Source organism: Dipteris shenzhenensis, chromosome 4 (assembly GCF_047967505.1).
Source record: "Dipteris shenzhenensis isolate YYH24624 ecotype China chromosome 4, Dip_SZ_1.0, whole genome shotgun sequence".
NCBI classification, from domain to species: Eukaryota; Viridiplantae; Streptophyta; class Polypodiopsida; order Gleicheniales; family Dipteridaceae; genus Dipteris; species Dipteris shenzhenensis.
In genome coordinates, this window is record NC_141599.1 from 8156861 (window position 1) to 8228949 (window position 72089).

The 72089-nt window shown below is 43.5% G+C and overlaps 1 protein-coding gene and 1 pseudogene across 1 annotated transcript; one reads left to right on the plus strand and one right to left on the minus strand.

Annotated features, from left to right (window-relative positions):
• Positions 1–16655: 16655 nt before the first annotated feature.
• LOC147902413 (ubiquitin fusion degradation protein 1 C-like) lies at positions 16656–42122 on the minus strand. The gene is made up of 10 exons (XM_087373144.1): positions 42020–42122; positions 39189–39312; positions 38749–38832; positions 38596–38620; positions 38435–38467; positions 28839–28960; positions 28503–28633; positions 27158–27384; positions 26754–27001; positions 16656–17158 (listed from the first exon to the last, which is right to left on the minus strand). Exons 2-10 carry the CDS (start codon positions 39228–39230, stop codon positions 17060–17062), a joined length of 1011 nt encoding a protein of 336 aa, XP_087229270.1. The 5' UTR covers positions 39231–39312; positions 42020–42122; the 3' UTR covers positions 16656–17059.
• A 1237-nt stretch (positions 42123–43359) lies between these two features.
• Positions 43360–44807, plus strand: LOC147902414 (uncharacterized; annotated as a pseudogene).
• The last annotated feature ends 27282 nt before the right edge of the window (positions 44808–72089 follow it).

Consider the following 72089-nt stretch of genomic DNA (forward strand, 5'->3'; position numbering starts at 1 on the left):
TGTCAGCCTCTGAATAGCGTCGCTCAGTGTCGAGAGCAATTGTCGAGAAGCAAATCGAATAAGATACATGAACCGATCCTCCCCTTGCTGGAGAAGAATACCTACCAGAGTGTGCTCACCAAACCCAAGATTGATATAAAAAGTCTTTGACCAATCTGGATTGCATAGAATGGGTTCTGAAGCTAGAGCATTCTTGATTTGTGTAAACCCATGATCACAATCCTCATCCTAAGAGAAATCAACCCCATCTTTTAATAACATAGTCATGGGTCGTGTCAAGGCAGCATATTGATCAATGAAGCGGCGATAGTATCCTGCTAGATTGAAAAATGAGTGTACCTGACTTTTGGTTGTTGGCGGGGAGAGGTTGAGGATGGCTTCTACCTTCTTGGGGTCAGGCTTGATGCCCTCGGATGAGACCCTCGGATGAGACAATATGTCCCAGTAACCTCCCTTGAGTGGCTCTAATGGTGCATTTCTCAAAGTTGAGACTGCCATTTGCATCATTGACCCTTTGGAAGGCCAATCTAACCTTCATGACATGCTCCTTACATGACGAGAATATACAGAAATCATCTAAAAACACCTCCAAGAAATCCCCCAAATAAGGAGCAAACACCATCTACATAAATCTTTGAAAGGTAGCAGGAGCATTGGTGAGGCCAAATGGCATTACTTTGAATGCAAATGTCCCCCAGGGTGTGGCAAATGTGGTTTTAAGCACATCTTCTTCGGCAATTCTGATTTGATAAAACCCACAGTAACCATCACAGAAAGTATACATCTCATGACCACTTACCTTCTCAAGAATGAGGTCTTGAAAGGGCAGAGGATGATGATCCCTCTTGGTGGCTACATTGAGTTTCTTATAGTCGATGCAGACCCGCCACTTGTTGTTTTTCTTTGGGGTGACTACCACTAGTGAAACCCATTCAGTATTGTGAACCGGAACAATAAACCCAGCCTCTAAAGGCTTCTGCAACTCCGAGTGCAAAGTATCGGTCTGCAAGGGCCCTAATCTCCGATACTTCTAAGCCACAGGCTTCGCATCAGGCTTCAGCTCTATCTTGTGCTCTATGGCAGTCACATGGTGAAGGTGGTGGTCGCTAGTTGCAAAGAGGTCAAGGAAATCTTTGAACATTTCTAGGAACTCGTCTTTCTCACTTGGAGTGAGGCCTGGGGAAAGCATATATTCAAGCTGTTGAGAACTAGCTGTTACCTTTTCTGTAGGTGGCAGGGTCAGAGACACCCCCATCATGTAAACTTCCTCCTCTAAGAATTCCTCTCCCCTGTCTGATTCTTCCATTGATTCAGACACCGAGGATGAGAGAGTATCACTGTCTTGCTCCTCTTCTTCTTTCGGTTCCGTGGCACCGGGTTGCACCGGGATCTTCTCCTTAGAAGCACCAAAAGACATGTGTCTTGTCTTCCAATAGCTAACTGTATCACTCTTTCTCAACCATGGTCTCCTAAGTATGGCTGGGTAACTTCTGCCTGTATCTTCGATGTCCACTACATAGAAATTAACAGTGGTGGTCAACCCATTGACAGTGATGGGCAAATCTTCAATGACTCCCAAGGTGGCGAGTCATCGACAATCTGCTACCTTGATTCGAGTGGAGGAATGCCTTGTGCATTTCAAATTCAATTTCTTCATGATTCGGGGCACCATGATATTACATGCAGCTCCCCCATCAACACACACATTTTTGACACAGCAATTATCTATGATGACATCTACTGTATGTGGGTGCCCATCAATTTCTTTAGGGATAGAAGATATCTCTTGTACCTTTCCCTTTTTCTTGCTCTTCCTTGTTGAGAGACCTTGCTGCAGCTCACGTCTCACCTTAGGGCTTAATGCTATTAGTTGAGGGAGCGTGATGTTCAAAAATCGATGAGCAAGGTCCTGAACGACCGAATAGTCCTCTTGCCCTGAGCGGATGGGAAAATCCGAGGGCGACCACTTACTCCTGTGAGATCTTTTAGTCTTCTCTGTTGGTGGGTCTGCCATCTTAGCATCTGAGGGCTCTAAGAAGGACACCTTCTTCCTAGGGCGGCCTGGTCCACGGTTTGGAGAGGGATCCGAGGTGGTACGACTTCTTTTCCTGAGGTCAAGGATCTCTACATCAGAATCCTCAGTGCCAGATTCACTTAGAAGATTCACCCTTTGAATATTAGGGCATTCCGTGCGATAATGACCCTTTTGGTGGCACTCATAGCGTACTGTTGGGGTAAGGGCAGTGTGCCCACCCACTTGTATAGTGCCCATGTATACTCATATATATATATGATAGAGGAATAAGCTGGAGTAGCTTTTGCTCCACCACTTTTGGTGTCTCTGTATTCCTTTGTGTGTGCTCTCCTCTCCCACAACTGGTATCAGAGCCCATGGCGTTCGATCTACGAGGAGCTCGGTGAGAGGAGAACGGGCACTGCTTCGAGAGATCTACCAGGAGCTTTGGAGAGCTTGATTCTCTCATTCACGGAGAGATTTTGGGTAGACATCATCCAAATCTGTTTGCTCTCTACAATGCAGCTGCAAGAATCACTTTGGGTTATCTTCCAGCGCTCCAGTGCTCTAGCAACTTAGCGTTGGAAGGAGACCGCTGTCCATTGGTCTTGACATTGTCTCGTGGGAGCCTATCATTGGCTGTTGATGCATCCTTTGCAGCAAGTGGCTAGCCGTTGTGTGCTTGTTGGAGGCATTGCTTCGTAGATACTTGCTGGAGATCGTTGACATTGGTGTTTCGCAACTCACGAGTGGATATCGTTGGAAGCTGTCGTATGAGTCTTAGAGGCAGCTTGTGTCTTGGAGCTCGGTCGTAAAAGCACCGTTTAGGCTTGCTGCTACTGCTAAGGCTGGAGCTTTGAACGATGCACTCTTGAGGCTGTAGGGAAGCTCTTTGTAGATGCAGCTACTGCAGATGGCTCGTGAGCCACTGCGAGCTCTTAGATGCAGTAGATAGGAGTCTCTTTCTCTCCATACCCTTATCCTTCCTGTGAGCAAAGGAAGAGCAGCCCAGTGATAGCAACAACATCCACTTTGGAGAAAAAGAGTGAGTTCTTTGTTTTTAGTCTGGAAATCTGACAGTATTTCAAACAGTAAAAGTGAGCAGAATGCCATTTTCGACAGCAAGTATTTGCAAATCCATAAGGATTTAGGCTCGATGCCCAACAGAGGAGTCGGAGAACTTTGGAAGGGCTACATTTTCTCTGTTGACAGCTCAGTCATCCGAGTTTACAGTACAGAGTTATTTACTATCCAAAATAGGGACAGTTCGTGATCAGTGTGCAGACAGCCATTTTGCAGACTGTATATTGGCAAATGCATACATGTTGATACACTTTGGCAAGTTGATGCATTTTGGCAAAATGATGCAGTAAATGTCACTTGGTATATGCCATTGGTGATGCATTTTGGATGCATAAGTGAGGGGCAAATGCATACAATTTGATGTTCACTTGAATGCCAATATAATGAGGCCATATACATGCAGTAAATGCATTTTGGGGACTCTTGAAAGGCATTTTTTATTCTCTGGTATGCAATTTCCAGAAAGCGGTTTATGCATTGGATGCCATAGTATATGCAAGTATTTTGCTCAGAAATTGGATGTTCAATATCTGGTTATGCTTTGAAGCCCGCTAGAAAATGATTGATATTCTTGACTGACAGGTCATTGAATAGTTGCTGCTGTTTTTTTTTTTTTTAATGACAGAACAGTCATTTTCAGGACTGAATATCTCTTTCCTGGTGCGGAATCGCACTTTGTGCCGAACTGGAAAGTTGTAGTTCACATAAAATACTACAACTTTGCTTTTGGAAGCAAGTTGATCCGGTATAAGCTGCAGGAGTTACAGCCTCTGCAAAACCACAAAAAGTTGCAATCTACTGTCTATTTGTGACCAATGTGCAGGAAGCTGTTTTTCAAGTGAGAATATCTGAGAATCCAGAAGGATTTGGCTCTTGAGGTCAACTGACAAGTTGTAGATCTTTCTACCAGCTACAACTTTGCTGTTTACAGCTTTGGCATCAGGTCTTTCAGTGAAAAGATATCGCTGTTCAAAGACAGGGACAGCGTGTTAGTTTGCCCAAAGTGGCTGTGAGGTATTGTTGTAGGATTTCTCTTGCACAACAGTGAATTGGGAACTCACAGTAAATTACAGAAAGTGATTGGGATCTCACTTCAGTCCAAGGGCATTATTGGCATTTTGGCAAGTCACTTTGGCACATTTGGCAAGTGGTGAATGCTTGATTTTGTTGCCAAAGGATTGCACACTTGAGGTGATGCATTGGTGATGCAGTAAATGCCATTTCGATGCATTATGGATTTGCATTGGTGGATGCCGCACTGATGTTTATGGATAATTGAGCTGGGCTCCTATTGCCACTGGTTGAGCAGGCATTGCTCATTTGGTTCAGTGCATTTCTTACTTGGATTGCCAGGCATTGGCAGGTTACTGGGCTGCATATATTCTTGTTTATGCCTCTTTATGGCTGAGTGCTTTTGAGCATTGGATCAGCCAGTTTATTTGGAGACCTGATTGGTCTGGACAACACTATATTTTTTGGTCATTTGGGTTGCCTATTGCACTATACTGCTCTTTGGTTGTGACCTATTGTGCCACAGATATGGCATCTACAGCTGGTAGTGCCCTCTTTGATATTGAGAGGTTGGATGGATCAAACTTTCAGTATTGGAAAGAGCAGATTTATGATGTGTTAGTGCAGAAGAGGCAGCATAAGCCCATTCAATGCAAAGGTGTCAAGCCTAATAGCATTAAACAGAGTGATTGGGATGACATGGATGAGCAAGCATGCTCTATCATTCAGTCATCACTCTCAAAGTCAGTCTACTTGCAGGTACAGGATAGTGTACAGGGTGTAGATTACCATGCATATGAGTTCTATACTCGTATATGCCGGATATATGACCATGATAGTGTTATGTTACAGCATGATGGGCTGAAATGTATTGATGGGCTGAATTACAGCCTTGATATGCACTCCAAAGGTCGATCAATTGGTAGAAACAGGTCATGTTCAAGGGGGAATTCCAGGAGCAAGTCTAGCTCTCGGACTTGTGTTAGATGTTTCTATTGTGGAAAGTATGGCCACATGAAAAAGTACTGCTGGAAATGGCTAAGAAAATGCAAGAAGAAGAGCAAGGTTAAGAATGACAGGAAGAAGGAGAAGAAGCATGTTGAGCTTCAAGGCGTGGATGCCAGGGTTTCCACTGACAGTAGCAGTGATGAAGGCATTCTTTTGTCTATGTCTGACACCTCCTTCTTGGCCACTGATGTACCCATTCTCGGTGATTGGATATTAGATCCATGTGCTTCATGTCATATGACCCCTCATAGGTCATGGTTCAGTGCATATCAGGAATGCATTGTGGAGAGTAGTTTGATGGGCATTGGTCATTCTATGGATGTCTATGGTTATGGGGATATCCACCTTGTTATGCCTAGTGGCTCTATTCTTGTTCTACAGAGGGTTAGACATATACCAGGACTTGCTACAAGCAAGATCAGTACTGGACAGTTGGTTGAGGCAGGTTATCATGTCTCTTTGGGTGATCGTGCATGGAAGATTGCTAGAGGCAATCTGGTTATGGCTAGGGGATCACGGGTTGGATTCTCTGATGCATTGCATGTATCAGGTGTCCAGGATAAGATGCTTATGATTAGTAAGCAGCCATCAGCTAGTTTATGGTATGCCAGACTTGGACATATGTCTACTGCAGGTATGGAAGCCCTTACAACATTGAGATACATTCCTGTTATGGATGTCTCTCAAATTTTATGTCATGATTGTGATGATGGTCAGCAGTCAGGATCCTCCTTTGTGAGGAAGACAGTCAGTGAGAGGTATCTTGAGCCATTGCAGTTGGTTCATAGTGCAGTTTGTGGGCCTATGCCTACCATTTCACTGGGTGGCGCCTCTTACTTTGTGACATTTATTGATGCTGCTACAAAGTACATATGGGTATATCCGATTCGGCAGAAGCATGATGTATATGATACATTTCAGCGCTTCTTGGGTAATGCTGAAAATCAGTCAGGAAAGAAGCTATTGAGCTTGATGACTGATGGTGATGCAGAGTTTACCTCTCCTAGATTTCAGCATCTATGTGATACACTTGGTATCAGGAGGGTGTTGACCACTCCTCATCTTTCTGCTCACGATGCCTTGGCAAAAGGCATAAATCGGATTCTATTGGACAGGATTGGTAGCATGCTACGGTATGCAAGTCTTACCGAATGGTATTGGGCTGAGGCATGTAAGACAGCTGCATACTTGCTTAACAGGTCACCCAGGAGATCTCTGAATGGTAGAGTGCCATTTGACTTCTTGACAGGCAGGGCACCATGTTATGAGCATTTACGTGTGTTTGGCTGTGAGGCTTATGCTCATGGTTCCCGATCGAGGAGGTGTATCTTCCTTGGATACAGTGAGTCCAGTGAGGACTACAGGTTATGGGATTCTTCAACTAGAGAGTTGATACGCAGCCATAATGTCTATTTCAGAGAGGATGCTATGTTTAGACAGCCCAAGGCTGTGGATAGCAGGAGAGTGGTGTTCCAGGAGGGTGTAAGTGCACTGATACCTCCGAATTCTTTGCAAGGGCAGCCCATATCCCTTGGAGTGGGAGGTTTTTCCCACAGTGAGCAGGTTATAAAGTTGGGACAGCCACGATTACTTCCTGATTTTGGTCAGAGACGATCAGATGTCTCGAGCATTCCACAGGTTTATACTCCTATGGAGATTGTTGATGCATCTTCTATGGACAGTTATAGTTTACTCCCAGGATGCGGAGTGCCTCTTGCAGATGAGGATGAGGCTATGCATGGTGAGGAGGATACCTTGGCTAATGATGCCCGGTATGATCCATTGGCTGGTTATGCCAGGACAGATGTGGTTTTTGCAGTTATTGACTTGGGTCATATTGCGCATGGGCAGGAATCATTGATGTGTTTGCTTTGTAAGTGCCTCCATGGCGAGAAGCAATCCCCTCGAGCTTGGCTTCATAGGTTTGATACCGTTATGAGAGCTCAGGATGTGATGCGCAGTGAGACAGGTTATGGTCTCAGTATTCAGGAGGTTTCTATCCTTCTGAGGTTACTTGCCATATGGTTCCTTATGGAGAGGGATGCTTTGCAGTGGGCGCTGCATGGTCTTGATGATGTTTGTCAGATACTTGGTTATTTCAGTATGGAGAGAGGGAAGTTACTGAGTACTCCATTGCCTATATTGGCTCCATACTTGAAACACTACAGGTTTGATGATCACAGATCAGTTGAGCAGCAAGTTATGGTTGATATGGCAGCCATAGTACTTCATGCATCCATGACTGTGTTGAGACTTGGTTCTCACATGTTTGCCATTGGGGCTACACTTCCGGTTCTTGCTTCCGTTGCAGTGGGAGTTGGTAGCATGATTATGGTAGATTTTGGCAGTAGGGAAGCGGTTGTGGACATCAGGTCCTTATGCTTCCAGGAGCAGCATGCAGGTGATGCAGGTTGGGTAGACCAGCAGAGGTCTATTGTAGGGCATGTGCTTATGGTCACAGGTGGTATAGAGACATTTTCTTTGCACAGTGACAATTCAGGTGCTATGGACTTAGCACAGGAGCACGTGGTGGTGAGAGTTCACTCTCCCAGTGAGATCTGGCACGAGATCTTGGTTGACAGGCATCTACAGCTTGTCATTTTCTATCCTGCAAACCTGATGTCTGCTAGCAGCTTATCCTCTATGCACTTTGCACATTGTAAAGTGCCGATGGGCATAGGATGACGGTCTGGTCATCTTGTTTTTCAACCTATGGCTGATTGTATTGTATGTGTACTATATTCCCTTAAAGGCACACTGCCTTTAAGTGGGAGGTTGTTGGGGTAAGGGCAGTGTGCCCACCCACTTGTACAGTGCCCATGTATACTCATATATATATATGATAGAGGAATAAGCTGGAGTAGCTTTTGCTCCACCACTTTTGGTGTCTCTGTATTCCTTTGTGTGTGCTCTCCTCTCCCACACATACAACATTAGCACGGTCTCTTGGAGGGTGGTTGGCTTGATTTCTGATGCCCACCATCTCAAGCCAAAGATCATTCAGGGCCTTGGCTAGGTCATTGACTCCGGGTTCTGTTGCAGGGGGGCCCTCTTTAGCTAGAGGGGTCGAGGGAGTAGAAAGGAGGGGGGCTCGTGCGCGAGGCTAGGGAAACCTTCGAGGCGGAGGGTGAGAATATACACCTTGTTGAGGGTAAGCATCTAAGGGAGGAACATACATTTGAGGTGGAGGCGGTGGATACATCCCTGATGAGGGGTGGGGGTATGCCCCTGACCCCCAAGTTGTTGTTGCAGGAATTGAGGGGATTGCGAAGGGACAATCGTCTTCTTTGAAGTGGGGTCAGACTGAACTTTATCAAACTTTTGAGCAACCTCATGTGCTAGCACCATAGTTTCTGGATTCTCCCATTTAAGCTTGAGGCGGAATTCATCACTTGCTCCTGCTACAAGGTAGCTCAGCACATGCTCAGTCATTCCAGCTCAAAATCAGGCATTTTCCTCCTGTGTGCCAATTAAATGGTCCAGGAGCACGGCCGCTCGATCCACATATCGACGCGCCATCTCACCTTCTGAGTGCTTCAAGTTTGCCACTTGCAGGTACACATTCTCTGGCTCCTCTTCTTTGCCAAAATACTCAATCATTGCTACTGTCAACCTTGGCCAGCTTTGGTAAACGTCTTCGGCCTGCTTCTCATACCACACTTGAGCCAAGCCCTCTAGAAATGTGGGAAGAACCAACAACCATTTGTCTTTAGTAAGAAAGTTGAGAGAAACATAATGGCGCTTGAAGGCCACAAGATACTCATTTGGATTTTCTTCCACCCATCCGCAAAACACGAGAATGTCAGCCATGCTTGGAAGATGGAAAAGAGAGAGGCAAGACGAGGCTTATCTATGGACAAACAATAGAAAGAGGAAGCTTGAACTCAAAATCGGGTGAAGATACCTCCACAAAGCACACATAGGCAAGGTAGGGTGTGACTGGTGTATTGTGAAATACTACACAGGAAGAATCTTTAGCATAGAATAGCACATACACAATCTTAAAAGGACCAACCCTCATGATATCACATCCATCTTTACAAGCGAGGGTTAGAGACATGGCGCTCCATAAGATTGTTCATTAAGGCAAACAAGAATGCCATGACAAACGTCAACAGTTGGAGAGCTTGCACATCATCTTCATCTTCTTCCAGATCTTGTAGTCGCCATGCTATTTCTTCGAGGGGTGTGCGGTCTGGCATCCTTCTTTTGAGCAATGTCCTTGAGGACCTTTCTGATGATCTTCCAAAGTCGGTGAACTCGTATCAAGTATGCCCAACACTGAGTTTCATGATGACCACAACCTTTGCATTCCTTATAAATTATCACCCTCCTTCATGGCTTGCGGCTTTGTTGGGGTGGTGCTTCTACTCGTGTCATGTGTGATTAAAGTACAAGCTTCACTTGCCAAGAAATCAGCAACTAAATTTCAAGCTCGAGGGATATGCTGAATTTTTACCTCTTCAAATTAGTTGCAAAGTTCCAATGCTTGTTGATGTCGCGAAAGCCTTTAGTCTGCACCTTTCACCTTCCACTAACTTGTTCACACACTAGTTGAGAATCTCCTTGCACTTCAAGTTACTTGACGTGATGTTCTTGTGCCTTTTGTAGCCCAAAAATGAGCGCCGAGTACTCAGCTTAATTACAAGTACATGCAGGTGCAGACTTGCTGTAACAATACTCCTCACCACCCGGTGAAGTGAGCTTCACACCCACACCAGCAGCCTTGGTCGAAGGTTTGTAAGCTCCATTAAATTGAAGGATCTAAGATGTCATCACACCAAGACTAAAATTCGGACATCCCAAGTTTCTCGGTAGTCCAGGATAAGTAGAAGGAGAGGGTGGGGAGAATTCAACACTTGAGCCAAACGTTCAGTACCAAATAAACTTACAATCCTTTGTTGATAGTTTATCTTTAGACCAAAAAGAATTACAACTTGAAGCTCGAAATGAGGCACAAAAGGTTGATTAGGTACAAATGGATTCCTTGGTCAAAACATTACCAACCATAGCCGAGGTCTAGAAACCTTTGTAGTGAGATTGAGAATAAACCATTCAGGATGAGCTTATCCACCGGAATTAACAAGCAGATGCACCAAATCTCTCCCCAAGCTTGGGGAGCATCCCACCCTTCGATGAAGGACACCGTTTTAATTACCTCTGAAGCACCAAGTAGTTCAATCACCACACAATGAGTAGAATTAAAATCAAAGTTCTCCCAATGTATCAGTAGTTCTTCACCATGAATCATCCACGGTGTATCATTCCACCCGTCATCTCCTTGAACAATGCACTGGACAATCAGCCGTTGAAGGTCGACATGAAGATCAAGGAAGAGATCACGTGCATTGGTAGCCGTAAGGCACGGAGGACCAAGCACCAAATCCTTAAACGCGTCGAGAAGTGACATAAATATCCACGCTCCTCGTGTGGCGTGCGTCCGTGAAGTAGACTTGGAAAAGTTCTGAATCGGCGATCTAGTAGGAGATGTGAATAGAGCACATGAAATGAAGTACTTTTGCTTTTTACAGCAAGAGTAAACTCCCCACGGTTAGAGAGTTACAGTTCCCAAGATTTCAATATATAAACAAAAATCATTACATTTTCATCACTTCCAACTTGTTGGCCCAATGATAAGTCTCCCTTTTGTGAAGGGGAAGGTCTTGGGTTCAAATCCTACTCTTTAATAAAAAGAGAGGAGAGGAGAGGAGAAGGAGAAGAGAAAGAGAAGAAGAAGAAGAGAGAGGGGAGGCACGGGATCTACTATTACAGTTTTATAGAAACTCAGAAAAACTATCCGCGACTAGAAGACGTAGCAGACCAGAAGATTGTCATGCGGGCGAACACAGTAGCCGCGCGAAATGAGAAAACTGTCCACGACCACAAGACGCAGGAGCCCAGAAAATTGTCGCGCGGGTGAACACAATAGATGCACGAATCGAATGTGCACTCGAGAACTCAGAAGGAGCACAGATGGTACAGTTCTACAGATGCAACTGGTACGAGCAGAAGATTCGCCGGCCAGAATACACGTAAGAACCGTGAGCAGAAAGTAGGCAGTCTGAAAGTACAGAAGCTGAGAGGTTTTGCAACCGTAGAGATAGGGAAGGCACACAGTTTAGAGGCGCAAAAGAAGAGAATTGTACACGGAAGAGGCCGCAGTGCCACACCCAGTCGTAGGAGTAACAGAGTTTATACCACTAGCCATGGAGATTTCGATCCCAACAACCACACCAATTCTGTTTGCCGGAAAAGAAATCAGAACAAGAGGCTAGACACTAAGCATGGCGACGCTCAAGGGCCATAGAGGAAAGGAGAACGTGAGGGCGAAACGTTATCATGGGAGAGGAAATGGGATTAGAAGGGGAGGGAATGAAGAGGGAGACTATGGCATAAGGGAAAAGGGAGAGAGGGGAAGAGAAGCATGGACATGATGGGAGGAGGAATATAAAGATGGAGACATCAAGGGAAGATGACCATGATTTATTTGAAAGAAAGGATGAGAGGAAAATATCAAAGTACTAGCTAGGTGGCTTTACTAGAATGAGCGTGTCCATCAAGGAATAGCCCCCTCCTTTTATAGCCAAGAGGGGCTCTCTCCCAATAAATGCATCCTCCCACATGCATGGTGTGTGTGGAAAAGTCTCCCATGTGAGCTAGGCGGTTACGCACTCTCAATTGTGTGCGACAGCCCTTTGCCTCATTTTTCCACATAAATCAAGCCCCATATCTCAAGTCTATGATACTCCCTTGGTCTCTCCCAATTTTATAATATGTTCAAACCTCTAGGAGGACAAGTGGAGGGTTGGTACAAGGAATCTTACCACCTCATCCTACTTTTCCCATTATTTAACTTGCATCCTTGGACTATCTATACCTCCCCCACATGGGCCTATCCTATATGGAGGGAATAACCCAATATAATATCCATCTCCACCTATTTTATATTACTTTTCCCATGGACTTTGAGCCATATCTCACTAAATGCAGCCTAATGGAGGGGTGGCACATGGAGGAGCCATGCCACCTTACATTTTATAATATTACTACATGGATTATGTACAACACACCTTATGGGTCCTCTTATGTGGAAGGGTGGCACATGGTCATGCCCTGCCACCTCACATTTTATAATATTACTACCATGGATTACGTACAACACACCTTATGGGTCCTCTTATGTGGAAGGGTGGCACATGGTCATGCCCTACCACCTCAACCCTGGGCCTGCAATGTGTTTCCACAAGAGAAATAGGGAAGGGGGAGAAGGGAGAAAAGAGGGAGAAGGGGAGATGAGAGGGGAGAAAGGAGCGAGAAGGAGGAGGGAAGGAGAGAGTGAAGGGGGATGGAGTGGAAAATACAAAGGCACTACAAAGGAAACAAGAGAACACCCAAAAATACTCTTGAAAGAGAAGAGGGAGCTTGTATTCCAAACTTGTGCATACAACAATGAAGACCTAAGTCAACCACTTGGACTTTTATACATGTCACCTCTTGAAGGGAGGGCCAACCCTAATCTCTTTATACCACTCTCTCTTCTCATTCTTTTACCATCCTCTTAGGCCCACTTAGCTCCAAGACACAATCTTGGCTCTATGGACTTGCCATTGTCCACCATCAAATCGCATCACTAACCAACAGTGGCATATTGTTAACCAATCGGTTAACAAAGGTGCACCGAGTGCTTGATGTAACTATTTTTGCCAAATCTTTCTCAGCACACCTCCTTCTTGTTGGGGGAAACATGTGTCTTGGCCTCCCAAAATTATTTTACAAGTTTCTTTATTTCATCATTGATTGAGCTAGTGCAATGTTGCTTCCAACATGCAACCAATGAGAATAGTCCATTACCATCATCAGCTTGTGCATAGACTCTGGATCTTGCCTTATACAAGCTACACTTAGGAACTTGAAGTACTCTTGAGACCTTCGCCAGGGGAATGCACTGATTGGAGTTCATCAGCATAGTCAATGCACTTTTCTTCAAAAATAACTCCTCTCTAGAAGCTGGTTTCTTTACAATGGCCGGTGTATTGCGAACATTGTCAATGAAGCATGCTTGAATGTCACCTTTTTCGTTTGATGAAAGGTCACGAAGGCATTGGACTTGAGGATGTTGCAATATTTCCATAGGTACTGTATGCATCAAGAAAGGATTGAAAAAAAACCCTTTCTTGAGAAATGTATTATGGAAAAAAAGGGCTATTATGTAATTTACAAAGTAAATGTTGAGATAAAGAGTAGCACATGACAATTCCATTCACTACCAGCTACTTGTGATTCTAATCATGAATCGAGCAAAGTTTCCTAGTTATATCATTGTGGAGCAATAAGCATACCAATGTCATCATTTAGGATGACCAACCAGGCTAAAAATGATTAAGGATGTCAAGACTTAAGGGTGGAAGACCACAATTACTACAAGATGCATGCATGAATCGATAATAGATATAAACACACTATTGTCTAAGCTCCATATCATGGAAGAAAAATCCGATGCGACATTAAAAAGATGCCTCAAGCGCATTCAAATCAAGTAAAGGATGTAATCTAAACAATAGTTTCAAGAGCTTAAGACACATGTAGAAGTTCATAGTGAATATCAAATTGAATGCCTTCAACTTCGGAGAGAATTCCCAAACTTTATTGAGGACAATGAGTCCTGAATGCTACACTCGAAATGACTTGGGAATAAGAGATCGATAGAAACCTTTAGAGTGGCTTCTAAGGTTCCTTATGCATGGATTGTATTGGCTATAGACAAGGGGCAATTTATACACATAGCATTTAATTGTAATCCCCATAGAGAGGCATGAGAGTACCCTAAGAGGAGAAGCATGAGGAAGGGACACTTGGTGCTAAATATGTGAAGGAGCTTCTCGGGTCAAATGGGATCAATAGAGATTCTAGAATTAAAGGAGGCCAACACAGGAGGTCAACACATGAAAAGGTTGGGTGTATATAGACATGAGGTGCTTGTTTACATTGTCCCTTGTACACAAGTGTTTTGTTCTACCCATAATGAGGGAGTTCTGGCAATGGTCTTCATTGCAACATGAATCTTTGTAATTAGTAGTGTGCCTACATGCCATGTTCGTTTCATGGGTGTGTATGTGAGCTCTTGGGTACACGTGTCTATGTGAGTCGTTTGGCTAATACTTAGTTTTTGTTTATGTGTCTCTCCTTTTATTTTGTGACTTTGCTTGGTCTTTAGGTCTTTCTTATGCTTGACCTTTCTTATTTTTTCTAATAGTTTGATTAGATCCCGTCTCTATTAGAGAACATGTATGACACTAAATAAAGATTCATGATCAGATCCATTAGCTAGTACCATCAATCAAAGAACATTTGTTGTACCATAGATACAACATGCAAGCACCATACATAGGGCATAAACATGCAAATCACACAACACAGCATGCAAGTACCACACACTGCATAAAAGATGCCCCGCAAAAAAACACACAAACAAAGCTCATGGCAAAAGAGACGACAAAAACGACAAACCACAAGCAAAAAACTGAAGACAAAGCAAACAACACAAAAAAAGAGAAGCTGGACATGCAAACAAGAAGCGTCAACCAAACAACTTGCACACACGCACCAAGGAGCTCACAAACTCACCAAATGAATGCAACACACAAGCAAAACCAACAACACAACAATGTGCACATAGGCAACTCACCCAAGACAACAAGAAACACACAACAACCCACTAACAACCCAAAACCTAAACCTTAGCTCACTCATAGCAAAAAGCCTCGGAAAGAGTGACCTTGGAATCTCCGAAGGGAAAAGACTCCCACATTGCAAAGAAAACTCATAGATCAAGAAGTGGCTTAAAGATAGCAGCATCACATGGAACCTATCTCCTTGCAAGACATCCAATGGACAAGACTCAAAAGACTGCCACATTGCAAAGAAACTCATAGTTCAAGAAGCGGCTCAAAGATAGCAGCATGACATGGAACCTATCTCCTTGCAAGACATCCAATGAACAAGACTCAAAAGACTACCACATTGCAAAGAAACTCAAGTTCAAGAAGCGGCTCAAAGGTAGCAACATCACATGGAACCTAAATCCTTGCAAGGCATCCAATGGACATGACTCCTTCAATCACATTGTTGGCTAGGTGGAACAAGAGGAATACATCTATTGCTTTGCTTCGAATGGGGAAGAAAGACTAGGTGGCGAAAATTTTCCAAGTTCGTTTAAAAAAGTCCTAAGCTGGGTAGGCCTTTTTAGCACCAAAAACTTTCAAGAATGCTCAATAAAGAAATCAAACACTCTTTTAGAGGGTTCAACGAAAATTATCGACAATTTATCCAATAGCTAATTAGCTTATGCCAAGCTTGCAAGTCCTAAAATGATCAGTGCCAAGTTAACCAACGTATTTCATTTATAGGCTCCTTTAAACTGAACAAGGCCCTTAGATTAGAGAAACAAACAAAGGTAAAGTGCAAGTATTAAAGACAAAAGGCAAGGGGGGTTCAAGGTGTTAGATATGCTCAATGCCCCACCCTCCTGGTAACCACCAGTGGTCCAAGGTGCTCGAGTTGTAAGACCCCCATACGAGGAGAAGCCATGTGTGAGCACGGGACACTGGATGGATCTTGACTTGCATGTCAAATGAGGTCTATCAATGAGACTGTGTGGGAGCCCCTTATTCTTACTGGGGCCTGGGGACCAACGGCCCGCCTGGTGGGGATTCAGGGACGGGAGCTCCCGAGGCGACTATATAAAAAATATTCCCTGAATATTCCATGGACGACTAGTCGGTTCCACCAACTAGGTTGACTGGTCGACTCCACCGACTAGGTTGACTGGTCGACTACCGTCCTCATAGCTATAAAGAGACGACCTCCCCAGTTCATTGTATCAGATCAATTCACATCAGATCAGATCTAGTATCTGTCTAGATCGCCATCTAAGCTCCACTGTGGGAGCGCACGGGTGGACGGAGCCATCATCTGTATTACATCAGTATTGAAGGAAAAGTTTGTTCCCCTCCAATTTGCTGTGTACTCTCTATTCTTTGTTTAGTTTCTATTCCGCTGCGCCGTGTAATTTAACACAAGGGAGGCAGGTTAAAAAGCAACACAAACATATTATGTGACATGCTGCGGCAAAGTCAAACAAAATTCCCTTTCAGCTCCTGTTTTTAATTTGTTGTTGGAGTATAGAACTAACCCAAGAGAACAATTTCTTGCAATAAATCATTGATCCAACAGCATAATTGTGTACCCTTCTTGTTCAAACTACACAAACGTACACCTCAGAAGTCCTCGCAAACTTCACTCATATCACCAGGGAACAGTAGAATTCCTTCGTCTTGCATCACTTTAATGCAGGCTGTCCCAGCAAAACACAGTTTTGTAAACACTACAGCAAAGAGGCAGACAAAGTTCCTTTTGAGCCTGTATTTTATTGTGTGTTGGTTGGTGAGGTGAAAAAGTTGTGAGACTAAAGCACAAACCCTTCAAATGGCTCCCTTGCAATAAATCATCAATCCCTGCATCCAACTCTCATAACATGTCCATTATAATGTATGAGCTACACTTTTCACAACAATCAACAAAATCACCCCCAGATAGCTACCAGTAATCCCCATCTGAAGCCTCACAATACTAATCTCCTCAACCAAATTAGCATTAGATTGTGTATCCTCCCTATTTGAACTACACATATGTACACGGACATCAACTATTTGCATGCTGGCCTGACAAAACTGAAGTGATGCATGTCATCAAATACAGAGCATAGAAAGAGATAATTTGTTTACTATCTCCATAATACGTATTTATTTAGTCAAACAAATTCAAATCAAGGGTTTTACCACCTTTTTTTACTCTTCTAAATGCCTAACGCTGAGCTGTACAAAAAGCATTTGAGAGCCTCCAGATGCATTGGCATTAAGATGTCTATAGACAAGAACCCAAGACTTAGTCTCTCAATGAGTACTTCTTGCCACTGAAAGCTTGAAATTTAGGCTGGTCATCCTTGGGAGGCTCTTTCTTAACAGGTTCTTTTGGCACTGGTGGCTGAAAAGCACAAATACAAAGTCAGACAAATCGAGAGGAGAAAAACTTCCCCAAACACAACATGAGCAGCTAAATCTTCATACCCTAGAAGAACAGAACATGACCCCGCCCCCCCTCTCTCTCTCTCTCTCTCTCTCTCTCTAAGCTCTCTTGCTCTGACTTGGAGCAGTGATAACATTAATGCTCAATCCGAGAGATGCTCTCTCTAGCCTCCTGGGCAGCTTCCTTTGTCTTATTGGACAGCGTAGAGACCTTCTCTGGCCTCCTAGGCAGCTTGGAGACATTCTTCTCTGGCCTCCTGGGCCACAGAATCACTGAACTGAATATCTCTCAGCTCCTGGAGTTGTAACGTCGCAAGGAGGTCCTCTGACTCCTGAGCTTGCATGAGTTGAAGCCTCCTCTTCCTCCATTCCGGAATTGGACTATTCTCCAGAACTCATGGTTGTCTTGCCGGACCTGTTGTATACACTGGTGGATCCTGTGGATCTTCCACCAAGAGTGAGTGATAGAGGGCACTAATGGAGAGGCTACCTGAGGTAGAAGACATCTTGGATGTCCTGCTTCCAATCTCAAGGGAAAATCTTGTGAAGCTCTGATACCAATGTAAAGGGCCAGGTGCCTAGCACACTCTCTAACTAATTGTGCCCATGAAGCTACTGAGTACGGAAGTGTGGAATGCTATCTGGAGAGAGAAGAGAGAGAGAGAGAGAGAGAGAGAGAGAGATTGTGATCATGCATAAAAGATAACATATCATGCATAGTCATGATTATGCTCAGTACTCTCTTTACTCTTTGGGCCTGGAAAAACCAGAACATCCCTTTGTACCACTGCCGATCCCTCAATGAAGAAGGCACACATCTCGGTCCCCAATGAAGGGCTATGTTGAGGTTATGGGGCTGTTCACGGATGAGGCTATGCTGGCTACTCTGCTAACTGCAGGGACCTGTGCGGAGAAGCTATGGGGACTGCATGGGCTGCTGCTGAAGGACTGAGTGCTGCTACTGGTCCATGGCCTTTGGAGCTGTAGGGACGGACTGCTGCGACTGCTGCTGCTGGGAAACTGTTTCTTGGCGGCCTGGTACTGCTGCATCTACTGCAGCTCATAGAGGTGGAGCTACTGCTGGAGCTGAGGCCAACTCAGTCTGTGGCCTGCAGACTGCCACAGACACCCAACTGGCCTGTCAGGCTGCCAACTGGGTCTGTTACCCGGTGACATGGCAGACTGCACCTGCCTACCTGAGCCTGCCCACCTGCTCCTGCCTGCTCTGCCCGACGTCAATAGACCGTACAGTCTGTATTGCTGCTGCTGTCCTGCTACTACTGCTCCTATACTGTGTGGACTGCAGTGTGCAGTCAGGCATCCTTAGCTGACTTGTTGACAAGTGGAGAAGAGGAAACACAGATCAAAAATGACAAGTTTTGCAAGATAAGGGAGCAACCAAAGAGCTTCAGGAAAGAGAACAGCATTTTTGGTTCGGTGAGCATGCCTTATACTCTGATGGAGCTTTCTTGCCTTCTAAGAAGATGGGGCCGTAAGTGGCCTTGTATGATGGGCAGGGAGAGATCGTGCCCACTCGGAAGCAAGCATGGATGGATGTGAGGTCCAACAATGTAACTAATAACTGAGAGCTGCTGATGGGGTTGACACTTACGAGGGTCAAGGAGTTGCAGATCTTTGTTGATTCTCAGTTAGTTGTCAGAACAAACTCAGCTTGTAAGGTGACATCACATGACTTCCCTTTTCTTGCTCCAAAACTGCTGCATCCTTCCTCTTATTAGAAGCCAGCCCTCACCCTTAGCAAACAGAATTAGCTTGAGACCACAAAAGAAAAATATACCTTTGTAAGACCAGAATATATCCAATCATACAAATTTAGATTTTTTGTTATTCTAAAGTCCAAAAATCTACACAAAAAATAAAAGAGAAAACAAAAGAGAAGAAAAAAGAGGCAACAAAAACTTTTTGAAAAACAAAAGGAAGACATACTTAGCAAGCAAAGCAACACTTATGTCGCCATCATTGCCCAAGCATAAGTAGCTATACTGGATCTCTAAAATCCCCCGCCGCGGAGTCTCTTGGGCAAACCCAGTGCTTACTAAAATACGTCAAATAAACAAAAGAGAAAGAAAACAAGAAATAAAGAAGAAAGGAAGAAGGTGACTAAGCAAAATTTTCCAAAACAGCGGAATAAAAAAACATAAATAATCTCTCTCTCTCTCTCTCTCTCTCTCTCTCTCTCATACCTAGATGAATCCAGGAACATTCCCAAACTCATCCTCTAAAAAAACAACATAGTGCAGTTTCAATCCCACGATAGTCACTCATAAGATTGAAAACCATAAACTCCATCACGCATAGCACGGACTAGCTACTATGACATCCCCACTGACGTCATCAACGCCCAACAGTGGGTGTAGACCATAGTATAAAAATATGCTCTCACACATACAAATCCACACCCCCACACATACTTGAGCATCCTTTTATACAAAATCTTTGTACTGAGTTTCTGTCGGCACTCCGGAGGTAAAGGGCAGCCTCAGCCATGACGAAGGCTAGCACTAAAGAAGAAGGCTAATCAAGAAGTAGTCCAAAATCTCTTCATTCAAGCTACAATTGCTTGTTAAGTCTAAACGATTTCATTTTAGTCTCTCCCAAATGAGCATCTAAATCTAGTTGATAGGGCAACGCACCATTTAAGATAGATAGAATTATCACAATACCAGCAGGCCACAACTTGGACGAAACCTTCACAACGTGAAATTTGCATGTCTGCTAATACGGCAAAAGCATATACCTAGATGAATCCAGGAACATTCCCAAACTCATCCTCTAGTAACACAACATAGTGCAATTTCAATCCCACAATAGTTACTCATAAGATTGAAAACCATAAACTCCATCACGCATAGCAAGGACTAGCTACTATAACATCCCCACTGACGTCATCAACGCCCAATAGTGGGTGTAGACCATAGTATAAAAATATGCTCTCACACATACAAATCCACACACCCATACATACTTGAGCATCCTTTTATACAAAGTCTTTGTACTGAGTTTCTGTCGGCACTTCGGAGGTAAAGGACAGACTCAGCCATGACGAAGGCTAGCACTAAAGGAGAAGGCTAATCAAAAAGTAGTCCAAAATCTCTTCATTCAAGCTACAACTACTTGTGAAGTCTAAACGATTTCATTTTAGTCTCTAGGGCAACGCACCATTTAAGATAGAAAGAATTATCACAATACCAGCAGGCCGCAACTTGGACGAAATCTTCACAACGTGAAATTTGCATGTTTGCTAATATGGCAAAAGCATACACCTAGATGAATCCATGAACATTCCCAAACTCATCCTCTAAAAACACAACATAGTGCAGTTTCAATCCCACGATAGTCACTCATAAGATTGAAAACCATAAACTCCATCACGCATAGCAGGGACTAGCTACTCTAACATCCCCACTGACGTCATCAGTGCCCAACAATGGGTATAGACCATAGTATAAAAATGTGAGGCATTTTTATAATGTGTAAACCACTATATTCAAGTTATTCACGTTTATCATAAATATCAACCTCTAATCCTACGGAAGATTGAGAAAGTCTAGGATCTAAGAAAGCACAAGAATCCCCTCTTGAAGTGCACAAAAAGCAAAACTCCAATCACAACTATGAGTGGCAAAAGCAACTGTGCTAATTCAAGACTAGGACGCCCAAAAGCCGGTTGCCCAAGACAACATCATGCCTATTGTGTTGGAACCCCTATCAGGCTCAGTTCATTTTTGGCTACATATTTGATAGGATTGCTTTAGGCTGACACACACCCAGCGTGTTTCCAGCTTCAGATTCCACTTCACCCCTAGCGGGTTTCGATCTCACAATGTATTCTAACTTGGACTCATAGGCCTCTTTGGCCTCCTTCAGTTTGTTCTCTCTCTCTCTCTCTCTCTCTCTCTCTCTCTCTCCCGTCAGACCACTAGAGTGAGGATAGCACTTGTCAAACAGCGAGCTACATCATGGAGACTACAGAGGAGGGATGAACTAGACAGGCTGAGAGCAAGCAGCGATCTATCACTGATTTTCGTCCTCAATGCCATCCCTCACCAAATCTTGAGCCACTGTCACACAAGCTCTTCTTGTCTATCCTTGGTCATCGGGGGCAGTTGGTTCTCACCATAGGTCCAGTCAATCGGGTGAACAGCGGACCAGGGGCTTCCTCAATGTTTCCCGTATTGGATTTCTCTCGTAGAAACAGCATGATGTATTACTTTTTTTTCTCGTCACTAACATCAGCCTTGATATGGTACCCACTTAGTGACCCCACCCTTAGCTTTCGTTGTATCAGGTTTCTTTTCAATCTCATAGACCATTTGGCCTTTCAAAGATGTTAATAAACCCTCCCTCACTGAGTCCCCCCCCCCCCAACTCTCTCTCTCTCTCTCTCTCTCTCTCTCTCTCTCTCTCTCTCACTGAGTCCCCCCAGCTTCCGAGCGTCGCAGCTTCCCGTCCGTCCGTCGTAGCCCCTTCCGGGCGTCGCAGCTTCCCATTCGTCGTTAGCCTCTCCGTTTTTGTTGTAGCCTCCCGTTTTTTGTTGTAGCCTCCCATCCGTCGTAGCCTCTGCCAACACGTAGGCATGTTCAACAGCTCGCTGACCTACCCGCCCTCGCCCTAGCTCTTGGGAGTATAGCCCCTCGCTGTAGATCTCCCATCAGCTTCGCCATCGATTCTGAAACCACGAGAAGACTCACCAGGAGAATCACGACATCAGCCCAAGAAGCGACCTGCAATTTCTACGAATCAAGATAGCTGCCAATAGCTACGCGACCAGCCCCAGTCGGCATCCACAATCAGCTAGCTCAACACTCAGCTTTGATCGTCTACAGACTACAGACACACAGGAACGTTTTTTCTTTCTTCCTAAGAAACAGAGTGCATATTCTTCCTTGCTAGATTGGTGGAAGTGGACCGCCTTTTTTTTCCAGGAAACATGGGGTCATTTCAGACCCCTTTCAAGTTGAACAAACACCCAGGCCTGACTACTCCTTTTGGGAAAGTGTATGGCACCAAGAACAGCAAGAAAATAGATATGCTTATGAATATGTTCATCGAGTTACAGACTGAGAATTTCCAACTCCAAAAAACTATCATGCAACTCCAAAAAAGAGTGGATGCCTTAGAGAACACAGTGAATAATGGATGCCAACAGATGCAAAAGTTTATGCAAGCCAAGCCTGTCGAAAGGGATGCGAAGAATGTACAAGAAGGGAAGAAATGGACTGAAATAGTGTCTAAGAAAGATGCCAGTGCAGCACATGTTGAAGAACCATCAAAACCAGCTCAAACACCGTCACGTCCATCAACCACAAACCAAGAAGATGCCCATGAACAGAGAGAAAGAGATAAGAGATCTCAAAACATTGTTATCCCTGGTCTACCAGAGATGGATAAGGAAACCCCTCTGGCTCTAGCCAAGCAGGTGACTGAATTTTTTTCAGAACACTTTGCGATGCCTAAAGTGATTGTATATGCAGCCCATCATGTAGGGAAAGCACGAGAGGACAAACCCAATAAAAGGGCTATTGTGTGCACTGTAGCAGATCCACGGAAAAGAGAGATTATCCTGGATAGCAGTAAAGTGTATCTTAAAGGCACACCTTTTTATGTCAGTAAAGACCGCACCCCAAAACAGTAGGAAGTGCGAAGAAAGCAATACACGGAAAGACTAATGAGACAAGGAAAGCTGCCCCAAACACAAGATGGGGATCAAAATGTGAAATAGGGGCTCGCAACCCATGGGACACACAAATGCTTACAAGTCATGTTTTGGAATTGTAGGGGCTTCCCTTGGCATAAAGGGATAAGCATAAATGCCTTCATTCACGATGCAGACATCATCCTTTTAGGGGAAACTTGGGAAAGTGAAACATGCAGGATCCCAGAGATACCGGGATATGTGGTGCACTCAATATACCAACGGCAAGTGGGGAAAAGAGGGCAAGGAGGTGTTGCATGCATGATACAGGAACACATGGCAGAAAAAGTCAGCCTTCATAAAGTGGACAAATACAAAAGATACATGTGGCTGAAAATAGAACTTGGCAAATGCCCTGTCTTTCTTGCAGGTTGCTACATACCTCACCATGAGTCACCCTTTTACAGTAGACACGGAGTGGACCCTAGTGCTGCGTTTGAAGCACTATGTCTTGATGTGGCTGAACTCAGAGAAAAGGACCAAGTCATAGTGATGGGAGACCTTAACGCAAGAATTGGTCAACTATAGTTTCAGCCCATTACGCATAATGAAATGGATAAAGAAGCAGTCACAGAAGCGGACATCATGTGGCAGAGAGGATCCGAGGACGACACCATCAACACACAAGGCAGAGCACTCCGATGCATGATTAATGGGCTGCACATGCCAGTCTTGAATGGAATACAATTATTCCCTAACACCCACAAGATGACGTGTCTCTCAGCCAGCGGAGGACAGAGTGTGCTAGATTATGCCTTGGTACATGTGGATACTATACCCATTATCAAAAGCATCAACATAGGGATGAAATATCTGGAATCGGACCATCTCCCAATATGGATGGATCTTGACATACACCTTAAACATAGGGAGCATTTTCAGCACATGCAGGAGGTTTCAAAGTAGACCCAGACAAACACCAAGTTTATGCAGACACTTTGGATGCAAAGCTGAGCGCAATAACCAACCCCACATGGACAGCCTTGCAGGAAGCAATACTTGCCTCAGCCACGCAAACATTTGGAGCAGCAACTACAAGAAAAAAGAAACAGGTCAAAGGACTACCACACAAGAAATGGTATGACGAGGAATGCAAACAACTACGCCAAGAGCTGAAATACATACTGGATGCAGAGAGGCATAAACAACTGGAGAAGACATACAATGCCCTCACAAGGAAAAAGAAAAGAAAATATATTTTGGAAAGAGAGAAATCTGATTTGGTCACTTTCATCAAAAATCCAAGAAAGGGCTGGACACAAGTGAAAGGCAGACGGAAACAGGTCATAGGGGATATATCAGATGCAACCATGCTTAATTATGTTACCAAGTTGTACAATCATACACTTGCTACTGAAATGGGGAAGGAGGATCTATCTGTCACATGCACTAGTCCTTTCACCTTCGAAGACATTGAAGTTGGACTAAAGAAGATGGCTAATGGCAAAGCATCAGATCACATGAAGATACAGGCGGAATTTGTGAAATGGACAGGAGACCAAGCAAGAACATGGCTCTCACACATCCTAACACATGCTCTACACCATGTACATATACCTAGATGAATCCAAGAACAATCCCAAACTCATCCTCTAAAAACACAACATAGTGCAGTTTCAATCTCATGATAGTCACTCACAAGGTTGAAAACCATAAACTCCATCATGCATAGCAAGGACTAGCTACTATGACATCCCCACTGACGTCATCAACGCCCAACAGTGGGTGTAGACCATAGTATAAAAATATGCTCTCACACATACAAATCCACACACCCACACATACTTGAGCATCCATTTATACAAAGTCTTCGTACTGAGTTTCTGTTGGCACTCCGGAGGTGAAGGGCAGACTCAGCCATGATGAAGGCTAGCACTAAAGGAGAAGACATGCTCTACACCATGGTTTCCCTCAGGAATGGCAAGAAAATTGGGTCCAGCCTTTACACAAAGGTGGAGACAAAAATTCAGTCACAAATTACAGAACTATAATGGTCAGCTCTACATTGGCCAAGCTCTTCAGTACAGTGCTTGAAATGAAAATCAGATCATGGGCAGAAGAGGCACAGAAAAGAGCCACCGGATAGGCAGGCTTTCGCAAGGAGCACAGGACAGCCGACCACCTTATTACCTTAAGGGTCCTCATGGATGAATGCACACTGAGAGGACGCACTCTATTTTGTTGTTTTGTGGATTTCAAGAAAGCATTTGACACAGTTCCAAGAGGAGGATTATGGAAGAGAATGCAAGAAATAGGAGTCCCTTTGGCCTTAAGGGTAGGCATCTCTCGCATCTATGAAAAGGTATTATGCCAACTCAAGCAAACACAAGGTATGTCTGATGTATTTGAGAGCAATATGGGAGTGAAGCAAGGCTTCCCTCTATCGCCTACCTTGTTTGGAATATGCATTGACCAACTGGAGGAACTCATCAATGAATTTGCAGTAGAGAAAGGGTTGCAAGGACCGCAATTGGGGCTTTGGACAATGCTATTGTTGTTATACGCAGATGATGTCGTTCTTTTTGCATACGATCCGGAATCTATGCACAAACTTTTACAAGTGCTTAAGACTTTTTGTAGGGAAAGCGGGCTGCAAGTAAATGTCGGAAAAACAAAGATGATGGCAGTCTGTACCAATCAGCCAGAACATCCCCCTGAGATCACCTTTGATGGACAGATCATTGAGTATGTCAGCACCTTCAAGTACTTAGGGGTTGATATCCCGGCAAATCACAGATGGTGGCAATGTATACATAGAAGGATGGACACTGGTTGGGGGAAGTACTACCAGCTTGAGAATGATTGCAGGCACACCGACACTAGGAACTGGAAAATTCGAAATGTATTGTTTGATGCATATGTAGTACAGACAGTATTATATGGAGTGGAAGTATGGGGAGGCAGCATTTCAGCCTCTACATGGAATGATATTGAGAAAATGCAAAAAGCTATCTTAAGGACACACCTTGGTGTCAAACCCACTACTCCATACTCAATACTTCTATTGGAAACCGGAAGGAGACCGATTGAATTTCATGCATCGATCAGAGTTATGCAATACCTAATAGAGGTGCAGCAAATGCAACCTGATAGGCTGCCTCATAAAGCATGGAATGCCAGCACAAAGCTTCAAAAGAACTACAAAAGTAAGGTCATCTGCACAGGATGGGCAACCGACATAAGAAAATGGTTCAGCAGATGGAAAGTGGAAGCGTATTTGACCATGCTGCCTGAAAAGGTCAACATCTAAAGCTGGAATACTACCAAGACAACATAAATCCCACATGTTGATCTACATACATGTCCATAGAGACTCATGCTCATTCTTATATTAGCACACCTATCCTCCTTCTATATCGCAGAAACATCGCCAAGTTCCATACTAGATCTCATACATTTGCCATTGAGCAGGGAGCTTGGATACACCAGCCCAGACATGCTAGAGTATGTACCCTTTGTGACATGCAGACAATTGAGACGGAGGCACATGTAGCTCTACAGTGCCGCCGATATGCACATATCAGGGAGGACTACCAACAGATACTGGGGGACTCCGCTCAGTTGACATCAGTTCTCTTACTCTTTTTACATTGTATCAAGACGGGTCCCATGGGTCATTTTTTGGTCCCCCGAGGACGCTAATAAATTCTACTTCACTTCTACTTCTACTTCTACTTCTCTCTCTCTGTACACGTGTATGTGCCTGTGTATGTGCACGTGTGCGCACATACGTGTGCATGCATCTCCAATTGCACCAAAAGATGTAGGTATTTTCAATATTAGCTTTTCATGTGCATGGAGTGCAATAGGTCTGGGCCATAAGGTTCTTCCAATATACCTGCGCAGATGCATTATTGTTTGCATTACCACCTCCAAAGACCAGCTTTCCAGGTGGCCTGTTTGGGCCACTGCCAGAGGCTGCCACTGGGGTCGGTGAGATCTTCTTGTTTGCAGATTGTGATGCAGAAGGTGCAGAAGAATTCTCAGGTGCAGCTGAATATTTCACAGGCTTCCCATCCAAACGCCTCCCCATACCTGTAAAAGCATTGAATTTTGGCTCCTCTGGCTCTTCAGCTTCCTGTGAAGCTGACCACCATTAAAGCACCACAGCATCAATATAGCAATATAAGAGTTTGTAATGCATATTCAAGTGCAAGTTAGTGTTGGTTGATGGAGCAGCAGCCACAAGGAAAGAAACTCATCATTACCTGAAAGGAGAGAGAATAATGCACTTTGTCATACCTTGGGAAGTAGTTCCATTGATAGAAGGAACAGCAGGTAGAACTGGCTCTGGTTCTTTGTAATCCAAAGGTGGTGCAAAATCAACCTCACAATCGGTCTCGATGATGGAGATAGCTGATGAGGGTTTTGCCTCAATGATATCAATATAATATTTCTTGTTATTGTAAGCAACCATAATGTTGTCCCCCACTGTCAGGCATGAAAAATTTCGAAGTGTGGTCTCTAGCCTGGAAGCATAAAAAACAATTTAATCAAATTCTGCTGTTCGTGCTGCTCAAAAGCACAAAACAAGCCACTTCTGGATGCCATGCCAAAGGTGGGTTAGTTTCCTTTTTCTTTTATTCTTTTTACAGGGAAAGTGCAATTTCTGGATTTTCATCTTTCAAACAATGTCTTCTTTATACCTTAAGAGACAGATATAGCTTTATTCACTCCCCATTACATATACAAGTGCAACTTTGGACGCATTTTAACACTGCATCCTATCAATTCTTACAAGATGTATACTACTGGTCTACTGCAGACACTAGTATGATTAGTGAGTGAATACCACGTGCACATACTATAGATAAGTTGGTCCAATCAGGGTACTGACCACATCATATTCTCTAAATTGGCTCATATTCTTTAGTGCCATCTAGTTAGAGCATGTTGGCTAGTCCTCGTTGATCTCCTAGACTTTGTAACCCAATCGGGGCAGACTTCACATCTCCCTCCCATAGGCCATATCTGGCCTCCAGTTAGGGTTAATATGATCATCATCATCAGGCCAACCCCAGGTCGGTTGATGAGCTGTGGCTGCTGTATCAGCCGACCAATACATGGCCGACCTTTGGCCATTATACCTGGCCTATAAAAGGCCCAAGCCTGGCCTTATGCAGCCCTCAACCAGTCTCAAACTGAGGCCTGCTACACCTGCAAAAACAACCCGCTACCTATACCCACCAACCCTCTGATCTACAGCCCCACTTCCTCCTCACACGGGCTCACAAGTTAGGCAAACAAACTCAACTGCATGCTTGAGCACTTCACCCTTTCAATCTGGTGAGAGGTGACTCACATTCAAAGCCAAAGCAACAGACATGACAGCAAATCATGCCCGGATTTATTAGCAGATCTTTTCTTACTTGTGAGAATTCACTTCTGCTAATCATCTTCGAACTGTTCCTTCAAAAAACCATTCTAGGATACTATTTTGATTTAGTCTACTCCAGAAGCGTGGCCACAAAAAAAGGTCCCTTGGTCTGATTATTGTAATTGCCAGATCAAGATACTTGGACAATGGATATCATTACAACCAAAGATGGCAGTACCAAATCAAAGCTATACAAAAAAGAATGCTTACACAGCTTTTGGATTTGATATGTCCAAAAAGTCTTTTGTATGTGGTTGCAACTTCACATAGGTCCCCTTGGGCAATGTTGCACTTTTCACCCGCACTATGTCTCCCTCTGAAAGTAGCATGTTCTCCATCATCTGATGAAACAGGAACCCCCCATCCAACAGTCAACGATCTTCCCAACCAATCACCTGGCAGAACTTGAACCTGCGTACTGTATGAACATACAGCTGGGGGTTCCCCTAAACATTACGAAGCACTTAGGTGTTGGCAAAGCAAAAAATAACATTATCTTGAACCATTGGATGAATATAACAAGATGAAACATCGTATGGGGCATACCCAGTAAGGCATATAAATCATTCCTTCTTCTGCAATGAACTCCAAAACGCCACAGTGAGAAGTGCGACTTGTGGCAGGATTATGCAATTCAAATAGCATAGGATAATCTATCCGCAATGATGCTGCAAAAATCAACAAAAAATAGAAGCAACATCAAGTTCATACGAGGCAGTACTCCATAAACTTAAACAAATACACCATACTTTCACCGGCGTCAATATTCTGTTCAATGCTTTCAAGCCATGATGTTGGACGATATGCCAAAGTTAACACATGGTAAGACAACACATATACCTAGATGAATCCAGGAACATTCCCAAACTCATCCTCTAAAAACACAACATAGTGCAGTTTCAATCTCATGTAGTCACTCATAAGATTGAAAACCATAAACTCCATCATGCATAGTAGGGACTAGCTACTATGACATCCCCACTAACGTTGATAGGACAAAATCTGTATCAAGTTTTTGAGCACTGCATATAGCTGTGGGTAGGCACATAGTTGTACACATCTAGGGTAGGTGTGGGCTTTTGGCATTTGTGGATTTTTCTTTCACAAGCATGATGGACTGATGTATATTTTTTTGAGATAATAAAGTATGTTTTGCAGGGACTTCATGGGAAATGATGAAATGCAATGTGGTTGTACCAAACTTCCAGAGCAAGGGTGTCCAGTGTTTGGTCAAGTGAAATGTTTTTGGGGTCATGTAAATCAAGTCATGATGGGTTTTTTTATATTTTCTTGAGTCAATGTGCACTTGCATGTTACGGGAATTCGATATGTTTTGGTGCCCATGTCAAGGGGCTTTTCATGTGTGTGTACGGGGGTACATGCAAGTCTTAATGTGCATGCTAATGTGTGTGGGAATTGTGTGACGAAAGGTCCAAAATGTGCATTTAATGTGATTTGGGGGAAATGTCTTGAGAGTGGTGAAATGTCACTGATGAGGTGGCAAATTAGGCTGAGGTGGCTGGACTGATTGGGAAGGCATCCTACACATGCAAGGTGGCTACGTGAGGAAGAAGGGGAGCTTCTGGATAGTGATGTGGCGGCTAGGAGCTGAACGACGGGAGCTTGCTGGAAGGATCATTTGGCTGTATTTGACAAGGGGCTTCTAAAAAGAGTTGGTGGTGGAACGACCAGAGAGGTTGGAGAGGCTCGCAGTTGATGGGAGGTTGTGTGAGCGGGGAGCTGAAACCTGTGCGTGAAGGCCATCGGGTGTGACAAAGAGAGCTTTGTGAGACAAGGAAGCTGCAATGGTGATTGTGTACGTGACGGGTGTGGGATTTCGATTGCAGGAACTTCGCGTATATGGGCTCAAGAGCACTCAGGCATGGAGAAACAGGCATGGAGAAACACTACACCGGGGGGTGTATGCTAGTCGTGTGGAAGATGCCTAAGGGTAGCCTTGCGTCAGGTGACGTGCATGGGTTGAGGGCTGGAAAGAGCCGTACAAGTTTGTACGGGCTGATGCAAGGGATCGTGTACGGGAGGAGCAATTGAATGCCAGCTAATGCTGCTGATACAGCGACGTACAGACAGACATTAAATTCTACGTACGGGCTGCAGTACGAGTTTGTACGGGCCTTAATTGCTGATTGGTACGGGCTGGTAGTATGGTGCCTTGATTGCAGGCTGTACGGGTACGTACGGGTCATTAAATATGTCTTCTGCGAGCTGTACGGAGGATGGTCGTCATGCATGGTTGTACGGGGTGTAAGTACCTACTGTCGTATGTATGATTGTACGGCTGCTTGTACGGTGAACGTACCTGCAGGTTTACAGATGATTGTACCCACTAGTTCTTCTTTTGGACAGCTTGTGGGCACGAGGGTCATAGGCTGGCCGTTGCCTCAAGTTGTGTACTCATGGTTGGGCAATGTTACATGCTAACTACCTGGGAGTGAGCAAAGCAATGATTACAGAAGAATACACATAGAGGTTATGCTTGGGGGTCTTGCTGGCCATTGAGCAGTGGGCTGTGGGTTCATAATATTCTGAGGCTGACTGTTTTCTGAGTTTTTTTTTGGGGGGGAAGTTCAGTTCTAAGTTCAGTCTGTTTCAGGCTGTGTAGTCTTTCCCCTCTTTCAAAGAGTCTGTGTGTTCCTGTGTGTGTTCTAGTCAGATTGTGTGGGAGATTGACTTGTTATTTGTGTGCTCTTCTGGATATCTGCTCTGGAACCTGGCTCATAAGCTCATCATCTACGAGCCCACATTGCAGCTGATCCCTATGAAGTCTCCCCTATCTGACATGGTGAAGTACATAATTCCTGGTTGTCTTTCTATTTTTTCCTTATCAACGTCATCAGCGCCCAACACTCGGTGAAGACCATACTATAAAAATATGCTCTCACACATACAAATCCACACCCACACATACTTGAGCATCCATTTACACAATTGCTTCTACAAAGGTTTTAAGAATTTATCATGGGCTATGCTTACAGATTGAGAATCAAGAAGCCTTCTTAAATCCTTCAGCTTGGCATGGAAGCAGATCACGTTCAAGCGTACACTCATGCGCATATGCACGCGCACACACACACACACACACACTTTTTTTTTAGTGAAATCTTATATTTCTCTATGGGAAACCTCAGAAGAGGTAAAAACCCACCATGAAGTACAAAAGCAAAAAGATTACAAGTAGGCCCCTGGGACAAGAGGCTAGCTGAAAACTAGAAAAGTGAAAAATGTTTCCAAGTCACTAGGGAATGCAGATAACCAAAAAACTCCAAAAACAAGAGGAGGAAAATATGAATTTACACGCCTCCAGGGGGCGGCATAAAGACAATATCCTCCAAAGTGATCCCTTGTTGTAGCAAAAAAGCATTGAGTGAAGTAGTAATGCCATCAATAAAATGCAACTTCTTTTGACCTTTGTGATTCTTCTTGACATAAGCAGGAAGACGAAACCGTTGAATCACTGGATCAAAAACCTATTGCAACATAGGATGCATATCCTCAATTATAAAAGTACTTTTTGGGGGAGGAGAAGCATCCTGAGTATCTTGCACTCTCAAATCCAGAGTCTTTTCCACTGTATCATCATCAACTATATCAAAAGGAGAGAGATCCACCTGCATATCTTTCTCTCTCAACTCCATAGGCTGCTCCTCATTACTATCATCAACTATATCTGAAAGAGAGAGATCTACTTGTAGCTCAATAGACTGCGACTCAATAACCGGAGAGGCTGCTTGAGAGTCAAAGCATACCAAAACAGACTTCTGAACCAAAGAAGGCTCTCCGTGTCTGAAGCTTTGCCGCGAGATTGCACTCGTCTCCATACTTTTTTATGCTTTTCTTGCTCTAACTTATTCGACTGCAGAGGAGTAGAAGCATGAGGAAAAGGTAAAATGCACATAAATATAAACACATACACATTTATATATATAGATATACATCGATATGTATATGTATACATAGATATGTATATGTATACATACATGTGGTTTTAATCATGTAATACCCATGGATAGTGGGGACCAGCTACTATGACATCCTGCCGACATCATGAGCCTCCAACATGTGTAAACATGGTCTGAACTTCAAAGATGAAGGTGCTATTTAATAGGATCGTTTCAAGGACCACAAATGCTTTTAAAGGTGCCTCGTGAAGAAAATATCTTACTAAACCATTGCTCGAAGAATATACTATATAGAATAATACTCTAGAGCATTTCAGTACCTAATCAGATATAAAGGATGCACAATTCATCAGTATCTCCAAACACCGTGCATCACAACCACTTTTCTAGGAAACGTGGATCGCAATATAAATAAGAAGCTATTACCTAAGGAGCCTGCTAGGCCACTCCCCCCCCACTATGCCCATCCAATGTGGTTAAGAGGCCCCCAGCATCTCGCCTTTGCATCATCGACCGGCACATGCTACACTGATGGTTGTTCATCTGATTCCTCCTTGCTTTGAAGGAGATCAGCAGATAATGGAAACATAACAATACTGTCCCACTGGAACCTAAGCACATATCTCTAGCTCAACACTCAAGCTCAGACACCATGTGAGAAAAACAATAAGCATGCAATATCACCAAACTTGACCACAAGTCATCTAATAAGAAAATATCTTACTGAACTGTTGCTCGAAGAATATACTATACAGAATAATACTCTATGGAGCATTTCAGTACCTAATCACATATAAAGGATGCACAATTCATCGGTATCCCCAAACACCGTGCATCACAACCACTTTTCTAGGAAATGTGCATCGCAATATAAATAAGAAGCTATTACCTAAGGAGCTTGCTAGGCCACTCCCCCCCCACTATGCCCGTCCAATGTGGTTAAGAGGCCAACAGGCATCTCGCCTTTGCATCATCGACCGGCACATGCTACACTAATGGTTGTTCATCTGATTCCTCCTTGCTTTGCAGGAGATCAGCAAATAATGGAAACATAACAATACTATCCCACTGCAACCTAAGCACATATCTCTAGCTCAACACTCAAGCTCAGACACCATGTGAGAACAACAATAAGCATGCAATATCACCAAACTTAACCACAAGTCATCTAATGTGGACACAAGTTCCTTTTACTGATCAAGAATTGCAAGCAACCTTGTCTAAAGTTGGGCCACTCCAAATCCCTCAAGGTTGAATTTTTTGCTAAATTTGGGATCAGCTTAGCACTATTGTTACACATGATTAATCATGCTTGGATTTCTGGCACTATGCCTTCATCTTGGAAAAAGGATCTACTGCGTTTCATTCCCAAAACATTTATTACATTGACGATTTTTTGCCACAATGAAGACAGATCATGGACAACATTGCAAATGCTTAAATTGGCATTGAATATGCCAAATATACACATCAAGATGTCTTTATCATATGCAGGTGGATATTAAAAAAGCATTTGGCACTATCAGATGGGATTTGTCATAAGGCGGTTGGGCTTTGGTCCTAAGATGCAAAAGTTGTTTACTCGCTTTAGACCACTTTGCCTAACTCATCCGTTGAATGCATATGAATGCTTTAGTTTCGCAGCAATGCTTGCATGGTGTTGCCTACTTTTTCTTTCTAGCTTACCAAGCAATCCTAAGGCGGTTCCGCCTTCTTAAATAAACTTTTGTCTATTCGCCCAAGTTGCATGGGCGTTTGAACATTCACATTCATATGTTGGCTCATAAGGCCACTCTCTTGCTCTCGTTTTTGGAGCAACGTCAACCATGGGCTATTATGCTTTCCTGTTTGGTGGGCTCTCTTCGCACAAATGCTTTTGGTCCAGCTATTTCTATTTCTAGTTGTCACACTAGATGGTAGCGGTTGTACATTGAATTAATTAAATCACTGGTTTCACCCAGAAAAAGTGTGTGTGTCTATGAAAGGGGTTCACAAAATGTGTGTGTGTGTGTGCACGCACGCACACTATAGATTTCACACAAAGAAAAGTGTGTGCGCAATATAGTCTACATTAATCTTTGTGTGCATGTGCACTATGCACTAACGTATGTGTGTATGTGCATGTGTGCGATGTGTACTATAGTCTATATATGTGCAATATTTTTTGTGTGTGTTTTGGATTTTTTATCATGTGTATGTGTGTGCACATTTGTATGTGTATGCGTATGATTGTGTGTGCACAGTGTATTTGTGGGGAGATATATATATATAGAGAGAGAGAGAGGTTATTACACTCTTGAAAGACCAAAGGGTCTGTGCGATTGAAAAAACCAAATGCAATGAGCTGAATGGCTGGAGCCCCTAAGCGGGCATCTGCACATCTAAACACGGATACTAAATATCTAAACCCATGAAGAGACCGAAATCTGTAGTGTGGGCGGTTGAGAATAGATAAGAGGGTCTTAGTAGAGAAAGAAAGAAAGGAAGAAAGTTTATTAAAAGTCTTCAAAAGACCGAAGGATCTATGAGACTAAAAAACATGATACAATGAGTTGAAAGGGTGGAGCCTCTAAGCGGGCATCATCACCTACAACGAATACAACATAAGCACATCATATCTAATACATGAGAAATAGCAGAGCCCGTAGCCAGGGTGGAGCTGTGATGTGGCCTCACTATGATGATCTCTGGAGACTGGTCAAGGGGACAACCCAGCGATGACTAAGGCTATGACGGCATGAAACCTATGATAGGGTTCTAATAGCTCTGATCTCCTAGATGTGGCCCTATGTCGGACAAGTGCCACTATCACCCCTGTCGGTCATGTCCCTCATTTGGTGAACATGTAAGAGAGATCCCCAAGCATGATCTGTGCGTCAACCTGCTGTTGAGTCTATTGTGTCCCTGGCTCTGGATTTCAGCCCTGTCGACATGTTGTTCGTGTGATCTGGTTTTAAAAACTATGTGATCATGTTTTGAGTAAAGCTTGGCTGTGTACCTGGATCCTGCCTATGTACCTAAGCAAGTGCTGTCTGTGCGTGATGGCCTCATGAATGAAAGCCGCTGACATCTATCAAATCTGCAGAGGGGCCCAGAACCATCCCTGAAGAGACATGATAGCGATCTCGGATCTTATAGTACACAGGGCACCTAGAAAGAGTACACAAGGCACTTGGGGAGAGAGAGAGAGAGAGAGAGAGAGAGAGAGAGAGAGAGAGTCAGTCCATATATGACTTTATATAGTAATGACCATGATGTATTTTTAATGTATAACTAAAACACTTTCTAGGTGAAACTCCAATCAAATTCTCAAAACGTTTCTAAAAGAAACCTATGAAAGTTAAATGTTTGTGGTAACACTCTTTGGCTCTAAATCCACTTGAAAAGAGCTAGAGAGAAAATGTGTGAGCAAGGTGAGTAATGAGAAAGAGTGAGAGTGAGCAAACGTAAATGTACTAAATGGAAGAGTAGAATGAAGTGAGTATAAAAGAAAGAGTGGGGGGTTTTGTCTAAGTGACAAAACCTTATCCTATCCACTAACCGTAGTTAGCGATTGGACTGTGGTTAAAGGGAAAAACCTCAATGAGGAAAAAGTACCCCTGACCTACTTATTACAATACATTGGCCACTACCTAGAATATGATAATAATTCTGAATATGATAATAATTCTAACACCCCCTACAGTGCCAATGTGGTGTACAAGGTAGTGATCAATCACCAAAAGGAGATAAGTTTAGGGCACTGCGAAATGCCTAAAACTTTTCACATGGAAGTGCTTTGGTGAAGTTGTTTGCAACATTGTCATGTGTTGACACATACGTCATATTGATCTCCCCTGTATGCAACTTCTCTCTGACATAATGATAATGAACCTCAATGTGCTTCATGCGAGCATGAAACACACGATTCTTTGCCACTGCTATAGGACTCTAACTATCAGTGAGAATTGGAGAAGGACCCTTCAATAAGAGACGAAGATCAGCAAACAAACCACGCAGCCAAACACATTCAGCTGTCGCTATGAAAGCTGCCCTATACTCAGCTTCACATGAGGAAGTAGCCACTGTAGATTGCTTCTTGCTCGGCCAAGAAATGCAAGCTTTGCTCAAAAAGAAACAATTACCACTGGTGGACTGCCTGGTATCATAGTCTCCAGCCCAATCTGAATCACTATAAGCATGCATCTGCAAGTCACCCCCCTGGGAAACATCAAGCCATAAGACTTCGTGCCTTGCAAATAACGGAAGATGCGTTTTACAGCCTGCCAATGTGTAGTCTTTGGGCTGTGCATATACCTGCTCACTTGAGATACTGCATACTGAATATTGCGCCTAGTATTGCACAAATAGATGAGGCATCCAACAGCCTGGCTATAAAGTGTGACATCCACTGATTCACTTGCATCATACATAGTAAGCTTCAGCCCCAGCTCCATGGGAGTGGCTATAGGCTTACAATCATGCATGTTGCTCCGCTTTCAAAGAGCATCAAAAATAGAAAGTTTGTAGTAGCTAGAGCTCTGCCCCTTTAGCCCCTAAAGGGGCGGTGCTAACAAAAATCATACACAAAAGTTAAGACCCAAAGTCCACAACTTGTAACTTAAAGAAAAAAATGAATTAGCTAAGTATTGAATGTTCAAATGAGTACATATCATGTATCAAAAATCATAGATCGCAAGTAGCTCCATGCACATATATCGTCTATGGTTTCAACACAAATGTATCCATATTCTGCAACATCTGCTCTCCTCTTGGAGATGGACCAGGTGGTAAATAAGGAAAAAATACATAACAAACATTTGGCTTTGAATTTGTATTTCTATAGCTGTTGATAAACCCGACCACATTGCCATGCCGAACATCGCCAACAATGTACACCATATCCTCCATAGAAACATAAGGGTCCTCTTGGATAGAGTACTTCTTTAGCCTTGGTCTAACCTCACAATTCTTTCCAATCTTGATACACTTATTTGTCACCTCCGTAATGGAGAATAGTAGTCGCTCTTAATGAAATCATGCACAAATAAGCCGTGGCCAGTGCCTAATTGTCCTAGCAACATAAGAAGGGATCTGAGGGAAGCGACATGGAGAGAGAGACAGAGAGAGACAGAGAGAGCAACGTAGATACAATCCGAAAGTGGATCGAAAAGCTGTCTTATGAACATCCTAAGGATGGATCCTTATCTGATGGTACCCACTTTTCAAATCAATGCGACTAGAGATCCTGACCCCTTCTAGTCTATCCAATATATCGTCTATGCAAGGGATTGGAAACCTATTCTTGATCATCATTTTGTTGAGGGCTCTGTAATCCACACACATACGATAGGAGGCATCTTTCTTTTGAACTAAGAGCACAGGTGAACAAAAGGGTGAGGAATTGGGTCTGATGAGTCCTTTGGAAAGTAGATCATGTACCTATGCCATGATTTCTTCCATCTGTGCTGCACTCACCCGATAAGGCGGCCGATTCACAGGCTCACTTCTTGGAAGGAGCTCTATGACATGATCTTCTAGCTTCTCAAGAGGAAGCTCTCCTGGAAGAGAATCTAGGAAACTACCTTCAAAGAATCAAGAAACTGAAATTTTTCTTTCTCAACAAGATTCACTTCCACTTGAGGTTCACCCTCTCTCTCTCTCGTATGAAAACAAAGTACGCAGAAATAGCTGATTTTATTGACTTAGCAATAGAAATATTAGATACAACAAGGATTATCTCGCCTCTTCCTTTGGCCAAAATTTTGTGCTGCTTGTTTCTATGCATGAAACCTAGAGTTCTTGCAAATGATGCATAGGCAGTGCTACAAACACCTTGGAATATATAGATCATGGGCTGGACTGAGGACTGGTAACATTGGCATTGAGGAACTGCACATGGACAGGAACTAAGAGCATGAACAATGACTCCGCTTGTACTCAATTGTATCAAAAATTTCTGTAATTCAATGGAGGACAGCAACCTTTTAGGGCTAGCTGCGTGGCAATTATGTATATGGGATATTGTCATTCCAAGAAATACATGGCAGCTGGCTGTTCACATGCCTAGAGAAGCCCGGACATTACCCCACCAAATCATGTATAACTTGTACATGCGAGCACTCTCATCAAGCCCAAACCAAAAAAATGCTAACTGTAGAACAATAAAGAATTACATTATCCTAACCTTAAACGGGGATAGCTTCAAATGAAAAGAAAAAATAACATTGACCAACTCCTTACCTAGACGATCAAGAGCTGATGGAGGCATGATTACTGCAAACTCAGAGCCAGTCAAAGAAAATTAAACAAATCAATATGGGTCATTTTACTTCCTTTAAACTGTGAATTTACTCAATGTGTTTCACAAAACTCCACATAAAAACAGACAGTCAAATAATTACCTTTGTCACCATTTTCCAGTTGAGGCTGAAAAAAAAGGTAAATAAGATTATTATACTAGTAAAGCTAAAATACAGACAACAAACTAAAACACAAGAAAGCACCAACACTCGGGAAGCCTTATTAAAAGCACACAAAGGAGTTAAGTTGCATACTTTGTCAATAAACGACATTGGATAACAACGGTAATTTTGCTCGAATGGGGTGCCAGGGTATCCCACCCCATACCCTCCATAAAACTGCATTAAATACATCGACATCAAATGCATGGCAATAAGAAGCAAATAATGACGTAGAAAAAATAACTCAAAACAGCAAATCTACACCAATGCTCCATTTCCAAGCAACCTAGCATCACAAAAAGGCTTTAAAGTTTTCCAAGAATTGAAGGTCAGAAAGCAATATAATGGACAGAGATACTTTTTTAATAGAACAGACTCTAGTCTTGTAAAACTAAAAATTATATAATTTCAATGTGACAAACATTATGCCTACCATTGCAAGATAATGAACAGGTATTCTTTTTTAATAGAAAAGACTCTAATCTTGCAAAATTAAAATTATATAATCCTAATGTGATGAACATTATGCCTACCATTGCAAATGGATCAGGATTATGGGGGTATAAATCCCCCATTTTCACTCTTTAACAAATCTTCCTGAGGGTCCGAGGTGACTTGTTGGAGCACAATTGCTTCAAAGCAAACTGACAACTCAGCCTGCACAAAAAAGATGGTTTGAGCCCATTTACAATGACAAGCTCAAATTTGATTCTGAAAGTCACATTTAAACGTCAACAAACTACATACAATCTTTGGCTTCACAGAAATTTAAAAACCTGTATGAGACACAATTTAGTATGTGCATAATTATTCTTACACGGATCGCGTCTTGTGAACATCCTATGGTTCCAGCAAACCAATTCATCCGCAAGAGGTACTAGTGATCGATTCCTTAGTACCAACAGCTTACAGACTCCAAAATGAGAGGAAATCTCACTCAAGTTGTTACTTTCAAAGTACAGAATAGCCCGATCTATTCAAATGGCAGTCTTCCAAAATTGACAGGCAAGCAGTGCGTTTGCATGATAATATGCGAATGTATTTTAAGCATGGGTATTAAGATGTATGGGCATAAATAAGGATGTATGTGATCATTTATGTGAGTGACTGTATGCTGCATAAACGTATATGTACTTTAACAGAAGCATACACACACATGCCAGATAAAGAAAAGAATAGAATAAGTCGAACCCCAAGCAAAGACACGAAAGCTGTCTTTCTAACAATTAAATTCCTTTATTTGATGCAGCCAAAGCAACAACCTCAGATACCAAATTTACTCTCTTCTTCATCCAGCAGAGACACGGTATCCATCTTTGTACCAATAATTAGCTTACTCCATACATTAGGATAACATTTCTGTGCTGCAAGAATGGAAGTTACACTCACAATGAGGATTTTAATTTTGTGTGCAATCAGGTCAATGCAACGTTGGAACTTAGTGGAGAGGTCATGTGTATATCTATCTTTGACAAATATTTGATTTTATATTAGAGATGATTAAGACACTTCTTTCAACAGCCACTCATTCTTGAATTACACGTTCCTTCTGCATGGCTCCTTCATGCTCCAGAATTATTCAGAATACAAGGTACCAAGCTTTTGGGCTGTGATTTCTTTGAAATTGAGCTGAAATGGATGTGCCTCTTACATAACTTATGCATCACTACCTTCCTGACTTGCCGTTAACAAATAACAACTTATATTTGGATTCACTATAAATCTATCTGGACTTTGCAACCTGCTGGAAACAGAAAATAAAAACTCTACATCTGCATGGCTGAGTGGTGGTGAAGGATGGGAGACTAATCTGCACTATCGTGACTTTCCATCTTAATCTATCAAGAACAAGACAGGACACCATCCTAAAAGGAATCCTCAGATAGTTAGATGAACCAATACGATCAAACTCTCAAACTTTCAGTAGAAAACTAAACCCTTATTAAACTTGGCATGTTGTACTCCAAGAATCAGCTATGAAACCTGTAGTTAGGCTTGCTATGCCTTATGGAAGGCATAGCCAAGTGCATGGATGCAAGGAGACACGACCCCTTCTCCATCCTTCATCAAACAATGAAGCAGCTATCGATCTGGCTGATCCAAGCTGTGAGGGTCAATGGGTCTGTCTTGCTCTGCATAGTGCTGGAAGGAGATCTACTCTGGTAAGCCATAGATGGTGCAATCCTATGAGATCTCGCCCATTTGCTTGAAGGCCGAAGTAAACAAATGAGGTTGTCTCGTTCCTCCTTACAACAAAGAGCCTCTCATAGATCCCAATGGCCTTGTAGCTTCATCATGCCCTCCAACATCATATTTCATCATAGTCTCTATGATGGAACCTCATAGCAACATCGATGGCCTTGGAAAGCTCGACACTTCTTAAGGTTTCTCTCTCATGCAGGCCTCACTTTTAAACATCTGCTTGCAGAGGTAGGACAGTGTTGTCTAGAAAATGCCATAACCAATTGAAGACCTAGAGCCACTACAAACGTCATCTAGTTTGGCTTGCCATTTAGGCAAATTTGGTTTTACCAAGTTTCTCCTACATTGGATGACTCTATGGCATACAACTAGGGCTTCGCCTGCATATCTTGCAAGGGCTTTCTGCCCTCTTAAGTGGACTGCCACAAAACTTTTGGATTGATATGTACACTGAAGGGACTTGAAATCCCAACAAGCAAAGCTTCCTCAAGTTGTAAAACCAACCCCACCATGTTTTATAAATCAATGGCTCCATCCTACACGTCCTTGTGTGTGTGTGTGTGTTCCTTTTCAATATGCACCCATTTCTTTGTAGTTACAGAACTACACAAAAGGCGGTTTTCAGATTGGATCAATGAAGGGCTCATGTACCTAGATGAATCCAGGAACATTCCCAAACTCAAATGATTCTCAATCATGGAGTGGTCAGCGATGCAACTAAAAAATGCACCCATTCTTTTGTAGTTACACAACTACACAAAAGCCTCAATTGTAGTTTTCAAGACTGCGCTACCAATATTTCAGGAGGTTGTTAGTAGGATCGATGGACTTAGAACGGTCTGCATTTCTCAAGGCTTGTCTCTCATGAAGGCATCAAAATGCCGTTAAAGATTGGAGAGCTAGAGCCATTACATATGGGAATACATGGACGCTCATCTAGTTTGGCTTGTAGCATCTAGGCAAATTTGATTTGACCGAGGTTTATCGTGCATACCAACGCGGGGCTTTGCTTGCATAGCTGCGACCTCATATGTGGATTGCCACAAAACTTTACATATAGACATCAGTAAAAAGATGACCCCAGCGCGAGCTTCAACCGGATGTGGGAGATGCAGACTACGTTAAGGGTAAGGAAATCAGAAAAGTCTGAGAGAGAACTTACTGGAGAAGTTACGCTTGGTAGCAAAACCGATGGAGAAGACCTCAAAATGTCGCCCAGGATGTCGGATTCTTTTTGGCCTGCCTTAAGGCCTATATTGACGTTTTTGGCCTTAAGAAGCTAAAATTCACTAATTTTTAAAATATTTCTCCTTTCTCTCTTGTTTCTATTTTGGTCCCCCTTTTTCTTGGCCACTTAATGTCATTCCAACTTTTTCTCCTTCTTTTCCTCTTCACCGCAGGCCACTTGAACGTGGTTCAACTTGTTCTCTCCCTTGCCTTTTTCCTCTTAAGACAGCCTCCCCTGCATGCCAATGTCCAGCCCCACTAGCATCGAGGATTTGCTTCCCCATGGCTCCAGCATTTTCCCTAGCATTTGATCGCTCGCTTGGCTTTGTGGATTTTTCACATTCGAGCCCAACATTCCATTGCCCAAGCCCTGCGATTGGTGCATAGACTTCGAGCTTCTTTTCGCGAGCTTCTTTTTGTTGGCTAAAACAACCTTATCAGGTCCTCATTACCCACATGCTAGAATCACAAAGCTTTCATGGGGATGTGCTTCTCTCAATGCTGGCTTAGCATCTCCATGCTAGAGTTCTAGCTTTAGCATGAGCGTGGGGAGGCCCTCTAAGGGACTCTGGAGCCAACATTTCTATTCGAAAACATTTTGCTCAACAAATCACAAACATTTTCCTCAACAAATCACTAAACATTTTTCTCAATGGGGTTTTAAATTTTTGTAGGTTTTCCTTCAGAACTTGCACATCCAATGGTAGGGCTCTCTACCTACCTGGGTAGCCACCTACGAAGATAGATTGTTGCTTGTAGGGTAGAGCCACCCTCAATAGGCTCAAAATGGTTAGGTTAGTGGGTGCATGACTTTTTTTTTTTAATGCCTAAAATTTTACAATTTATAAAATTGAGAAAATATCTTTTACATGTGAAAACAAAAAACATTTGTATATAGTTTGCAGGTTTTCTGTGGACATTGCTATGGAGAGATGCTTAGGTCCAAAGGGCCTTATGGGTTTTCATGTGTACTTGGTCAAGCTGACCTTATTAAGGAGGTCATTAGTGTTTTAAAGAACTTTAAAATGTTAAGTTAGCTTAGTCTTCATGCTATTGAGTGCGAAGAAAAACACATCCTTTAGTGTATTTTGCACCAGGCAAAATTGAGACAAACCAACTAAAATTATACGTGTCTTTAGAATGCTAGCTAAGATATTGAATAATTTAGTAGCAAAACCAACAAATGTGTGTTTAAACTAGTTGGACTTGGAGAATATTCATATTTTGATTGGCTAGGAAAAACTTGACACATGATGGAAACGTCTATACTCGTCAATGGCTTTCCTTCTGGCCAACGATCTGTTCCTTTGTTTCAAGGACAAGGTTTTTCAGGATGGAAAGCAAAATGTTATTGATACTCAAAGGTGATAATCTTTCTGATATTGTTTCTTGATGATCTCATTTGTCCATCCCAACTTGTTGATGCAACTATAAATCATGCTCTTGTGACCAAGGGCCCTCTCTTTGAGCAATGGAAATCTAACTTTGTCGATTGGTGTTCTCGTGATAAAGTAGCTCATTGGTATATTTTATCTGCTCTACATGATTCTCTTATGTTGGATGTATTTGCCATTCCTTCTTCTCATGCAATATGGGAATATCTCGTTGCTCCTTTTGAGAAGAAATCCGTCACAAAGATTCTTTATCTTCATAATATTTTGAGCACTCCGTACAAAGTTGGAGCTCCTATGACAACTCATATTGAGTCATTCAAGAATATCATCAATCAACTTGCTGCTGTCTGCTGGTGCACTTGTTTCACAAAATCAATCGGTAACCTATCTTCTCGACCTAGTCCAGGATCCATTATATGATCATATTGTTACCATCCTTTCTAACAAAAATGAGATTGATTTTGATCAAACTTGTATTTCTTTGATTGAGTATGCCCAATGACGCGAGTGTCATAAAGACCCTCATCAAACTGTTATGATAACAATGGATGATGTAGATTCAGAGACAGCTTGTGTTGCTCGGAAGTTTCCTTTCTCTAAATATGGACATGGTGGTCATCTGTACAGAGGTGGTAATTCTTCTCATCTCAAATATCCTGAGAAACATTGTTCTTATTGTGATAAGCATGGTCATCTTATCTCTAATTGTTGGGCTCGGCAATATGATGAGGAACATGGTGTTACCACTAAGCAACCCCACTTCTCCAAAAATTCTCCTTGTGAATATTGTGGTGGAAATCATCCATCTTTTCGGTGTTACAAGAGGCGTTATGATCGCCACGAACGTAATCAAGCATATGTTGCTCAACAACAGGATGCCCATACACATCAAGAGGCAAATCATATTTGTTCTAATGTCTCTCCAGAGAGGATACTTCATGTTCGAGATGGTTCCACTTTTATTGTTGATTCTGGTGCTACTGGTAATATGACATATGAATCTCAATGGTTACATAATTATCATGCTCTTCCTCACAAGAAATTGGTTTATCTTGCTGATGACACTACTTGTCAAGTCATGGGCGTTGGTGATTTATATCTTGGCACTCTTTCTTTAACAAGTCTTGTGAGGTGTTCTCCATGTTCTAGATCTTCAGAGAAATCTTCTTTCTGTCGCACGACTTGTTGATCTTGGTCTCTTTATTGGCTTTGACCACACAGTGTCGGATTGAGAAAGATGGACATACCGTAGCAGTTGCTCCTCAGCATGGTAACCTCTTTCAACTTTCCTTAAATGATGATATTGCCAATGTGGTTACAGCCCAGTGATCTAGACTGCAAGCTATGGCATCATCATTTTGTTGATTCAAATTTTGCCGAGATAATTGATATCAATCGTCATGATCTTGTGGATGGTATGAATCTCCCAGCTTGTCCTCACATGGGCCTCTATGAATATTGTGCTCTTTTGGCAAGCATCATCGAAAACCTTTTCATGTATCTACTTCAACTCATTAATATGCTTTATGGGATCTCATTCACACTGATATATTTGGCCTTTTCATCCATCTATGTCTTTTTACAGGTATTTCATCACTTTCATTTAAGGATTTTTCAAGATATACAACTGTATTTCTCTTGTGACATAAGTCAGAGGCCTTATCAGTATTCAATTAATATAAAACTACTTCAGAACTTCATACTGGTTTTCATATCAAGACTCTTCGTAGTGACAACGCTGGAGAATATATTTCTAATCTTTTTTATGATTATTGCATTGAGTGTGGTATTCATCATGAATATACTGTTCCATACTCTCCTCAACAAAATGGTGCTGCAAAGTGTAAGAATCTCTTGATGCTATGCGATGTATGCTCCTTCATTTTGGATTATCTTGGAGCTTTTGGGCAGAAGCAATTCTGACAACCATCTTTGTGAAAACTCATCTTCCTCCAACTGCACCTTCTGGTAAGATACCAATCATATCTTGGACAGGGCAGATCCTTCTATATCATAGTTTCAAACTTTTGGCTGCATTGCTTGTCACAACAACACAATGCATCCATAGACACGCACATAGACTTGTTTCCTTAATTTAAAAAAAAGTTACGGATGTGTCTATTAGCACGTCTATAGACCCGCATCTATAGGTGCATATATATAATAGACAGATGCGCCTATAGATGTGCTATTAGATGCTCTGTAGAAATTTAAACAAAATAGAAAGACGCACTAATAGATGCGCTTATAGATGCTCTGCAGATTTTTTAAAATAAAAAAAGTAGAAATTTGTGTGGTTGAATAGAATGAAGTGTATGATGTATGGTTGCAGGAATCCCATTTCTATAGTGTGCAATTCAATTCTTACATCCAATCGCATTTTAATTAGCATGATTCCATGCATGTCTATAGCCGATGATTACAATTCTGAATAAAACATTACAACTGCAAAATGTTTAGTTCACAAGGCATTCATTGATAGAACATTGCACAAGGAAATTAAATGCCAAAAAAATAAAAGGAGTGTATATTCATAGCCCAAAAAGCGCTTGTATATACATATAGCATAAAGCCAAGCCACCTGTTGCTTCAAGTACAAAAAATAAGAGGAGTGTATAAACAAGAGAAGCACGAAGCCAAACCAATGGCTTTAAGTACAAAAAAGAGTAGCTAGCACTAATTCTAGCACTACTTCTACAACTAATCTAAGTAATGTGCATCCTCTCTCCCTTCTTCATTGCCTTCTTCATCGCCTTCTTCCTGTTCAGTATCCTCGCCTTCTTCCTCGTGAATATCCCTAGGGGCCTGTAAATGAGGGACAACATATATCAATGTATAAAAAATCAAATCTTTATTTACAATATTGACATTATTTAAGTACTTTTAAATGCTTGGGGGGGCGCTCCAGTAGCCTAGATATACTGCACCTCAGTAATCAACCCCTCATCATAGAAGTGTCTTCATGCATGTCCTTTGCAATGTCCATGATGATAGGATGTCTCAACAAGAGTAGGGTACCTGCCCACGATATCAAGCTGCAAGATGACACAATTTACGGAGGGGTTAGTACAAAGAAACAACCTCCTAATAAACCACATAAACACAATATAATTTGAGATCAATACTTATTACAAATTGGGCCTCCCATGATTCAATACCCCCTACTCCAAAATGCATGTTTCCATATTGCTCCATTTGGATCCTAAGTGCCTCCATGTGCTGCAGATTGGGGTCTGCCTTCATTGCCTTCACTGCTTTCTTCCACTCACACTTATGAACGGTGTGGGGCTGGCCCCTTGGTGATTGACCTCCCTCTCTCTTGGCAATCTCGACTAGTGCCTGCCTCTTAAGCAAAGATCTTTTATTGGCAAGTATAACGGTAATCTTTGACTTTGCCCATTTCTCTGTGAACTCAACATTGGGGGGATTGGGATACCTAGAGTGTACATCATTGATGGTCTCATCAACCAACCTTTTTTATTGCTCAATCTCTGTAGTTGTTGGCAACTACAGAGCACATGAATGCCATGATGTCCTTCCCCCATACATCCCTGAAGATGCCTCCTCTCTCAGTGATGTCATAGAAGATCGTACCATCATCCTCTGTCATGTTTGCATCATCTGAATCCTCCTTGCCCCACCATTATCCCCAAAGCACTGTGCCATGCATCCCCCAGAGCTCTCCCTGCTACTACACCTGCTGCCCTATCATGACGAGCTAGTATGCTAGGCACTCATCTCTAGAGAAGGGACTACTGATCACATGGGAGTATGCTAGTGGCTCTACGAGACGGAAGGGCCTCCTGACGATAGGTGAAAAGGACTCCAAACTGCCACCGTAGGGGAGAAGGAAGTGCTGATGATTGGGGAGAAGGGACTCCAGATCGAGAAGGGGAGAAGGGACTATTGATGATCAAGGAGAAGGTTGAAGGCTCTATCATCTGCTGAGTTGTCTCGACTCCACATGAGTAATCTCAGTTGGTGCGAGTATGGGGTGGTTTGGAGTCTATACTGCTGACTCCTGGGGGGTGTTTTGAGTACTCATCATGTATGTGTATAACTCTTGAGGAGTGGGAGGGTGCCCCAAAATGTTATATAACTACTATAATGTGGCACCTTGAAGATCAAGCGAGGCTCTTGAAGAGCTTTCCTGGCCACATGATGAACTGTAGAAAAGAAGAGAAGAAGATTTCCATCATGTGTGCCCTCTTTCCATCATGCATGCAATCCTGTGATTTCCATCATGATGCCCTCTTTCCATCATGCATGCAATCTCGTGATTTCCATCATGCATGCCCTCTTTCTTTATCCTGCCGTCATGCTATTGTCCAATTTTCGTCATGCAATCACTTAATTCCATCATTCATGCAATCCCTTATTTCCTCACAAATGCTTAAGGCATTGAAAATTTGACTTAAACATGCATGCAAGGGAAAGGAAAAAGGAAAGAGAAGGGAAGATGGGAGAATGGAAGGAGGAGAGAGAATGGGAGGGGAAGGCGGAATGGATTAAGGAGAAGGGAGATGGTAAATGGAAAGGGAAAGGGAAGGGGATTTCCATCATGCATGCCCTATTTCTTTATCTCGCCCTCATGCTGCAGTCCAATTTCCCTCATGCAATCACTTATTTCCATCATTCATGCAATCCCTTATTTCCTTACAAATGCTTATAGCATTGACAATTTGACTTAAACATGCATGCAAGGGAAAGGAGAAATGAAAGAGAAGGGAGGATGGGAGAATGGAAGGAGGAGGGAGTGTGAAGATAGTGGGAGAGAAGGAAGGAAGCTCACTTGCGGCTTTCTCACATACACAATGGGGGAATACAGACAAAGGTGGAGGCTAAGAATAGTTTTCCTCTTCTTAGTTGTGTAAGCCAAAAGAACTCTAGTACAAAGAAATAGAGGAACCCTATATGTGGGTCTCAAACCAAACTCAGCTAACTAAGGTGGCATACTAACTGAGCCACAAACTAGAGTACATAAGGATAGCTGTCATCCAGTTATTATTCATGGGCGGTGTACCAACCGCATCTGCAGCTAACAAGTCGGTGACATAAATGCACAATGGTCACCCTGGCATATCACGAGTGGAGCTCGATATCTCAACACTCCCCCTCGAGCTCAATCCCAATTCCTGCACACCAAGTAGGTCTCTGAACTTGCGCAGCTTCTCTGTGCCCAATGCCTTCGTGAATATGTCAGCTACCTGATCCTCTGTGCGGACATAAACTAAATCAATAAGACCTAGTAAAACCTTCTCCCACACATAGTGATAGTGTACCTCAATGTTCTTTGTTCTAGCATGATAGACTGGGTTATTTGCCAAGTGTATACTGCTCATGTTGTCACAATAAATGACAAATGGCCCATCTGTAGACTGATGCATATCATAAAGTAGCTTATGTAACCAAGCTACCTCACATGCAGCCATTGTTGCACCCCTGTACTCAGCCTCTATGCTCGACAAGGCAATTGTAGGCTGTTTCTTGCTGCTCCAAGTGACTGCAGCACTCCCAAAAGAGAACACATATCCACTGGTAGATCGTCTATCAGAAATACTACCAGCCCAATCAACATCAGTGTATCCATGCAATTGTATCTGAACCCCAGCCTCATAAAATAGTCCATACTGCAATGTGGACTTCACATACCTGAGTATGCGTCTAGCAGCATCCAAATGCGGTTTCCTTGGAGCTTGCATAAACTGACTTACCAATCCAATAGCATAGCTCAAATCTGGCCTGGTAATAGTCATATAAATCAAACTTCCTACTACGCGTCTGTACATAGTAGGGTCTTCCAGAAGCTCACCTGCATCTGCGCTCAGCTTCACATTCTGCTCCAAAGGAACTGAAATAGGCTTACAGCCTGTCATCCTATATTTGGACAGCATGTCCAATCCATACTGCCTCTGCAAGAGCCGTATCCCACTTGGTGATATAATCACCTCAATGCCCAAGAAATAATGCAGATCTCCCAAATCCTTCATCTCAAACTTCTGCTTCAATAGCATTTTCACATGAAGGATATCTTCATCACTATCACCTGTGATGATCAAATCATCAGCATAAATGACAAGCAGCATAATACCTTTCTCTATTTTTCTCACATAAAGTGGGAAATCTGCCTTGGAAATCTGAAAACCAATAGTGACAAGATACTGTCCTATCTTGTCAGACCATGCTCTAGGTGCTTGCTTCAAGCCATACAAGGCTTTCTTCAACTTGTAAACAAACTCAGGATGAATAGCATGAACATAACTTGGTGGCTACTCCATAAAGACCTCTTCTTGCAAATCACCATGCAAGAAGGCATTCTTTACATCCATCTGATGTAAAGACCATCCCTTTGATGCGGCCATAGCAATGACTGCTCTTACAGTTGCCATCCTTGCAACCGGACTAAATGTTTCTTTATAATCAATGCCATATGTCTGTGCATACCCCTTGACAACTAATCTTGCCTTGTATCTGTTCATAGAACCATCTGCATTGTGCTTCACCTTATAAACCCACTTACAGCTAATTGCATTCTTGTCTTTAGGCAAAGGCACCAATTCCCATGTAGCATTTGCTTCCAAGGCATCCATTTCTTCATCCATGGCTTTCTCCCATTTTTCTTTTCCCATGGCTTGCTCAAAAGAAGTGGGTTCTGGTTCCTGTATCACTTTGACCATATAGGCATAGTGAATGGCTATAAATCCATCATATTTCAGCCTATCCATAGGATACCTAGCTCTAGTAGACCTGTGCAAAATAGGCTTACTTCCAGGTGCTCTCAAAGCATCCCTGGTCTTCCTTCCTCTAGGTGTAACAATAGAAGGAATACCCAACTCATCATCAATGCTCTGTTCTGAGCCACTGGATTCAGCATCCACATAAGAGTGACCTGCATTCACATCAAACATGGGCTGATCTACCTTCTATTTTCCTTTTCGTGATACTTGCATACCACTATCTGCATTTCTTTGAGGAGATTCTCCTGATCTCAATCTACCTGTCCATGGCGAAGTATGTGAACCACTGCTAGAGGAGACCGCAGGTCCACTAATATTTTGTGTTTGCTGCTATGAATTCTATGCAACATTACCATTTTGTGCATCTACATCATCAATCACATTTATTGGTTTATACCAAGTGCTCATCTCATCAAAAACAACATCTCTTCTCACTATAAACTTACGAGTAGAAGGGTTATAGCATCTATACCCTTTCTGCTACAGAGAATAACCAATAAAGATGCACTTCTTAGCTTTTGGATCCAACTTGGACCTCAACTCATCTGGCACATGAACATAGGCAAATGAGAAATATCTGGTTTCCTAACAGTATACATCTCCTCTGGCGTCATGCCATGTATTGTTGCAGTGGGAGTCCTGTTCATTATGTAAACTACTATAGCAACTGCTTCAGCCCAATAATAATCTGGTAGGTCTTTTTCATTTAGCATGGCCCGAGATACCTCTCCAATATGCCTGTTTTTCCTTTCTGCAAGTCCATTTTGCTGTGGGGTATGACTGCATGAATATTGCTGCTTTATGCCATGCTCTTGTAAGAACCTTGCAAACTCATTTGAGAGATACTCTCCCCCTCCATCTGACCTTAGGCATTTTATTTGCAGGCCTGTTTCTTTTTCAACCATAGCTTTAAAAGCTTTGAAATGCCCAAACACTTCACTTTTCTTTTTCATAAAATACACCCAAACTTTTCTGCTATAGTCATTAATGAAAGTGACAAAATAATGATAGCCTCCAATAGATGCAACTTTAGTAGTCCACACATCAGAGTGGATTAATTCCAATGGCTTCTTACTCTCTTGAACATGTCTAAGAAATGGTTTCCTTGCCTGTTTTCCAAATTGACAGGCTTCACATACCTTATGTATTTCTGCAACCTTGAATTCAGGCAATCCTGCAATAATCTTTTGGGTCTACATTGATTTAAGTCACTGTACATTAACATAACCAATGCGTTTATGCCAAATATCAATATCTGCAACTACACCGGTCCCATATGCAAACATTGCTGCACTCATTCAGGCATGTCCACATCCAATGTAAACATCCTGCCCTTCTTCTTTCCTTTTGCTATCAAGCGACCATTATTTTTCATATCCTCAACAAAGCATCCATTAGGATTAAATCTGACCTGCAAGCCCTGCTCAACCATTTGACCAACAAAAACCAAGTTCTTGGTGATATTCGGGACATGAAATACATTAGACAAGTATTTCCTTTTCCCATCCTGCATAGACAAAGGAATTTTACCAATATGCACAATAGGATGTGCAGTATCATCACCAGTCTCCACAAATCCTAGTCTTTCCATTTTCCTTGCATCATGCATCCATTCTGCATGACCTATCATGTGGTTTGATGCACCTGAGTCAACATACCACACATCATTGCTTTCTTCAGCACTTGTTACAGAATTGGCCATGTGCTGCACCATAAATAAATGCTCATTTCTGTCATCACCCTACCTACTAGAGGATGCATAACTGCCTTGTTGCAATTTTCCATTCATAATGTCATTCTGCTTTTTGTAGCAGTCTTTAGCCATATGACCCATTTTACCTCAATAGTATCATTCAACATTGCTGTTTGCATTTTGGCCTCTCTGCCATCCACCATGACCTCTTTGGCTCCCCCTGCCTGTAGAGTTACCATGTCCTCCTCCATAGGACTGGTTTTCTTGAGTTTGCTGCATATTCTGATTTCTACCACGGCCTCTAGATCAGCCTGCTCTACCTCTGCCTCTACCTCTGCCTCTACCTCTGCCAGCGTTTGAGTAGAAGACAGTTTGTTTTGAAGTTCCTCCTAAAGAAGATGCACCACCATTTCTCTGCTCTTCAGAAATTAGGAGAGCAAACAACTCCTCAAAATTAGGAAATTTTTCATAAAGGGCAATGGATGTCCGAAACTGTGCATAATCCTTTCTTAGGCCATTCAAGGTCATAGAAACTAGATCATCATCTTCCACTGGTGACCCAATGGAAGCAAGTGCATTTGCAATTTTCTTCATCTTCATGTGGTAGTCATTGATGCTCATATTTTCTCTCTGTACATTGTGCAACTCTGCTTGAGCTGCATTTTCCTAGCTTGTGTATTTGTGATGTACATTTTTGCCAAAGTATCCCACGCCTCCTTTGGCGTACTTGCATCCTGAATATGCACAATCATAGAATCTGAAATACTGATAGAAAGCCAGTACATAACTTTTCTAGCTCTGTCATGCCATCCTTTAAATGCCTGCATTTCCTGTTGATTGGAAACATTAGGAAGAACTGGTTCTTCTTCATTTCCTGTAATGAACTCCCAATAGCCTTTTCCCACAAGGAAATTCATCATTCTAAACTTCCATGCTTGGAAATTGTTCTTGTCAAGCTTTTCAGTGACAATCTATGAAAGAGAATCAGACACCATTATTACTATCACTGCAAAAAACACAGCTTCTGCTTCACAAGAGCAAATCTGCAAAACTGATGAAAGTGGTATTTGACCACATAGTCTCTTCCTAGTGACGATTTTGCATCAACATGCAATAAGGATGATTCTATAACTCCCAATATCTTTGCGCACAAGCATACGATGCAGTTTCTACGACAACTTTTCATCGACCTGTAGAGCAGTGGTCGCACAGCAAAAACAGGGCCTTTTTCTCAGTGCTTGTGGAAATCTTCCGCCACCAAAACGGGCCCCAAAATGGCCTCGAATCAGAAAAATAAAGTCATTGAAGGCTTTGCCCTCGCCCGCAGCATATATTGCCCTCTCGCCACACCATGAAGGGCGTCTCAATCTGAGACAATGCACTCTTGCACTTTCCGGTTGTGCTACCTGCAAAGATTTGCTCCCAAACTCGAAAAAGGAAAGCAACACTGGTCCTCTTACTAGGACACCGTGAACTTGGTTTGCTTTCTTGATCTCCTTACCATGAACCAGGCTCTGATACCATGTGAAGATAATGGGAGAGAAGGAAGGAAGCTCATTTGCGGCTTTCTCACATACACAATGGGGGAATACACACAAAGGTGGAGGCTAAAAACAGTTTTCCTCTTCTTAGTTGTGTAAGCCAAAAGAACTCTAGTACAAAGAAATAGAGGAACCCTATATGTGGGTCTCAAACCAAACTCAGCTAACTAAGGTGGCATACTAACTGAGCCACGAACTAGAGTACATAAGGATAGCTGTCATCTAGCTATTATTCATGGGCAGTGTACCAACCACATCTGCAGCTAACAAGTCGATGACATAAATGCACAACGGTCACCCTGGCATATCATGAGTGGAGCTCGATATCTCAATAGGGAGAATGGAAGGAGAAGGGGAAGGGAAAGGGGAAGGGGAAAGGGAAGGGGAGGGGAAAAGGGAAGGGTAAGGGGAAGGGGAAAGGGAAAGGGGGAAAATGTATATTAGAAAATGGCTATCAGAGTGCGTCTATAAATGCAGCAAACAACACACCTATAGGTGTGGCTATCCTATTTTCCATAACGATTGATGCACTATTAGATGCATCTATAGACGTGCTTCAATAGACACTTTTCGACAAAAAGGTAAAAAGGACATGCAGCCGACTCCCAAAAAGAACAACAGTACCAAAAACATCCTTTCCCCACATACAACAAAGGACAAATCTAAAGAGAACAGCTTCCAGAGAAGACCAACCACCAAGAGACTTACCTTGGATAGAGGTATGGATGCTTCTTGTCTTTCTTCAAAGCTTCCTATCCTTCTTCTTTGGTAGCTTCCTTGTTCAACCTCTTCTCTTGTATGCTTGGGGATGAGTGCATATGCCTGGAGATGAGTGTGGGTGTCTGGGAGCTATGTGTGTATGCTTGGAGACCTATGTATTGAAAGGAAAACAAGCACGGAGGAGTGAGGAAATGAGCAAAATATAGGTTTAAAAACCAGCCCATGCATCTAAAAGCGCATCTACACTATGTTTTAGATGTGCCTATAGATGCGTTCCACAGTACAGATGTGCCTATAGATGCGCTTTTAGATGTGCTACAGAGTTTTCTCATTAAATACTCAAGGAAGAACATATTTTTTGGGTTGTTTATATGTAGGATGTCTTCATCTTCAACAAGTACCTACAGTGAGGATGAATCCCTTGTGCACATAGAATTACACTCAATCACATCTCAAAGTATGGAGAGTGGGATGCGACCGTATCTCGAGTAAGTGTTAAAATATTCAGGCTGATTGAGATACATATCATGGGTGTTCATGTGTTTGATATATGATCCTTTTTTAATTTGATACAAGATGTAGTGCCACACCTGCATATGCTACCCTATGCTCTTCATGAGGAGGTGAAGCATCAAGGATATGAGGTGGGATCCTCAGGAGGGACTGTTATGGATGCATGGAGTGATGGTGATAGTAGCCCTCCACTAGTACCTCATGAGGCCATGGAGGAGGAGGTGTTTGATGATAAGGTGTGGGATTTGTTTGTCCATCAGTCCTCAAGTAGGGATGATAGCATGGAGCAGGACGATCTTTTTACTGCAGCATTGACACCACTATTTGAGGGGTGCACATTCTCTATTCTAGGTGCCTCCCTTGAGTTACTAAACTTGTAGACCTGGAGCAATGCAAGTTTGAATGCATTACTCAAGTAAGCTTTAAAGTCTATTTTGCAAACATGGTGAATTATGCTAGTGAGTCAATTATTGGAATACTTTTTCTCATTTATGGTCTTCACGTGTAGGCTAATGTGTAAAATGCTTCCAAGGGAGAATAAATTACCGACCTCAAGAGATATGGCAAGGCAACATGTGACCTCTCTTGGAGGATTGGATTACAAGCGCATCTATGCATGAGTCAATGATTGCACTCTATTTTGTGGAGCACATAAGGAGGCTCGAGAGTGTCCTAGTTGTGGAGAGGCAAGTAATAGAGTAGATCTCAAAACTTTGGATGTGCATCGTAAGTTTCTGCGACATTTTCCCATAATCCCTTGTATACAACATATGTTCAAGTGCAAATCCATTGCAGAGCTCATGTCATGGCATTCCTCCCATCGATCAACCGATGGCAAGTGGAGAACTCCTGCAGACACTCCTGCGTGGAAGCATATTGAAGACACATGGCCAAGCTTCAAGCAAGAACCTCGAAACTTGACACTTGGATTGGGTATGGATGGTGTGAACCCATTTGGGCTCAAAAGCACCTCTTACAATGTATGGCCTGTGATATTGGTGAATTATAATCTTCCACCCTCTATGGCGATTAAGAAAGGACATGTTCTGTTATCCCTTCTAATTCTAGGGAAACATAAAGTCAAAAATACAGATGTTTATCTGGAGCCTTTGATTAATGAGTTGGAGGTACTTTGGAGAGGTATCGAGGTGCATGATGTGAGCAGGCCTCCCTCGTCCTCACGAGACTTCAACTGCAAAACAGTATTAATGTGGATGATGCAGGACTTCCAGGCTACGACGAGTGTTCAGGTAAGGTAAGCATTGAACTTTTAATTATGAGTAGGTGATCGATGTGGCACCCTAAACCCACCTTGCTTATGCAATTGCGTCTATTGCTTAGGTCTCATTACATTGGGCTACCATGCATGTCTTGTTTGTGGGCCTTCGCTAGTTGCTTCATGGGAAGATGCATTGAATAAGGTCATTTATGAGAATCACCATCGATTTCTCCCACCTGATCATCCTAGATATGTCGTCCCTTGGAATGAAGTCCCCCCACAGTCACTCACTGTAGGATATTGGATGAGAATTTGGGATGGTTCCACGACTCCACCACTTGGCATGAGCCGGTAAGGGTTTGTAACTATTGTGTGCTATATTGAATGGAAATAAAGATTGCACGCCAATACCATCTTTTGTTTAGATACTCCATCTTTTATTGGCTACCATATTGGTCCCACACCTCAAGATCAATTGCCTACTTGATCCCATTCATATCTTCAAGAATGTGGCATCTACCATTTGGGAACATTTGAATGGTTAGGAGTTACCTCGTTTGATGTAGGAGAGGTGCCATTGATCTAGGACACCCTCTCTCCCATTCTATAAAAGAGAGGACTTCCTCTCAACTGAATGGACCATTTTGCCATTTGGTTCCCACACTCTCTTCCATGATGTCCATCTTCTCTCCCACTCCCCAACATTTGGTATTAGAGCCTCCTTGAGTCCCTAGCCCATTCTAGCTTCAAAATGCCACCTCATCATCTTCTTCTCCACCCTCCACCTTCTTCTTCACTTCTGTCCTCTTTCTCTCCAGATTTTGCTTAGCTCTATTCTCCTCCATTAAGTGACCATTCCCAAAGCCCTTTGAGCTGAAGTATCGTTTGCTTGGGGTGCACCTTTGACACCAACCGTTCTATGAAATTTTGCTTTGTTTGCCTGTGCCAACACGATCTCTGCTCACCAATCTTTTAAGCAATTCTGCTTATAGATGTGACATTTCATCAATTCCTCTGATCCACAGGTGGGCAATACTATGAGTTTGCTGTTGATGAAATTTGAGCTTAAATGCTTCATGAAATAAGGAGAAACAAGAAAAAGACAAGTCAGAGAAGGCGCTACTATCATGAGCAATTTTGCGCATTTTTTCGGCAATCCTCCTAGGTGGATAATATCTAGTATAAGGTCCTCAAATGTGCATTAAAAGCCCTCTCAATTCTACTTCATAGAGCTTGAATCAAGCCCTCCAAATTACTTTGTTTTTTACTCTTTAGTTTTGGGCATTTTTGATTGTTGAATGCTTGATGCAAGCTTGGAGATGGCTTATTGACAAAAAATTATAGGTTAATAATGCCTAGCTCTTGTTCATCTTCCAATGCTTCATATGTGAAAGCAAAGAAGAAGAAACAAGCACCTAGATATGTCAATAGGAAGGTAACAAAACTTGTGAAGGAAAAGTCACATAAACCATATTATTATTTTGATGCAAAAAGTTTAGGATTTTCTAATTTTATGGCTTGCAATATTCACTTGTATGGTTGAGACTCATAAGCCATTTGTAAGAGAGAAGACACTATCTAAACATGAAGGTAAGACCTCTCATGGCCACCTTTAAGATAGACAAGTTCAATGACCAAGGTTTTCACACTTGGCAAATGAAAATCAAATTTGTGCTTATGAAAGAGAATTTGTGGGACTTGATCAAGTTAGGGAATCAATCATCTCAAGAAGGTGAATCCACCACAACCAAGGGTAAAGGGAAGGAAAGTGACTCTTCTTCAACTACACCTGTAGATGGTAAAAGGCTATAGAAGCTTATGCAATTATTGCATTAGTCTTGGGAGATGATTATGTGCATCATATTTTAGATTTGGAATCCCCTTTTGAGGCCTGGCATAAGCTAGGTGTGTTATTTGGAGCTAGCTCTCATACTTCTAAGTTGAATTTGATGGATGGAGACAATATTGTAGCTCATGTTAATACTTTGAGGAGTCTTATGACACAATTGGCCTCACTCAACTCTCCAGTACTGTGAAGATGATGCCTATGGCTGTGCTCTTGAAGAGTATGCCTCAAGAATATGATTATGTTGTGACTACCTTGAAGAATCTTCCCCAACCCACACTGGAGGGCATCATTAGCACTCTACAAGAGGAAGAGAGAAAGAACATTTCAAGAATGGGTGAAGTGCACACACAAGTGCTTGCAGTAAAGTTTTCATCAAAGAGCAAGTACAAGGCATGCAAGCATTGTGGAAAGACCAATCATCTTGAAAAATATTGCTACAAGATGAATCCTTGCACTTATTGTGGCAAGAACAATCATTCAGAGAAGTTTTTCAATGAGAAGAAGAAAAACATGGAAAATATGGTTGAAGAGAGAGCTCCATCAACAATTGAAGAATCAAACTTTGTGGCAGAAGATAAAGACTATGTCTTTTGAGCACTTTGTCTTTTGAACTTTATTTATCATCACTTGGTCAAAATTTTTGAGGTTCTCTGCCTATAATAGTACTCCAAAAAGAATGTTACGTGTTTTGTCTCTTGTAAATCACCTTTGGTCCCCATATGATGTAGGCCATGTGATATGTGTTTTACCCCCATGGTACCTCTTGCATACATGAGAAAGTAGGTCCACACAAAGGCCTAAGATTCATTCTTGTACATGCAAGGGAGATAACCATTTGGGGGGGTGTATGCCATTTTTTGTAAACCTTGACCCTTGGGCACCTTTGCTAGCATGAGATCCTAGCCATAGATTTATCCTTGACCATCATGAGATGGCATGTGAAACTATGTGATTAGATGTATTCTTGACATAGCAAGAGGTAAACCCTTGAGGGGGGGTATGTTAGGATATGTGTGATCAAGGGCTTGCTAGGAGCATGTGCATCCACTAGCAGTCATCCACTAGCAGTCATATAGTTGTGTGTGTGTGTAGGAGAGGCACACTTAGTGCCATAGACCATGACATAAGTGATGATTTAATGCAAAGGCCCCCACATGGGGTGGTGCCTATAATTGTGGAGTTCCTATGATTTAGGAGTTACCTCCTTTGATGTAGGAGAGGTACCATTGATTTAGGCCACCCTCTCTCGCATTCTGTAAAAGAGACGACTTCCTCTCAACTCAATGGACCATTTTGCCATTTGGTTCCCACACTCTCTTCCATGATGTCCATCTTCTCTCCCACTCCCCAACATATGGTTGCTTTGTCTTGTTGTGTATATTCATGTACCAAAAGCGATGGAAAAAGCTAGATCCTTCTGGCTTGATGGTCATATTCATTGTATATTCTCGTAATTCTAAAGGTTATAATTTCTATGATCCCTCTTCTAAGAAGGTGATAATTAGTCGTGATGCCAATGTGCCATATTCAATGAGGAGTTAATGGGAGGGACATTGTCTACCAAGGATGCATAGGATATTGAGTCCTTGCTTACTGCCTTTACTTTTCTATTTGATAATGATTCTACTTTTGATGTCATTGCTACTCCTTCATCTGATGGCATCACTGCTACTCCATTTGTAGAGCAATATGTTGACAATCTTGATTTGCATCCTGCACACACACAGGCTTCTGATGATAATGTTGATATTTATGTTGATCTGCCTATTGATTTTGAACATGGTTCTCCTCATGATTGTGTTGATGACTTTGACATCATTGATCATGCATATGAAGACCCTACTACTTATATAGAAGCTATCTCTTTAGTGCAAAAGAGTCAATGGCAAGAGGCCATGGAAGCTAAATATGATTCTTTAATCTCTAAAGGTACATGGGTTCTTACTGAATTACCTCCTAGTCATACTCCTATCAAATGTAAGTGGGTTTATAAAACCAAAACCAAAGCCGATGGATCTTTTGACAAGTTTAAAGCTCATCTAGTTGCAAAAGGATACTCACAAATTTAGGAGTTGACTATCATGATACATTTCACCCGTTGTTTGTGGTATGCTTGGATTTTGCTACTCAATTTGATTTGGACATTCATCAAATGGATATGAAAACTTCTTTTCTTAATGGAGATCTTGAGCAGCTCAAATGGTTCATACTTCCTAGTCAGGACCATCTCGTTTGTTGCCTTCATCGTGCTCTTTATGGTCTAAAACAAGCTTTGCATTCTTGGTACATGAATTGATAAGTTTCTCACATCTCAAGGTTTCAATTCTTGTTTCTTTGACCCCAACTTATATGTCAAACATGATGGGGATGTTTTTGTCATCCTTGCTCTTTATGTGGATGAAACCATACTTGTTTCCAACAATCTCAGTTTCTTGTAACATGTTAAGAAAATTTTATCCTTAGCATGTGATATGGTTGATCTTGGTGACATTCATTCATGTCTTGGTAATCAAGTTTAGCGGTATCATCACAAAAAAATTCTGCTAATTTGACAAAAAAAATTCATTCAAGATGCAGTTTAAAAGTTTGGCTTGATGAATGCTCACTCTACAACCACTCCTTATCTTGTGAGCTCTATCAAAAATACATTAGGGGAGAATTGGGGTCTCCAAAGGGCCCCCAATTAGTGTTTCCTAATTTCAAGGGATTAGTGAGGTATTTGAGGTGTACCAATGGGAGTGCTCCTTTTTATGGGGCAATGCCATGTTGAGGTAGAGGGTCGGTAGACTTGCAAATAGCCCCTATTGCACCAGGGACCACTCAAACCATCCCCTCCCTTAGCCCATGCTTGACACTTCTCCCATATGCACCTCCCCCAAACAAACCTACAAGTCATTCAAGAGGTGGTGGGCCCTTCTAATCAAATTTCCCCCCTCTCTTAGCTTGTTACAGGCTTGCGCCCTCCTCTTCTCTGGTCCAGCTCCATTCTGCCTCCATTTTTCAAACGTGGGAACTCATTTGGCATCTTCTTTGCCCCCTGGTCCACTGTCTTTCTCCCTCTCTAGCACCTCCTGTAGTAGCTGCTCATTCTCTCTCCATTCCTAGCTACAGCACCTCCTATAGTAGCTAGTTACTCATCCCCCTCTGCTCTTTCTCCCTCCATTCCTAGCTATAGTATCTCCTGTAGTGGCTGCTCATCCCCCTTTGCTCTTTCTCCCTCCATTCCTAGCTACAATACCTCTTGGAGCAGCTGCTCATCCCCCTCTTCTCTTTCTCCCTCCATTCCTAGCTACAACACCTCTTGGAGCTTCTCTCCACCTTTAGTTGCACCCTCTATACCTTCTCCCTCTCTCTCCCTCTATCGGAGTTGCTCTCTCCCTCCAAGCTGCACTTTCTAGTCCATTATTGCTGTTGTGACCTCTGTACAAGCATGGTGAGGAGACCATACATGTACTATGTGTCCCACAGGAGAAAAAATGCACTGGGTGAATGGGTGCCTTGCACCTATAGCTTGAATGATTGGATAGTCATGAGAGGTTCTGCCAAGGGTCCACATAAGCTTCCCAAGAGCAAAAGAGTGATCTTTTGCATGAATGGAAGGGCTGCATCATAAAGTTCAAGCTTGGGAAGAAAGGATGGCTTGCAAAGGTGCAACACATCTACATGGGGAAGGACATGCACTTTCCTCCATCAAGCAATCAATCGACAATACCATCGCATTATAAGTCTGCATTTTGTGTAAGATTTTGAAGTGTAATGAGTCAGTTTGAAATTGTATTTTGAAATATAACCAGTGTAATGAGTCAGTTTGAAATTGTGTTTTGAAATAGCACTTGTGCATAATAGATGTATTTCCCTTAGACTTTGAGGAGTGGAAACCAGTCGAGTGCTTCTTAAAGTAAGTTTACTACCATTCATGAGGATTTAGGAAGGCAAATGCATGCTGGAGAGAAGTCCTCTGCTTTGAAACAGAGAAATATCTATTGGTATAATGCCAAGTACATTACTCCAAGGTTGGCATCACAAGCTATGGCCATCTTCAATGCATTGCAACACCACAACTTGAAGACATGGATTGTAGCATGGTGGACACAAGAACAGTGCAATTATACAAGGAAAAGATTACAAAGGATGTGGGCATGGCCATGAAGTTTACATTTGGCTCTAAATGGGTAAGGTTGTCTTGGTTTATGCCTCTGCACATTTTTGCTTCTTGTTTTCAGAATATCCAGATGCACAGAACAAAAACCATGTGGTCATGCAAGTGCCTACATGAGAATGCCCTTGGGAATTGCTTGGGGTGAATTGGGGAAGCAGGTCAGGTGAACAAAAGGGTGATCTGTTTCAATGCCATGTATGTAAGGACAATGTGGTTGTCAAGTACCACATCTCCGGCCAAATGTTATATTTTGCTTTCCAACATAGGTGCTAGAAGAAAACAGGTGGCAATTGGCTCCCCCTTTACTTTAATGATGATGATAATATATGGGTAAGTTTATGTATTGGTTCTCATTTAGGAGATGTCAAGAATGTGACTATCACATTGGACTCTCAGGGGTGTGCGGGAACACCTATTGGTCATGGAGGATGGCATGTCTGAGTCCTTTCACTTTACCTTAAATGGTGAAAAGGTAGGAAAGCATGCAGAGAAGCTCATGCATAGTGCCACTTTTATCCCTCTTACAATATTGAATTTTGATGTTTTGAATGGTTTTGTTTCATCTCAATGTCAAGTTTTGCCCAAAAAATTTATAATTCTTTTTATTATTTATATTTAGAACATTTGGGTATATATAGGTTATAAAGTTACTTTAGATTCAAAGTTTCACTATCATAGCCATAGTTCTCCTAGCTACCAAACTACCATGGATTCTGCTAGGTCTGCCTTCCACGATTTCATCTCCTATACTCCATTAATTGATAGAGAGGAGGAGTTATTTCCAGTCTTTAATAAGAGCATAGATGTCCTAGGCACCTACTTGGGAGCCCGAGATGATTTTGAAGACCTCATCAAGTACATGCAAGAACACATCACAAGTTTTGCATATCAACTTGATGAGTCTACAAAAAGATGGGTCCCAATTGATGATTTGAAGTACTTGTTCAATCAAGAACCTAGGTTTGTGAAGCATTTAGATCGATTTTGAGCCCAGCTCACACCCCTAGGGTTTAGGGAGGTGGACACTAATGACCTCCTATCATGCGGAGTCATCAGAAACATAGGATATAGGTTCCTATCTTCGGAAATGACCTTTTTTTTCCTTCTCCAAGTGGGACAAATGGAAGAGGAGGCCTCGACCTCAAGCCTTGACCCTACCCCTCTCCTTTCTGATCCCCTTATTTCTGTAGATGAGCCTAACATCTACAATGAAGGGCCCATAGATGAAGAAGCTGAGCAGCGGGAAGCTGCATTGGCACTGGAAGTGCTTCAGCGACCTCCTGAACCCCATTCTACTTCTCAAATTCCATCCACCTCGGGCACCACCTTTGTTGACCCCGTAACAGTGATATGGTTTTTTGCTCCCCTTCTTGTCGATGGAGAACAATACCTCTTTCTCCATGACATATAGGATATGTTTGGTCTTCAGGAGGATGAAGCAATTGGTGTCCTATGTGGATATGAGGTGGACATGACTATGCAAGAACTTGGGTTTTTGGGAGCAGATGATTCAATAGAAGAGGTTCTTCCTTTAACACTGGCCCAAATCAAAGATGCAGAGACATCAATCTACTTTGACCTACACGATTTTTCAGAAGAAGCCTCCACATCTCACTCTAGACAGCAGGAGGCCTCTGGATCCATCCTCATTGACAAAGAGGAAGGGATTGAGCATGACGACTCCATAGTGGTAAGAAACTATGAGCTTTGAAATTATTCTCTCTTGGTATACTTTTGCTTTAACAAAATTCTAATGTAATGTTGGACTGTTGCAAGAGGCATTTGAGGTTGACCTATTCTCATCTCGGCAACGCCTTGTTCGCAATAGCTTCGGCTGAGATCACTCACTGGAACATTACCTTGGCCAAGCAAAAGGGTGTTTTATGGTTATCCACAAGAAGTTTTCTCCACATGGCACTAATGACCTCTTGAAGTGCAAGGCCTTGTCACGAGTGATTGGTCATGCTGACATCAATCGCAATGCTGACAAGGTCATTCTGGTGAACCGCATGGCTACCCTCAATGCCTTTGGAACCAATTTTCAAGGTATGGCATTGACGGCAGCAGCCATGTCCCTAGCCAGCAACAATGACAATAGCGTTGAGTCTCTATCGACTAGGTTTAGAGCTAGGAGTGTATTTGGGAATTCAAAGCCCGATGTTCTTAGTGTTTTCTCTGTGTTTTAGAGAAGAGAGAAAGGCTTTGAAGCCTTATTGTATAGAAAATTTATTTTATATGAATACAAATATACTTTTTTTACAGTGCCCCATTTTGTGTTCTTTTACAAAATTTATTTTATATTATCATTGTATTTTGTAACTTTAATTGTTGTTGGCATTAATATTTTCATTCACTATTCTATTCAAAAGCATGCTATCAGATAAATTTTTGTGCTATAATGGTCATTTCTGAGCAATCCACTTAGAATCTCACTATGGCACAGAATGCAAATGTGTTCAGCATCATGCGGGGAGCTCAGAAATGCCAAAACCCACTATGGTGCGTATGAGGCCTGTTTTTTTTTTTTTTTTTTTTTGCAAAAAGAGACTTCTATTAAGTATTAAAGAAAAACCGTTAGAGCAAGCTCCATACGGGATACATCATGCAATGCACGAAAAGCTCAAGAGCAAAAAAGAAAGGATTGAGGCTGAAAGTGCCATCTCAATCCGGTAGAAGCCTCCGAGAAAAAGGGAGAACCCCTCCAAACTCGAAGAAAAATAGTCCTTCTAGAAGAGGCTGCCCGTGAAGAACCCTGCATGCTAGCCCATATGGCTATCAAAGTGTGAACCGTGTCAGTCCAAATACCCGTGAACACCTGTAATGGGTGTATCTGGGTGCCATCCAAGGCCTCAGTACATCTGGCTCTCCAAATGTGCCAAGAGGAAATGCTAGCCAAAATCTCCCAAGAGGTGTCCACTAAAACATGAGAAGCTCTGAAAGGAGTAAGTGGTACATCCTGTAGAGAGCAGGGCTCTATCATCTGCCGGCGGACCGAGAGTGCCCAAGAAGAAGGCTCACCCTCATAAAACACCTGGGGCCCGGTAAGAGATAACCATGCGACCGAGCCCCAAGTCATGAAGAAAGGGGATGTGTGAAAGATGCTGAGTATCCGAGCAACCCCTTTCCAAACAGTCCTCGCCTGACTGCAGTCCCAAAGGCAATGTCGCACTGACTCCTCTGCAGAGTGACAACGAGGACAAGTGGGATCAGCCCCAAAACGTGATCTCCAGAGGTTCACTGCAATCCCTCCATGAATAGAAAGCCAAAAGAAAAGAGTGATCTTTCTATTTCTGAGGGATTTCCAGAGCCTCCTCCAGAAATTTCTACGCAAGTCTGCGGTGATGAAGAAGCTTTCCCAATGGGGGGTTCTGGAGGGAATCCAACCCCTACTGTTCAGCTGAAACCTCCTGGCATTACCAACCGTGAAACGAAAGAAGGGAATCCCCCTCTCTCGGTGCCCATGATCTATCCATTCCCACTCTCCTGGGTCCCACTGCAAGCACCTGATAGGTGCACCTCCATATAACCACAACCTCCAGGATCCCAAGGCCAAGAGCAGAGGGTCGGGGTCTAAGTACCACTGCAGGCCCGCTCCAAGGTCCACAAAACCAGCAATCCTGACAGGCTGAAAGGCAACCTCAAGAAGAATGCCATCCCTGGATGTAGAAAGTAAACCTCCATCCCCAACATCAAATACCAGAGCGTCTTCCCCGAGACCTCGGAGAGCGATCACCTGTAAAGGAACTGATGTCCGCGAAAAAGCTCCCATCCAAGTGGTGGAAGTAATAGGCAGCTCAACTGTCCATTCCACCGGGATGGCTGCATCTATCTGCTGAATCCTGCGTGCTACCCCTCTGAGGTGACTCACGGACTGCAGTCTCTGATCCACAGGTAGCCTGATAAAAGATTTCCAAGTGCCTACTGTGTAGGCGGGGCCTCTCTCCCATTTAGACCACTGCATGTAATGGGAAGTGCCCAATGGTTTGGCATGCTCGTCAAGAATACTATCATTCCAAATGATCGGCTGCCTATCAATCTCTTCGACGGTAGAAGGAGGAATCCTTCGAAGAGTGTTCCTGAAGCTCCCCCAAGCTTTCAGGATGGCAGTCATGAGAGGAGAGGCAGGAGATCTGAGAGGGGCTGATGTGAAAATCCAGCGAGGGCTGTCTACCCAATCATCTCCCAAGGTTGGTGTGCAAGCCTGAATGCGTCCAAAAAAGAAATCCTTCCAAGGTTCCTGCCCAGGCATGAGTCCCCTCACCACCACCTTACAAAGCAATGCCCTGCACTGCAAGTCCGGGTCAATGACATTAAGGCCCCCTTCACATGTAGGGAGAATAATGGTCTCCCAGGCCACCCTTGCTGCAACATCTGCTGTGCCATCAAGTCCACTCCATAAAAAATTCCTGACTGGTCTGATGAGCTGAGTGATGCAATCCCTAGACCGGCACCAGCAAGAACACACGAACCAGGAGGTGGCCAAGAGAACCTGATTCACTACCACAACTCTAGATGCAAGGTCGAGTTTGGCAGAGCTCTAGAATAGGAGCTTTTTCCTTATACTTTCTAGTACTGGGGCAAACTGCTGTGCTGGAGAGATGTCCAATCCTACCTGGCATCCCAAATACCTGATAGGAACACCCCTCTGAATCCAGGAAAAACCAATGTCAACACCCCAGCCTGGAGTGTCCTCATCACTGATCCAAAAGCCAAAGGATTTATGCCAGTTAATGTGTGCCCCTGCAGCTGAGCAAAAAATATCCAAGGCTGTCCGGAAAGAAACAAGTGACTGCAAGGAGGCCTGAATAAAAATAGCAGTGTCATCAGCCAACTCACAGTCAAAAAGCTCCTGCTCCTGTCTCAAGGGCAGTCTCAGCCCAAAAAGCTCAGCCTGAGATCTAAGGAAGATACTCATAGCTTCTGCCACAAAAAGAAAGAGGAAGGGGGCTAAAGGGCATCCCTGACGAACTGATCTGGAAATCTGAAACCTGTCACCCCTTACCCCACCAATCAAAACCTGGCTGTGGGCTGATCTGTAAAGGGAGGCCACACCTCTGATCCAAGCATCTGAAAATCCAAACCGTAGAAGAGTGCCCTCAAGAAAACCCCAATCTACTCTGTCATAGGCTTTCTCGAAGTCCAAGAGTAAAACTGCTAGCCTCTGCCCACTCTGCATAGCCCACTCTGTGGCTTCCCAAAAGGAAAAGATATTATCAAAAATGCTCCTGCCATGCACAAAGCCTGTCTGAGTATCATGGATCAGGTCTGGAAGAAGGGGCTGTAGTCGGATGCTGATCGCCTTGGCAAGGATTTTGTAAAGTGTGCCCAAAAGAGTGATGGGTCTCCAATGGGATACAAAATTCCTGTTGCCACCTTTCGGGATAAGGTGAATGAGTCCCTCGGTCAATGAGTCAGGCATCTCACCCGAGTCCCAAATGCCCTGCAGGGCTGAAGTAATATGATCACCTATCATATCCCAAAAGGCTATAAAAAAAGGAGGAGTAAGACCATCAGAACCAGGGCATTTGCCCTTATGAAGGGCAGAAAGAGCAGCCTTGAATTCTGTGTTGGTAAAGCGTGCATCAAGTGAGCATAACATCTCTGGGGTGACCAACACAGGTAAACTCTGCCAAACTTCACCTCTAGCCGCCTCTCTGGCCTGTGAGTTCGGATCTGCGGAAAGAAGGGAGGTATAAAAATCTGTCGCTAAATGCATGACGGTTTCCGGATGGGACTGCAAAACGCCGTCAGAGTCAATAAGCTGCCTGACACTCTCTCTACTATGTCTGGGGCCAAGTGTAGAGAAAAAATGTTTATTGACTCTCCCTCCCATTTGTATCCAAAAGGACTCCCGTGCATGGAAGGCATACTCTGCTCTCTGATCAAGCAAGGTCTGCAAGTGAGCCCTTGCGGCAGCAAGGCGCTCCTGTACCCAAGCATCTGATGGTCGTTTCTGCTCCTCCCTCTGAAGGGCTGCCAACTGCCGGCGGATACCAATCTCTCGCCTGAGTACCTCATCTCGTCGAGCACTAGCAACTGAGTGATAGAAGTCGCTGATACTGTCAAGTGCTGTGGCCACATGTGAAGGACCGGCCACCCCCCCCTGCATATGAGAAACCCAGATCTCCAACACTACCTCTGTGAGAGTCTCATCCATGTATAAGGCGTCTGGGATCCTGATACTGTGAGACCGTCCTCTCAGATGAGGCTCTGAAATGGACAAAATTACCGGAAAATGGTCTGAAGTGGAAACACCGGGTGCAATGCAAACTGTCCCCCCTCTATCAAGAGCCCAGTCATCCACATAGAATCTGTCAATCCGAGCATGGATAGGCATCTGCACCCTATGGTTCGACCATGAAAACAAAAGTGACTGAGACTGAACAAGAAATGCATCATCTGACCAAGCATCTCTGCCACTAAACCTGAACAAGAAGGCATCCCAGGCTGCTCTCTCAAGGGAGTGGATACCACCTTCTCTGCCCCCTTTCTTATCAGAAGGTGCCTCAACCATGTTGAAGTCACCTCCAATAATCCATGAATCCGCAATGTCAGCCCACGAGAGCAACTCTTTCCAAAACAAAACACGGTCCCCTCTGTTGTTTGGAGCATAAAGGTTGAGGAAACCAACCTTACATCCGTCAATCAGAAGTAAAACCCACTGTGCCCTGGAGGGGGTTATGGTACCGTGTCCAATGACCAGAGGGAGAATAGAGTCTGAAACTGAAATGCATGTACCTCCTCTGGTTCCCAAGGCAGGAAGCCAAAAAGTCCGGCCTGAAAGCAGCTTACCTGACTTGGAGCAATCTCTGAAATCCAGTTTGTGTTCCTGAAGAAAAAGAATGTCTAGGGAACCACCTGAAACACCTGGATGGAGCTGATTCCTGATCAGCTGTCTGCGACGGCGATGAGGGATGCCGCCCAATCCCTGTATATTCCAACTGGCTATCCTCATCGGCGGGAGGAAGTGGGTTGGAATATCTTACCCGACCTGGTGGCGGAAACAGAAGCCTCTACCGGAGCAGACCTCCTGCCATACACACGAGGTCCGAGGGGAGGAAAATCCACAGGTGAGAGAGAGAATGATCTCTCAACAGGGATGCCGATAACTGGCTCTCCAAAAGTAGAGGGTACAAAATCATCATCTGGGAGGCAAGAGAGGTCCTCCAAAGCGGAAAAAGAGTTCCGCTGAGCCAGTCCTGGGGAGGGGGTACGAAGGATTCCTACCGAAGCAGGAAGAGAATGTAAAACCCCCTTCCCTCTGTCGAAAGAGGGAGGCACCTGTACTGGATCCTGATCAACAAGTGGTGCAAACGAGGTGCCAACTACCTGCGCTGCTGAGGAAGGTACAGCCTGATCCAAGGGGTGGAGTCGAACAAGGCTCCTGAACAGTAGTCTCCTCCTGAGGCTCCAAGGGGGTAGCCTCCGAAGAGGTGGAGGAGTGAACTAGAGTAGAGGGCCTAGCCGCGACCGGAACCCACCGTGGGCCAGAGGTGGGGTGGGGTGCTGAAGGGACTCGAGTAGCCCTAGGAGAGGGGGGAGCCCGAGTCTGAGGCCGTATCTGTGGAGCGGTCGGTCCTGCTCCAGCTCTCTGTCGTAAGCGAGTACGAGCTGGTTGCTTTGTGGGCCTCTTTTTCTTCTTTGGGCAATCTTTGGCGAAGTGCCCCGAGGATCTGCAAATCCTGCACTGGTCCTGCCGACCTGCAACCTCAAATCTCTGGCGGAAAAAAGACCCATCAGGTCGCTGTAGCATGATATGATCATCTGAAATACTGGGGTCCTGGACAATGACCCTAACCCTGGGTACCCCGTCCATCCTGACCGCCTCAGCAGCCGAAGAGGGCTCGCCAGGGAGAGGGGGGATCTCTGCCACCACACCAAACCTCTCGCCAATAACTGAAAGAAGCCGGTGATAGACTGAGGGAAGACCAGGGAACCTGATGAAAACAGAAACTCCCTGCTTGTCCTCTTCAACCGGGTCAAATCCCAGTTGAAAAGGAAACAAAAAGATCCTCCTGTAGCCTAGAAGTAGAAACCCGGCCTGTAGCAGGTCTCTCGTGACGTCCGGGGAATCTAGGCACACCTGAAAGAAACCCCGTCCCAACAAACGAACATCCTTGAGGTGGGGGGCGAGGTCCTGAGGAAGCGCTGACAGCATCCAATCTCTAGCTTGTGACCTGGAGGGGTGTGAGCCATGAATGCGTGCGAAGAAAGTCGTGGAACACTCATGTTCGAAATCCTTTTGCAACTGCTGTAGCTCGTCTTTTGAAAAAATTACAGTTCTCGCGGCCGGTGTGAGCGGAGACGGATTGACTGAATGGGAACCCATTCGTCAATCGAGGTGTGTTGGCCGATTCAAACACAAAAATAAAAACTCCGTCCGCTTTCCTGAATCCCAGGAGACCCCTATAAGAAAATAGGGGTAATCCAGAAGAAGGAGAGGATGAAGGAGAAGGGAGAGAGAAGAAGAAACGAAGCGAGGAGAAGGGAAGGGGAAGGAGAAGGGAGGAGAAGCAGCAGCAGGCTGCAGCCGGGGGGAAGCAGCAGCAGGAGCGGGGGGGGAGCAGCAGCCTGCAGCGGGGGGCCTGCAGCGGGGGGGGAGCAGCAGCAGGTGCGGGGGGGGAGCAGCAGGCTGCTGCGCAGGGGGAGCAGCAGCAGGCGCGGGGGGGGAGCAGCAGGCTGCTGCGCAGGGGTAGCAGCAGCAGGCGCGGGGGGGGAGGAGCAGCAGGCTGCTGCGCAAGGAGAGCAGCAGCAGGCGCGGGGGGAGGCTGCTGCGCAGGGGGTGCAGCAGCAGGCGCGCGGGGGGGGGGGGGAGGCTGCAGCGCAGGGGGGGAGGCTGCAGCGCGGGGGAAGGGGCAGTGTAGGGGAGAGGGCAGGTAGGAAGGGGCAGCGAGGAAGGAGGGGAGGGGGTAGCGAGGAGAAGCAGCAGGGAGCGGGGAGAGAGGCAGCAGGGAGCGGGGAGAGGAGCAGCAGCAGGGAGGAGGAGCAGCAGGAGGGAAGGGAGGGGACAGCGAGGAGGGGAGCAGGAGGAGCAGCAAGGAGCGGGGGAGCAGCAGAGAGCGGGGAGAGCAGCAGTTCATTGGCCTCAAAGGGCAGAGATTTACAAAATGATTCAGGTTACACCAAATGAACCTAAACAACATCTAGGGCCTAAGGGAGGGATCGGAGCGGATGCTCTTGGTGAGTGCAAGGTCCTTGTCCATCACTATTACTCTTTTGGCATGGATAGCACATAAGTTCATGTCTTCAAAAAGACCTATTATCATCTACTTCATTGCCTCTTGAATTGCTCCCATAGCGCATGAAGTGAAATGCACATCATCCTTGTAATGCTGTGCTATTTCACGTACAACATGCTGGAAGGGTGCATGGGGAATGAGATTGTCCACAGTGGTTTGGAACTTGTAGATCTCTTGAAGTGCCTTCACGATTGATTTTTTGCAACTCTTAATCTTTAAGGGACCTTGCACTGGCCTCTGGACATGGCCCCATGGCTGTTTGTTTGCTTTGAACTTCTTTTGCCTCTCCTCCCTTGCAACCGCCTCTTCAGACTCCTCTTCCTATGTCTGGTGGGTCCTTTGAGGTCGCTTGTTGCACCTAGGGGTCTTCTTTGTCCTTGGTCTCTTTTCCTTTTCATGAGGCTGTGAGACAGCAGGCTGAGGCTCTTGCTCAGCTCATACTAGAGGCTCCTCATATGTGATAATATCGAGGCATAGAGAGTTGATGGTGCTCTTCCATGTGGTCTGCTTGGTTGGAGGATTGGGGCCAAGGTTCATTATATCTACGATCCTGCCAAATACTTAATCTTGGTGTGACTTCTTTAATCTCTCCATCTCCTCTCTTTGCCTTTCTTGCTCCCCTTGTTGTTCTAGATGCTCCATGCCAGAACCCCACGAAGGAGAGAGGGGCTGTTGATTATGATTGATTGGACTATTTTGCCCCTCTTGGGAGACGTCTCTACTTCCATGGTTAGTTGTGCGGAAGGACTGAGAGGACCCATGATTGTGCTTGGATCCTTCATCATGCTGGGATTCCTCATGGTGCTGAGATCCTTGGGATCCCCCATGAGAGTCGGATGGTGGAGACTCGCATTGCTTGAACTCTTGATGATGAGAACCGCCTTCAGATCCTTGCTGATCATTGCCCTCTTGGCCACTAGGGCTTGTAGTGTGTTTGGAGG

Bases quoted from the DNA above. Each gene is read 5' to 3' on its own strand.
- LOC147902413 (XM_087373144.1), bottom strand. From the start codon at position 39,230: ATGGGGGATTTATACCCCCATAATCCTGATCCATTTGCAATG. The intron at 38,468-38,595 runs GTAATTATTTGA...CTGAGTTTGCAG, and splicing joins ACTGGAAAATGGTGACAAAG to TAATCATGCCTCCATCAGCT. The intron at 17,159-26,753 runs GTATATTGGAAG...TGTGCTTTTCAG, and splicing joins ACAATAATGCATCTGCGCAG to CCACCAGTGCCAAAAGAACC.